We start from the raw sequence: 71,170 nt of genomic DNA, 5'->3' as shown, positions 1-71,170 counted from the left end.
AGATAAGGGAACTGAGGCCCAGAGAATAATAATAATAATAATGGCATTTGTTAAGCGCTTACTACGTGCAGAGCACTGTTCTAAGCGCTAAGCTGTTCTAAGGCGATCAGGTTGTCCCACGTTGGGCTCACAGTCTTAATCCCCATTTTACAGATGAGGGAACTGAGGCTCAGAGAAGTTAAGTGATTTGCCCAAGGTCACACAGCAGACATTTAAGACTGTGCGTCCCATGTGGGACAGGGACAGTGTCCGATCCAATTGTCTTGTATCCACCCCAGCGCTTAGAACAGTGCTTGGCCCATGGTAAGTAATAATAATAATAATGGCATTTGTTAAGCGCTATGTGCAAAGCACTGTTCTAAGCGCTGGGGGGATACAAGGTGATCAGGTTGTCCCATGGGGGGCTCACAGTCTTAATCCCCATTTTACAGATGAGGGAACTGAGGCTCAGAGAAGTTAAAAGTGACATGCCCAAGGTCACACAGCAGACGTTTATGACTGTGCGTCCCATGTGGGACAGGGACAGTGTCCGATCCGATTGTCTTGCATCCACCCCAACAGACGTGCGGCGGAGCCGGCATTCGAACCCATGACCTTTGACTCCAAAGCCCATGCTCTTTCCACTGAGCCAGGCTGCTTCAATCAATCGTATTTATTGAGCGCTTACTGTGTGCAGAGCACTGGACTAAGCGCTTGGGAAGTCCAAGTTGGCAACATCTAGAGACGGTCCCTACCCAACAGCGGGCTCACAGTCTAGAAGCATTTCATTCATTCATTCAATCATATTTATTGAGCACTTACTGTGTGCAGAGCACTGTACTAAGCGCTTGGGAAGCACAAGTTGGCAACATATAGAGACGGTCCTGACCCAACAATGGGCTCACAGTCTAGAAGCATTTCATTCATTCATTCAATCATATTGAGCACTTACTGTGTGCAGAGCACTGTACTAAGCGCTTGGGAAGCACAAGTTGGCAACATATAGAGATGGCCCCGACCCGACAACGGGCTCACAGTCTAGAAGCATTTCATTCATTCAGTCGTATTTATTGAGCGCTTACTGTGTGCAGAGCAATGGACTAAGCGCTTGGGAAGCACAAGTTGGCAACACATAGAGACGGTCCCTACCCAACAGCGGGCTCACAAGTCTAGAAGGGGGAGACAGACAACGAAACAAAACATATAGACAGGTGTCAAAATCGTCAGGACAAATAGAAATATAGCTATGTGCACATCCTGAACAAAATAAACAGAATAGTTTGGGAAGTACAAGTTGGCAACGTATAGAGACAGTCCCTACCCAACAGCGGGCTCACAGTGCTTCACAAATACCACAGTTATTCTTATTAGACCAATTTTGTGAGCCCACTGTTGGGTAGGGACTGTCTCTATACGTTGCCAACTTGGACTTCCCAAGTGCTTAGTCCGGTGCTCTGCACACAGTAAGCGCTCAATAAATACGATTGATGATGATGAAGTAGCCGGCCAAGGTGGTGGTAATCGAAACCTTGCCCCCCTCCCCTAGGAGCGGTCCCACATCGAAGTGTTTCTGCGGCCCCTGGCCCGCTCGGCCTCGGCCCTGCTCTTCTTCAGCCGCCGCACCGACATGCCCTTCCACTACAGGACGTCCCTCGCCAGCCTCAACTTCACCTCCACCCTCCTGTACGAGGTAAGAGGAGAGCGCCGGGACCCTTCCTCCCCCTCCTCTTCCAGGATCCATCCCAGGGAGCCCGGACCCCTCCTCCTCCAATCAATCAATCAATCAGTCGTATTTATTGAGCGCTTACTGTGTGCAGAGCGCTTGGGCAGTCCAAGTTGGCAACATCTAGAGACGGTCCTTACCCGACAGCGGGCTCACAGTCTAGAAGGGGGAGACAGGGGACAAAACCAAACATATTAACAAAATAAAATAAGTAGAATAGATATGTACAAGTAAAATAGAGTAATAAATCTGTACAAACATATATACAGGTGCTGTGGGGAAGGGAAGGAGGCAAGGCGGGGGGGATGGAGAGGGGAAGGAGGGGGATGGATGCTCCAGCATCCATCCCAGGGAGCTTCCCCGCTGCAGGGGGTTGTTTCTCTACATACCCAATCACGGGCATCAGCTTCGACTTCGACTCGCCCATCCCGCCATCGACCCCCGGCCCGCGTCCTTCCCCTGGCCCGGAATGCCCTCCCTCCGCACATCCGCCAAGCTAGCTCTCTTCCTCCCTTCAAAGCCCTACTGAGAGCTCACCTCCTCCAGGAGGCCTTCCCACACTGAGCCCCCTTTTTCCTCTCCTCCTCCCCATCCTCTCCAGCCCTACCTCCTTCCCCTCCCCATAGCACCTGTATATACGTTTGTACAGATTTATTACTCTATTTTACTTGGACATATTTACTATTCTGTTTATTTTGTTCAGGATGTGCATATAGCTATAATTCTATTTGTCCTGACGATTTTGACACCTGTCTACATGCTTTGTTTCGTTGTCTGTCTCCCCCTTCTAGACTGTGAGCCCGCTGTTGGGTAGGGACCGTCTCTAGATGTTGCCAACTTGTGCTTCCCAAGTGCTTAGTCCAGTGCTCTGCTCACAGTAAGCGCTCAATAAATACAATTGAATGAATGAATGAAATGCTTCTAGACTGTGAGCTCGTTGTTGGGTCGGGACCGTCTCTATATGTTGCCAACTTGTGCTTCCTAAGCGCTTAGTCCAGTGCTCTGCACACAGTAAGCACTCAATATGATTGAGTGAATGAATGAAATGCTTCTAGACTGTGAGCCTGTTGTTGGGTAGGGACTGTCTCTAGATGTTGCCAACTTGGACTTCCCAAGCACTTAGTCCAGTGCTCTGCACACAGTAAGCGCTCAATAAATACGATTGAATGAATGAATGAAACGCTTCTAGACTGTGAGCCCGTTGTTGGGTCGGGACCGTCTCCATATGTTGCCAACGTGTGCTTCCCAAGCGCTTAGCCCAGTGTTCTGCACACAGTAAGCGCTCAATAAATACGATTGAATGAATGAGTGAATGACTCAGGGGAGATACCTACAGCCCTCAGGACCACCATCCGGGCCCGCTCTGGGCCCAAGTCCTTGCTAACTTGAGGCCTTGACCACACTCCAGCAGGCCTGTCATGCTACCGGGGGACAGGGACATCCCTCCCTCACAGAGCTCTTGTGCCACACTTGGGAAAGAGATAATAATGATAATGATGGCATTTGTTAAGCGCTCACTATGTGCAAAGCACTGTTCTAAGCGCTGGGGAGGTTACAAGGTGATCAGGTTGTCCCACGGGGGGCTCACAGTTTTAATCCCCATTTTCTAGATGAGGTCACTGAGGCTCAGAGAAGTGAAGTGACTTGCCCGGAGTCACACAGCTGACAGTTGGCGGGGTCGGGATTTGAACCCATGACCTCTGACTCCAAAGCCCGGGCTCTTTCCACTGAGCCACGCGGCTTCTCCCTAGTGCTTAACACAGGGTAAGCACTCAATAAATGGGGAAGCAGCATGGCAGAGGAGATAAAACGTGGGCACAAGACTCAGAAGGTCAGGGGCTCGAACCCCAGCTCTGCCGCTTGTCTGTTGCGTGACCTTGGCCAAGTCACTTCACTTCTCTGGGCCTCAGTTCCCTCATCTGCGAAATGGGGACTAAGACCGTGAGCCCCATGTGGGGCTGTCTCCAACCTGATTAACTTGGATGGACCCCAGCGCTTAGAACAGTGTTGGCACATAGTAAGCGCTTAACAAGTACCACGATTATCATTATTAATGAATATGATTGAATGAACGAGTGGCAAAAGGGAGGAGGGATGCGCGTCCCATCTTCATTCATTCATTCAGTCGTATTTATTGAGCGCTGACTGTGTGGACTAAGCGCTTGGGAAGTACAGGTTGGCAACATCTAGAGACGGTCCCTAATAATAATAATGTTGGCATTTGCAAAGCACTGTTCTAAGCGCTTAGGGGGAATACAAATCACCTCCTCCAGGAGGCCTTCCCAGACTGAGCCCCTTCCTTCCTCTCCCCCTCGTCCCGCTCTCCATCCCCCCATCTTACCTCCTTCCCTTCCCCACAGCACCTGTATATATGTATATATGTTTGTACATATTTATTACTCTATTTATTTATCTATTTTATTTGTACATATCTATTCTATTTATTTTATTTTGTTAGTATGTTTGGTTTTGTTCTCTGTCTCCCCCTTTTAGACTGTGAGCCCACTGTTGGGTAGGGACTGTCTCTAGATGTTGCCAATTTGTACTTCCCAAGCGCTTAGTACAGTGCTCTGCACATAGTAAGCGCTCAATAAATACGATTGATGATGATGATGATGATAAGGTTGTCCCACGTGGGGCTCACAGACTTAATCCCCATTTTCCAGATGAGGTAACTGAGGCTCAGAGAAGTGAAGCGACTTGCCCAAGGTCACACAGCAGACATGTGGCGGAGCCGGGATTGGAACCCATGACCTCTGACTCCAAAGCCCGGGCTCTTTCCACTGAGCCACGCTGCTTCTCAGCAGTTCCCTACCCAACAGTGGGCTCACCGTCTAGAAGGGGGAATCTTCCCCATTTTTCTAGGTTGAGGTCAGTGTCCCTCAGGGGGCTAGTTATGAGCTCCAGGGGCCCCGGGCGGGAGGGGTAGCCCCCGCCTCTGACCCTCGGCCTCCATCTGTTTTGTTTTCCGTCTTCCAGGCGCAAGATGTGTACACGGGAGAGATCATCAGTGGCTTAGAGGCGGACACCACCTTCACCGTGGTCATCAACCCCTCGGGGGTGGTGATGTGGTACCTCTATCCCATTCAGGAGCTGGACTTGCCCTTTGGGCTGTTTGGCCAGCAGCCCCGGGCCCGGGGCTTCCTCTAGGACCTCTTCCCCCCGGGCCCAACCCCGTCCCCACGTCCGTCCTTCCTCCAGATGCTGGGGGCAGGCGGGGGCCGGGCCTCCCTCCCCACCCGCCGGGCCGGACGCAGACGGGGATCCCCTCGGCCGGGTGTGGGGCAGCCCCTCGCTCCCGGCCCGGATCCTCCCCACCCGCTCGGCTTCTCCAGCAAGCGGCGGACTCACGTCTGGGACTGCTGGGAAGAGGCTCCCACGCCGCGACGGTCGGGGTGGATCTTCCAGCCGTCGGCGGGCCGGAGTCTGGGCCGGGTGTCCTCGGTGGGTGGGCGAGCGGGCTGGGCCCCTGCCAGCCCTGGACATTTAATAAAGTCATTTTTGGTGAAGCGGAGGGAGCTGTGTGTGATGGTGGGAGTGGGGGAGCAGCCTGACCCAAGGGGTTGCGGGGAGGAGAGGGGGCCTCGGACCTGGGCTGACTGCAGCATCAAGTGGGGCCTCCAGCCAAAGCCACTGTTTCTGCCACAAAAAGTGGTAGGATGTGGGCCCTGGGGCCCCCACCGCCTCCGTAACTGCAGAATAATAATAATAATAATGATGGCATTTATTAAGCGCTTACTACGTGCAAAGCACTGTTCTAAGCGCTGGGGAGGTTACAAGGTGATCAGGTTGTCCCACCAGGGGGCTCACAGTCTTAATCCCCATTTGACAGATGAGGTAACTGAGGCCCAGAGAAGTGATGTGCCCAAAGTCACACAGCTGACAACTGGCGGAGCTGGGATTGAACCCATGACCTCCGACTCCAAAGCCCGGGCTCTTTCCACTGAGCCACGCTGCTTCTCCAAGCGCTTACTATGTGCAAAGCACTGTTCTAAGCACGGGGGAGGTTACAAGGTGATCAGGTTGTCCCACCAGGGGGCTCACAGTCTTAATCCCCATTGTATGGATGAGGTAACTGAGGCCCAGAGAAGTGAAGTGACTTGCCCAAAGTCACCCAGCTGACAATTGGTGGAGCAGGGATTTGAACCCACGACGTCTGACTCCAAAGCCCAGGCTCTTTCCACTGAGACACGCTGCTTCTCAGAAGCTGTCAGAGGTCATGGGTTCAAATCCCTCCTCCGCCAATTGTCAGCTGTGTGACTCTGGGCAAGTCACTTCACTTCTCTGGGCCTCAGTTCCCTCATCTGTAAAATGGGGACTAAGACTTTGAGCCCCACGTGGAACAACCTGATCACCTTATATCCTCCCCAGCGCTTAGAACAGTGCTTTGCACATAGTAAGCGCTCAACAAATTTTGTTACTTGCCGAGAGAAGCCGAGAAGGATCAGGAGCCGATCGCTGTGCAGGATGGGAGGAGGTGGGAACATCTGTTATCTCTCAGGCCTAGGGGAGGGATGAGTGGGTAAAAGTAGAGAAAAGGGCCATTGGTGCCCCTGGGTGCAGTGGTAATAATAATTTTGTTATTTGTTAAAGCGCTTACTATGTGCCAAGCACTGTTCTACACGCTGGGAGAGATACAAGGTGATCAGGTTGTCCCACGGGGGGCTCACAGTCTTTATCCTCATTTTACAGATGAGGTCACTGAGGCCCAGAGAAGTGAAGTGATTTGCCCAAAGTCACACAGCTGATGAGTGGCGGAGCCAGGATTCGAACCCATGACCTCTGACTCCCGAGCCCCCGCTCTTTCCACCGAGCCATGCAGCTTCTCTGGCAGCAGGCATAAAGTGCCCGCAGTGGAGGGATAATAGGTGAGAACAAAGACACCCGATGTCATAAAGTGGCATGAAGAACCCCAACAGTTCAGGACCGACCGTGTCATTTGGGGTGTGCTAAATTCTCTTGAGCAGCGTGGCTCAGTGGAAAGAGCCCGGGCTTTGGAGTCAGAGGTCATGGGTTCAAATCCCAACTCCGCCAACTGTCAGCTGTGTGACTTAGGGCAAGTCACTTCACTTCTCTTGGCCTCAGTTCCCACAATCAATCAATCAATCGTATTTATTGAGCGCTTACTGTGTGCAGAGCACTGTACTAAGCGCTTGGGAAGTACAAGTTGGCAACATATAGAGACGGTCCCTACCCAACAGTGGGCTCACAGTCTAGAAGGGGGAGACAGATAACACAACCAAACATATTAACAAAAAAAAATAGAATAAATATGTACAGAGTAATAAATATGTACAAACATATATACATATGTATTTGTCAAATAGGGATGAAGACTGTGGGCCCCCCCGTGGGCCAACCTGATCACCTTGTAACCTCCCCAGCACTCAGAACAGTGCTTTGCACATAGTAAGCACTTAAATACCATTATTATTATTATTGAGCAGGGATTTCTGGACAGTTTAGTTCCAAAATACGTTTAGAGTCCAGGGTTTATAATTTCCAGAGGCACCAAAAGGTATTCCAGACCGAACCCCCGAACCCCACTCCCCCGCTAGTGTGGTCCCTCCGGCTGCAGGGCTGTCACAACCCACCCACCCCAGCCCAGGGGAGAACGTGGGTGGGGTGGCTCTCCTTCACTTTTTAGCAGCTACCGCTTACCCCTGGCAGTGAGAGGGGGGGCAAGGGACCCCAAATCAAGTGCATTCCCCCACCACCACCGCTCCGAGACTCTGGAGATGCCCGCAGGCGAGGCATGAGACACGCAGGCCCGGAGGTTTTAATGCTTCTGTATTAAAGTGCATTGCAAAAAATTACAAACATCCACGGCTGAACATTTATAATTCTGTAAATTATCGGAGCTTCTCCCGTTCTGCCTAGGAATTTCTTAAGGGCTCTCTGACCCCAGCTAGTAGCTGCGGGCTTCTCACGGCTCTTTGGGGATGGTGTGGCCTGGTCCAGGCCCTGGAGGAGGAGGGGGGAGCAAGAAGAAAAGCTGGAGTGATCTTCCCCTCCCCTCTAGGCCTCTTTCAGGGGGCTGTTTCCTACCCTGTCCTCACTTTTCTCCCCGGAGGGCAAGCCTCAGGTAGCCAGCGGCTTCTTCTCTGCAGTGGGACAAATGTACCCCCTCCCCGCTCGGCCCCTGAAGGTTGGCAGTTGGGAGATCCGGATGGAGGGTGGCAGCGGGACCGTGGTCCCAAGCAACACTGGAGGTAAGGTGAGCGGCAGCCCACACCCCAAAGAGCTTGGGACCGCCAAGGAAAAGGGTGAGGGAAAGTACTGTCTTCCCAGCCGTGCTCCTTGGCCTCCAGGGTCCGGGGGCAAGGGTGGAGGAGAGATAAAGTTGCTTACCTCCACCTCGTCTGAGGCCTGGGCTGAGAAAGTCAGTGCGCCAGCGGGATGGCTACAGGGTGGAGCCAACCGCGGGCCCCCCCCCCGAGACCCTGAGCCACTAGGCTGAGGAGACCGAAAGGATGCCAAAAGGGGCAGAAGATGGGGAAGGAGAAAGGAGGAAGGGAGTTATCGGAATCCCTGTCCTGGCCCCAGCTCGGCAGGAGTCCTAGAAAGCCCAATAATCCCCGCGCCCCGTCCCCACCGCCAGCCTCCGGGGATGGGGAGCGGAGGTGTGGGGGGCGCCAGGGGCGGGGGAGATGTGCTCAACCGCGACCACCCCGTGGACGTCTCGGCTCGCGAACCCGCTTAGCAGCTGCGGGGAACCTCCAGATTGGTCCCTCCCTGGACCGCGGACGAGCCTCCGTCACCCCGACTTCACGGAGCGAGGGTGGGGGGAGAGGGGAAGCGGTGTCCCGCCCGACGCGGCGCGTGACACACCCGGTCCAGAGGTCAAAAACAACATTTCCCCCAGGGGCAGTGACCAGAGGCAGCCCGATCAGATGGATCTCAAGGCTGTTGGGGCAGAGGACAAAAGTCACGCCACTCTGGATACCTCAGCGCCGCCGCCCTCCCTCCCTCCGGGTCCCCAGGAAGGGGCCCCTCAGGACGCCACTCGCTGAGGGCCGGCGGGGACCCTAGGGAGACCAGGCCAAGGGGACAGGAGGGGAATAACCAGCTTTTTCTTTCTTTTTTTTTTTTTTTTTCCTTTTTTTGTTGTTGTTGCAGGGAAGGAGCAGGGGGAGGAGGATCGGATTGCGCGGTCCTCCGACACCCCGCTCCACTTAGTTGTTCTTCTTCTCGTCCGGAGGAGCATAGGGAGGAGGCTTGTCCTTGAAAGAGAACAGAAGGCTCCGTCAGTCTGTGGCCCCAGGGAGCTAGGGCCTCCTGAACCACTTGCCCGGAGCGGGAAGCCCCACCTGACGGGAGTGGGGAAATAACGATAATTATACTAATAATTTAATAATTTAAATAATTTAATTTATTTAATTTATTTGTCCATATCTATTCTATTTATTTTATTTTGTTAGTATGTTTGGTTTTGTTCTCTGCCTCCCCCTTTTAGACTGTGAGCCCACTGTTGGGTAGGGACTGTCTCTCTATGTTGCCAATTTGTACTTCCCAAGCGCTTAAATAAATACGATTGATGATGATGATGATAATTGTGTTCTCTGTTGGGGGTTCACGATGGGCCCAGCTCTGCAGTGGATGCAGGAAAATCCACGGTGGCATTTACTGAGGTGCTTCCTGCCTGCTGAGCACTGTACTAAATGCTTGGGAAACGACAAAACAGTTAGTAAAAGGGTCCCTGTCCCACATGGTGCCCACAGTCTAAGGGGGAGGGAGAGCGGGTGTTGAACTCCCGACGTTACAGATGAGGAAACTGAGGCCCGGAGAAACGAAGTGAGTTGGCTGAGGTCACCCGAGGAAAGTTGCCCCCCGACTCCTTCCCCCACAACCAAACGGGGGGTTGTCAGGGCCACCACTCACCATGGGCATGTAGACGTTGTGAGGATTGGCTGGGTTGTAATACGCACTCGAAGCCGCTTCCGCCGCCTTATTGCCACCTGGGGGGAAGGAAACGAGGACCATTCTATTTATTTTGTTAATTAATTTATTGTACTTTAAGTTATTATTTATTTAAATATTATATTTAAATATATTATTTATTTAAATATTATAAAATAATTCTTATTTTCAATTATTTATTTTGTTAGTGAATCTATTTATTTTGTTTTGTTAATACTATTCGATTAATTTTGTTAATGATGTGCGTCTAGCTTTATTTTTATTTATTCTGGTGACTTGACACCTGTCCACATGTTTTGTTTTGTCGTCCGTCTCCCGCTTCTAGACTGTGAGCCCGTTGTTGGGTCGGGACCGTCCCTCTATGTGGCTGACTTGTACTTCCCAAGCGCTTAGTACAGTGCTCTGCACACAGTAAGCGCTCAATAAATACAACTGAATGAATGAATGAATGACCAGAACAAGGCAAGTGGCTCCTCCCCTCCCCTCCAGGGGTTAGGCCCCACCCTCTTGAATTCCCTCTCTCCTTTTCCCAGAATCCCACCTGGGATAATAATAATAGTAATAATAATAATAATAGCATTTATTAAGCGCTTACTATGTGCAAAGCACTGTTCTACGCGCTGGGGAGGTCACAAGGGGATCAGGTTGTCCCCCGGGAGGCTCACTTTCATTCATTCATTCAGTGGTATTTATTGAGCGCTTACTGTGTGCAGAGCACTGTACTAAGCGCTTGGGAAATACAAGTTGGCAACACATAGAGACGGTCCCTACCCAACAACGGGCTCACAGCCTAGAAGGGGGAGACAGACAACAAAACAAGTAGACAGGTGTCATCAGAATAAATAGAAATAAAGCTGGATGCACATAATAATAAAAATAATAATGGCATTTGTTAAGCGCTTACTATGTGCAAAGCACTGTTCTAAGCGCCAGGGTAGATACAAGGTAATCAAGTTGTCCCACGTGGGGCTCACAGACTTAATCCCCATTTTCCAGATGAGGCAACTGAGGCCCAGAGAAGTGAAGTGACTTGCCCAAAGTCACACAGCTGACATGGGGCGGAGGCGGCATTTGAACCCATGGCCTCTGACTCCAAAGCCTGGGCTCTTTCCACTGAGCCACGCTCCAAATGGCAGGGCCCGCCATGCCTCTGTCACGGGGGGCCAAGGTGGTCCCCGTCGGACAGAGAAAGCAGCACCGAGATGGGAACGAACCCAGAACCAGAGCTTACCGAGGGAGGAGGGCAGAGTCGGAACCTGATCACCTTGTAACCTCCCCAGCGCTTAGAACAGTGCTTGGCACATAGTAAGCGCCTAACAAATGCCATCATTATTTTTATTAAGCCACTTCACTGGGAACTCAGTTCCTTCATCTGTCTTCTAGACTGTGAGCCCGTCGTTGGGTAGGGACCGTCTCTAGATGTGGCCAACTTGCACTTCCCAAGCGCTTAGTCCAGTGCTCTGCACACAGTAAGCGCTCAATAAATACGATTGATTGGTTGATTAATAAATACGATTGAATGAATGAGGCCTTCCCAGACTGAGCCCCCTCCTTCCTCTCCCCATCCCCCCGCCTTACCTCCTTCCCCTCCCCGCAGCACCTGTATATATGTTTGTATGGATTTATTACTCTATTTATTTTACTTGTACATATTTATTCTATTTATTTTATTCATATGTCCTGTTTTGTTGTCTGTCTCCCCCTTCTAGACTGTGAGCCCACTGTTGGGTAGAGACCGTCTCTATACGTTGCCAACTTGTACTTCCCAAGCGCTTAGTCCAGTGCTCTGCACACAGTAAGCGCTCAATAAATACGACTGAGTGAATGAATGAATCCCCCCGCCTCCCGACTTCCTCCCACGGCGGCAATTCCCGGGCCCTTACCTGGCATGCCGGAGTCCATCCAGGCCGAAGGGGCCGACGGCCCCGCGGAGGAGGGTCCGGGGGCGGAGGGTCCCGGGGGAGACGGCCCCGGGTAGGGGGGCGGTGGAGCTGGGCCTCCCGGGGCCAGGTACACTCCTGAAAGCGAGAGGGAATACAACCAGAGTGAATCCCTGGCCCCGGCATGGACGGTGGGAGGGAATATATGTTTGCACATATCTGAACGAATGATGATGATGATGGCATTTTAATTAAGCGCTTACTATGTGCCAAACACTGTTCTAAGCGCCGGGGTAGATACAAGGTAATCAAGTTGTCCCACGGGGGGCTCACAGACTTAATCCCCATTTTCCAGATGAGGTCACTGAGGCCCAGAGAAGTGAAGTGACTTGCCCAAAGTCACACGGCTGACAAGTGGCGGTGCCGGGATTTGAACCCATGACCTCTGACTCCAAATAATAATAATAATAATAATAATGATGGTATTTGTTAAGGGCTTATTATGTGCAAAGCACTGTTCTAAGCGCCGGGGTAGATACAAGGTAATCAAGTTGTCCCACGTGGGGCTCACAGACTTAATCCCCATTTTCCAGATGAGGTAAATGAGGCCCAGAGAAGTGAAGTGACTTGCCCAAAGTCACACGGCTGACAAGTGGCGGAGCCGGGATTTGAACCCATGACCTCTGACTCCAAATAATAATAATAATAATAATGATGATGGTATTTGTTAAGTGCTTACTATGTGCAAAGCACTGTTCTAAGCGCTGGGGAGGTTACAAGGTGATCAGGTTGTCCCACGGGGGGCTCACAGTCTTAATCCCCATTTTAGAGATGAGGTCACTGAGGCACAGACAAGTGAAGTGACTTGCCCAAAGTCACAGAGCTGACAGTTGGTGGAGCCGGGATTTGAACCCATGACCTCTGACTCCAAAGCCCGGGTTCTTTCCATTGAGCCACACTGCTTCTCTATTTATTACTCTATTTTACTTGTACATATTTATTCTATTTTGTTAATGTTTGGTTTTGTTGTCTGTCTCCCCCTTCTTGACTGTGAGCCCGCTGTTGGGTAGGGACCGTCTCTACATGTTGCCGACTTGTACTTCCCAAGCGCTTAGTCCAGTGCTCTGCACACAGTAAGCGCTCAATAAATACCACTGAATGAATGAATGAATTCAATCGTATTTATTGAGCGCTTACTGTGTGCAGAGCACTGGACTAAGCGCTTGGGAAGTCCAAGTTGGCAACATATACAGACAGTCCCTACCCAACAGCGGGCTCACAGTCTAGAAGGGGGAGACAGAGAACAAAACCAAACATATTAACAAAATAAAATAAATAGAATAGATATGTACAAGTAAAATAGAGTAATAAATATGTACAATCATATATACATATATACAGGTGCTGTGGGGAAGGGAAGGAGGCAAGACGGTGGGGAATGGAGGGGGAGAGGGCTCAGTCTGGGAAGGCCTCACTGGAGGAGGTGAGCTCTCAGTAGGGCCTTGAAGGGAGGAGCCTTCAAATAAATAAACATAATAAATATTTGACTGACTGACAAGCCCTCCCCAAGTCTTTACCTGGAGGTGGTGGGTATGGGTAGCCCATGGGTGGGGGGGGCGGGTCCATATGCACCAGCAGGTATGTAGGGGGGTGGGGGCACATAGCCCCCCACAACGGGCCCGTAGCCCCCTGGCATCGGCATGTAGCCGTAGTTGGGATTCGGAGGCGGGATCCCTTTGGAAGCTGAAAGACAAGGGTTAAGAATTAGAGGCCGTTGCCCGCCTAAAGACTAACACGCGCCCGAGGCTCCAACCCCGGGGCAGGGCAGGCCCCTCCGCTGCCCCCGGGGACCTCGACCCCTGACCCTGCCGAGCCAGCGGCCCAAGACCCATCCAACCCCAGCCCCTTAAGCTCCTGCTGACCACGACGGCCAGCTCCGGACAGGGGTCAGGACGGACTCGATTGTAGGGCGAGCGCCAGCCTTCCCGGGGAGCCGACCGTGAAGCCCGCGCGGGGCCGTGGGGCTCACCGTTGGTAGCAGCCTGCATCATCATCTGCCCGAACTCGATGGCTCCTCCGCTGCTGAAAGACAACTTGAACGCCGCCTGCCCTTCCCAGCCGCCTGACAGAAGGGAAGAGCCGCGGGATCGGCCGTGAGGAGCGGCCCCGATCCCGCCCGGGGCGGCCCCTCGCCGCCTTTACCTCGGCCCTCCGGGGAGAGGGGGTGAGGAGGGCCGCGCCCACGGGCTCAAGTGGGGCGGAGGAGAATCAATCAATCAATCAATCAATCGCATTTATTGAGCGCTTACTGTGTGCAGAGCACTGGACTAAGCGCTTGGGAAGTCCAAGTTGGCAACATATAGAGACAGTCCCTACCCAACAGTGGGCTCACAGTCTAGAAGGGGGAGAAAGAGAACAAAACCAAACATACTAACAAAATAAAATAAATAGAATAGATATGAACAAGTAAAATAGAGTAATAAATATGTACGAATCATCATCATCGATCGTATTTATTGAGCGCTTACTGTGTGCAGAGCACTGTACTAAGCGCTTGGGAAGTCCAAGTTGGCAACATATAGAGACGGTCCCTACCCAGCAGTGGGCTCACAGTCTAGAAGGGGGAGACAGAGGACAAAACCAAACATACTAACAAAATAAAATAAATAGAATAGATATGAACAAGTAAAATAGAGCAATAAATATGTACAAATCATCATCCTCATCATCAATCGTATTTATTGAGCACTTACTGTGTGCAGGGCACTGTACTAAGTGCTTGGGAAGTACAAGTTGGTAACATATAGAGACAGTCCCTACCCAACAGCGGGCTCACAGTCTAAAAGGGGGAGACAGAGAACAAAACCAAACATACTAACAAAATAAAATAGAATAGATATGAACAAGTAAAATAAATAGAGTAATAAATACGTACAAACGAGGCGTAGTGGTTAGAGCACGGGCCTGGGAGATGGAAAGACCTGGGTTCTAATCCCAGCTCTGCCACTTATCTGCTCTGTGACCCTGGGCAAGTCACTTCGCTCTCTGGGCCTCAGTGACCTCACCTATAAAATGGGGATTAAGACCGTGCTGCCCACGTGGGGCTGTCCAGCATGATTATTGTCTATCTCAGTGCTTAGTACACTCCCTGGCACATAGTAAGTACCATAATACACAAAGAAAAAAGTGGGGGGGGGGGGGGGGGGGGGGGGGGCAAGGGGCTTGAGGGGCCTGCCCTTCATGCTGCCACTCGGAAGGCCTCCGAGGCTACGGGAAAAAGTCTGCAACGAGCCCAGAGGGCCGCACAGACCCTTCAATCAATCAATCAATCAATCAATCGTATTTATTGAGCGCTTACTGTGTGCAGAGCAAGTGGGGCCCCATCGCTCTCCCGGCCTCCACGATCCGTTCCTGAGAAAGGTGTGTGGAGGGCGGGTGGGCTGCTGGCCCTAGCGGGGTGGAGGGAGTGGGGTGGGGAGTCGGGGGGAGAGACATACGCAGGGTGGGAGTCGGAGGTCATGGGTTCTAATCCCCGCCCACGTCTGCTGTGTGACCCTGGGCAAGTCACTTCACTTCTCTGGGCCTCAGTTCCCTCAGATGTAAAACGGGGATTAAGACTGTGAGCCCCACGGGGGACAGCCTGATCACCTTGTACCTCCCCCAGTGCTTAGAACAGCCCACTGTAGGGTAGGGACCGTCTCTAGATGTTGCCAACTTGTACTTCCCAAGCGCTTAGTACAGTGCTCTGCACACAGTAAGCGCTCAATAATTACGATTGAATGAATGAATGCTTGGCATTTAATAAGTGCTTAACAACTACCAACATTATTCGTGCATCTAGCTTTATTTCTGCACCTGTATATATGTATATATGTTTGTGCATATTTATTACTGTATTTATTTATTTTGCTTGTACATATCTATTCTATTTATTTTATTTTGTTAGGATGTTTGGTTTAGTTCTCTGTCTCCCCCTTTTAGACTGTGAGCCCACTGTTGGGTAGGGACTGTCTCTATATGTTGCCAATCTGTACTTCCCAAGCGCTTAGTACAGTGCTCTGCACATAATAAGTGCTCAATACGATTGATGATGATGATTTCTATTTGTTCTGATGACTTGACAGTGTCCACAAGTTTTGTTTTGTTGTCTGTCTCCCCCTTCTAATAATAATAATAATGATAATGGCATTTATTAAGCGCTTATTATGTGCAAAGCACTGTTCTAAGCACTGGGGAGGTTACAAGGTAGTCAGGTTGTCCCACGGGGGGGCTCACAGTCTTCATCCCCATTCCCAAGCGCTTAGTCCAGTGCTCTGCAAACAGTAAGCGCTCAATAAATACAACTGAATGAATGAATGAATGCTTGGCACTTAGTAAGCGCTGAACAACTACCAACATTATTATTTGTGCATCTAGCTTTATTTCTATTTGTTCTGATGACTTGGCAGCTGTCCACAAGTTTTGTTTTGTTGTCTGTCTCCCCCTTCTAATAATAATAATAATGATGGCATTTATTAAGCGCTTACTATGTGAAAGCACTGTTCTAGGCACTGGGGAGGTTACAAGGTAGTCAGGTTGACCCACGGTGGGGGGGCTCACAGTCTTCATCCCCAGTTTACAGATGAGGTCACTGAGGCCCAGAGAAGTGAAGTGACTTGCCCAAAGTCACACAGCTGCCGATGGGCAGTGCCGGGATTTGAACCCACGACCTCTGACTCCAAAGCCCGGGCTCTTTCCACGGAGCCACGCTGCTTCTTCTAGACTGAGAGCCCGTCGTTGGGTAGGGACAGTCTCTCTATGTTGCCAACTTGTACTTCCCAAGCGCTTAGTCCAGTGCTCTGCACACAGTAAGCGCTCAGTAAATAGGCTTGAATGAAAGAATACGCACCTCCTGCTTCGGCACTGATTGTGCCTTTGATGTAGTTGGCGGAAAGGAGGGGTTGCTCTATGGAGCAGTTCTTCACCAGGTAGAAGGGCATCATGAAAGACATCATGGCGTCTTTGCCTTTGGTCACGAAGATCATCTGGAAGGGAAAGAAGGGGAAGGAGATCCGGAATCAAAATAATAATAATAATAATAATAATAATGGCATTTATTAAGCGCTTACTATCAATCGTATTTATTGAGCGCTTACTGTGTGCAGAGTGTGCTTACTGTGTGCTTACTGTGTCCTCTCCCCCTCGTCCCCCTCTCCATCCCCCCATCTTACCTCCTTCCCTTCCCCACAGCACCTGTATATGTGTACATATGGTTGTACATATTTATTACTCTACTTATTTATTTATTTTACTTGTACATATCTATCCTATTTATTTTATTTTGTTCGTATGCTTGGCTTTGTTCTCTGTCTCCCCCTTTTAGACTGTGAGCCCACTGTTGGGTAGGGACTGTCTCTATGTGTTGCCAATTTGTACTTCCCAAGCGCTTAGCACAGTGCTCTGCACATAGTAAGCGCTCAATAAATATGATTGATGATGATGATGATGATGATGCAGAGCACTGTACTAAGCGCTTGGGAAAGCACTGTTCTAAGTGCTGAGGTAGATACAAGGTCATCAGGTTGTCCCACGTGGGGCTCACAGTCTCAACCCCTATTTTCCAGAGGAGGTAACTGAGGCCCAGAGTAGTAAAGTGACATGCCCAAAATCACACAGCCGACAAGCGGCGGAGCCGGGATTTGAACCCATGACCTCCGACTCCAAAGCCCGGGCTCTTTCCACTGAGCCACGCTGCTTCCCCTACTCCTTCAGGAGGCCCACCTGCCCCAGAACGATTCACTCGCTGACTGACCGCCCCCGCCCCACGATCTACCGACTTGCTGAGCAAGAGACCCCCGCTCCGTTAAGGTCACCTATTACTGCCACTCCAACGACTAGAAGCAGCGTGGCTCAGCGGAAAGAGCCCGGGCTTTGGAGTCAGAGGTCGTGGGTTCTAATCCTGGCTCCGCCAACTGTCATTCATTCACTCAATCGTATTTATTGAGCGCTTACTGTGTGCAGAGCACTGTACTAAGTGCTTGGGAAGTTGGCAACATATAGCGACGGTCCCTACCCAACTGCGGGCTCACAGTCTAGAAGGGGGAGACAGACAACAAAACATATTAACAAAATCATCATCATCATCAATCGTATTTATTGAGCGCTTACTATGTGCAGAGCACTGTACTAAGCGCCTGGGAAGTACAAATTGGCAACATATAGAGACAGTCCCTACCCAACAGTGGGCTAGAATAAATATGTACAAATAAAATAGAGTAATAAATATGTACAAGCATAAATACATATATACAGGTGCTATGGGGAGGGGAAGGAGGTAAGGCAGGGGGGATGGGGAGGGGAGAGCCCCAGCTGTGTGACTTTGGGCAAGTCACTTCACCTTTCTGGGCCTCAGTTCCCTCATCTGTAAAACGGGGATGAAGACTGTGAGCCCCCCGTGGGACAACCTGATCACCTTGTAACCTCTCCAGCGCTTCTAGATTGGGAGCCCACTGTTGGGTAGGGACTGTCTCTATATGATACCAACTTGTACTTCCCGAGCGCTTAGTACAGTGCTCTGCACATAGTAAGTGCTCAATAAATATGATTGACTGATTGATTAGAACAGTGCTTTGCACATAGTAAGCGCTTAATAAATGCCATCATTATTATTATCACTGTACCCCACCCAAGGTTAAGCCCCAAGGTTCAGCTACTTGCTTTCCTTCCCAACTTGTCTCCTTTGGTTCAGGGACAAACCGGGGATTCCCCCAGCTTGTCCCGGACCCCAAAGGAACAGCGTCACGCGACTCCTTCGGCCCCTCCCCGACTTTCCCCGCAGCCCCCACCGGCCAGGAGCCATGGGTCCTTGGAGAAGTGGAAAGAGCCCGGGCTTTGGAGTCAGAGATCACAAGTTCAAACCCCGGCTCCGCCAACTGTCAGCTGTGTGACTTTGGGCCAGTCACTTCACGTCTCTGGGCCTCAGTTCCCTCATCTGTAAAATGGGGATTAAGATGGTGAGCCCCCCGCAGGACAACCTGATCACCTTGTAACCTCCCCAGCGCTTAGAACAGTGCTTTGCACATAGTAAGGGCTTAATAAAGGCCATTATAAATAAATAAAAATAAATAAATGGGTCATCGGTGCCAGCTCTCGGCTCATCCCGGAACGTACCCGATACGGGGTGAGGAAGAGCGCTCCCTTCTTTGTGCCCTTGAAGGCTTCCGGCTTGCCCATCGCGTCGGAGAAGGAGAGCTCCACATCTTTGCACTGCTTGAGGATACTGCAGGAAGACAAGAGGAGTGTCCATCCATCCATCATCATCATCAATCGCATTTATTGAGCGCTTACTGTGTGCAGAGCACTGTACTAAGCGCTTGGGAAGTACAAGTTAGCAACATATAGAGACGGTCCCTACCCAACAGTGGGCTCACAGTCTAGAAGTGGGGGGGGACAGATAATAAGACCAAACATACTAACAAAATAAAATAAATAGAATAGATATGCACAAGTAAAATAAATAGAGTAATAAATATGTACAAACATGTATACATATATACAGGTGCAGTGGGGAAGGGAAGGAGGTAAGATGGGGGGATGGAGAGGGGGACGAGGGGGAGAGGAAGGCTCAGTCATCATCAATCGTATTTATTGAGCGCTTCCTGTGTGCAGACCACTGGACTAAGTGCTTGGGAAGTACAAGTGGGCAACATCTAGAGATAGTCCCTACCCAACAGTGGGCTCACAGTCTAAAAGGGGGGAGACAGAGAACAAAACCAAACATACTAACAAAATAAAATAAATAGAATAGATATGTACAAGTAAAATAGAGCAATAACTATGTACAAACATATATACATCTATACAGGTGCAGTGGGGAAGGGAAGGAGGTAAGATGGGGGGGATGGAGAGGGGGACGAGGGGGAGAGGAAGAAAGGGGCTCAGTCATCATCATCATCATCAATCGTATTTATTGAGCGCTTCCTGTGTGCAGAGCACTGTACTAAGCGCTTGAGACGTACAAGTTGGCAACATCTAGAGACAGTCCCTACCCAACAGTGGGCTCACAGTCTAAAAGGGGGAGACGGACAACAAAACCAAACATACTAACAAAGTAAAATAAACAGAATAGATATGTACAAGTAAAATAAATACATAGAGTAATAAATCTGTACAAACATATATACATATATACAGGTGCTGTGGGGAAGGGAAGGAGGTAAGATGGGGGGATGGAGAGGGGGGAGAGGAAGGAAGGGGCTCAGTGTGGGAAGGCCTCCTGGAGGAGGTGAGCTCTCAGTTGGGCCTTGAAAGGAGGAAGAGAGCTAAGCTTGGCGGATGGGCAAGCTCATCAATCAATCAATCAATCGTATTGATTGAGCGCTTACTGCGTGGAGAGCACTGTACTAAGCTCATCAGAAAACTAGGGAACGCTTCACGAGTTTGCGTGTACTAATGGGGGCCACAGTGGGGGCGTCGAGGCCTGAGGTGACGCCATCGCCTCCTCTCGCAGTTGGGGAACCGGAAGTGACGTAGGGTAGGGATGAAGGATGGGGGCAGGGGGCAGGAGCCCCCCAACTCGTTAAATTCCGTCGAATGCCCCTTCCTCACACACACCCCCTTCCTCTCTATCCTTCCCTCCCTCCGGGGGTCCCGCCGTACCACTCGGCGTTGGGCACCACGACGCCACCGCCCTCCCTGGAGTGATGCTGGTTCAGCGCCATCTTGGACGCCGCCAAGCACAACTCGTCAGCGGGGCGCGCGCGCGCCCCCTCCCCCCGCGGCGGGCTCAAGGCTCCCCGGAGCAGGGGGGAGGGGAGAAGGGAGGGAGGGGGGGACGGCGCCGCCTGTGATTGGTGGAGATTGTGAAGTAGGGGGGCGGGGCCCGGAGAGCCGTTGGGTCACGTGTGATGTGTGACGTCATCGGTGGGGCGGTCCCTTCCCTCCCCGACGGCCTCAAGGCTCCCCGGAGCAGGGGGGAGGAGAGGGAAGAAGGGAGGGGGAGGGGGGAACAGCGCCGCCTGTGACTGGTGGAGCTTGTGAAGCGGGGGGGCGGGGCCCGGAGAGCCGTTGGGTCACGCGGTCCGTGTGACGTCATCGGTGGGGCGGAGAGGACGGCGCCCGGGCTGAGCCGGAATCCCGGCGCGGATTTCCAACAGGATCGGGATTCAGGGGCCGAATCAATCAATCGTATTTATTGAGCGCTTACTGTGTGCAGAGCACTGGACTGAGCGCTTGGGAAGGACAAGTTGGCGACATCTAGAGGCGGTCCCTACCCAACAGCGGGCTCACAGGCTAGGAGGGAGAGACAGACAACAAAACAGAACATATCAACAAAATAAAATAAATAGAATAAATATGAACAAATACATTCATTCATTCAATCGTATTTATTGAGCGCTTACTGTGTGCAGAGCACTGGACTGAGCGCTTGGGAAGGACAAGTTGGCGACATCTAGAGACGGTCCCTACCCAACAGTGGGCTCACAGTCTAGAAGGGGGAGACAGAGAACAAAACCAAACATATTAACAAAATAAAATAAGTGGAATGGATGTGTACAGGTAAAGTAAATAAAGAAATAGAGTAATAAATCCGTACAAACAAATATACATATATACAGGTGCTGTGGGGAAGGGAAGGAGGTAAGGCGGGGGGGATGGAGAGGGGGAAGAGGGGGAGAGAAAAGAGGAGGGAGGAACATCCATCATCATAATAATAATGACGATGGCATTTATTAAGCGCTTACTATGTGCAAAGCACTGTTCTATCATCATCATCATCATCATGATGGCGTTTATTAAGTGCTTACTATGTGCAAAGCATTGTTCTATCATCATCATAATAATGATGATGGCATTTATTAAGCGCTTACTATGTGCAAAGCACTGTTCTATCATAATAATAATAATGATGATGGCATTTATTAAGTGCTTACTATGTGCAAAGCACTGTTCTATCATCATCATAATAACGATGATGGCATTTATTAAGCGCTTACTATGTGCAAAGCACTGTTCTATCATCATCATTATAATGATGGCATTTATTAAGCACTTACTATGTGCAAAGCACTGTTCTATCATAATAATAATAATGATGATGGCATTTATTAAGCGCTTACTATATGCAAAGCACTGTTCTAAGCACTGGACCATCATCATTATAATAATGATGGTATTTGTCAAGTGCTTACTATGTGCCAAACACTGTTTTAAGCACTGGAGAGCTACAAGGTAATCAGGTTGTCCCACATGGGGCTCACAGTCTTAATCCCATTTTACAGATGAGGTAACTGAGGCCCGGAGAAGTTAAGTGACTTGCCCAAAGTCACGCAGCTGACAATTGGCGGAGCTGGGATTTGAGCCCATGACCTCTGACTCCAAAGCCCGGGTTCTTTCCAATGAGCCACACTGAGTTAACATCCATAATAATAATAATAATAATAATAATAATAATAATGGCAATTATTAAGCGCTTACTATGTGCAAAGCACTGATCTAAGTGCTGGGGGGTTTACAAGGTGATCAGGTTGTTCCACAGGGAGCTCACAGTCTTCATCCCCATTTTCCAGATGAGGTCCCTGAGGCACAGAGAAGTGAAGTGACCTGTCCAAAGTCACACAGCTGACGATTGGCGGAGGCTGGATTTGAACCCATGACCCCCGACTCTCAAGCCCGGGCTCTTTCCACTGAGCCATGCTGCTTCTCCAGTCATTCATTCAATCGTATTGATTGAGCGCTGACTGTGTGCAGAGCACTGTACTGAGCACTTGGGAAGTACTAGCAGCGTGGCTCAGTGAAAAGAAACCGGGCTTTGGAGTCAGAGGTCATGGGTTCGATTTCCGGTGTGACTTTGGGCAAGTCACTTCACTGGGCCTCAGTTCCCTCATCTGTAAAATGGGGATGAAGACTGTGAGCCCTCTGTGGGGCAACCTGATCACCTTGTAACCTCCCCAGCGCTTAGAACAGTGCTTTGCACATAGTAAGTGCTTAATAAATGCCATCATTATTATCCTCATTTTACAGACGAGGTCACTGAGGCACAGAGAAGTGAAGTGACTCACCCAAAGTCACACAGCTGACAACTGGCAGAGCCGGGATTTGAACCCATGACCTCTGACTCCAAAGCCCGGGCTCTTTCCACTGAGCCACGCGGTGCTCTTAAATTGCTTCTTTGAAAATAAAATGCTTAGTGAGAGTGTGAAATTCAAGCCTTGTTTCCTGGGGGGAATAATGTGATGGACATTCGCGCATTTTCAAGACCCCAAAAATTGATGTTATATATAAGTACGTTACAAAACAGTAAGAAATAAGTGTAATAAAATGATTTACACAATCAACTAGCAATGTCAATGGGAACAACCATTTCCTGCTCACGTTAGCGCTGTTTAATTTTAATGCAATTAGTTCTTACAGCCCTCTCTCATTCTGAGATCAAGCCGCAAAGTTTATCTGGAATTAAACACCGCCTCTTCTTCCTCAACTTTGAAGTATTTGGACCGACTTGAATATAAATTTATAATCCACTTCGATTTGGCAGTAGACAATGACAGATTGTTTAATTTTGGTGTCTTTTTCCTCCGCTAAGACAGTAAACTCCTTGAAGGCAGGGATCATGTCTACTAACTCTATTGTACTTTCTCAAACTCTTAGTACAGTGCCCTGCACCCAGAAGGGACCCAATAAATATTACCGGTTGATTCATTTAGCAGAGATAATGACAGATTTCTAGTTTTCTACCCCAAAGTGCCTTTTTCATTCATTCAATCGTATTTTGATCAATGGGCTGTACGTGAGCCTGTTGCTGGGTAAGGACCGTTTCTATATGTTGCCGACTTGTACTTCCCAAGCGCTTAGTACAGTGCTCTGCACACAGTAAGCACTCAATAAATATGATTGAGTGAATGAATAAGACACCACCTTTAAAATTATTAGAATTACTTAATATTAATAATAGTAATAGTATTCTAATAGTAATATTAATACTAATACTTAATACTTAGTATTAGAATTAAAATTAGAAGCAGCATGGCTTAGTGGAAAGACCCCGGGCTTGGGAGTCAGAGGTCATGGGTTCCAATCCCACATCTGCCGCTTGTCGGGTGTGACCTCGGGCAAGCCACTTCACTTCTCCATGCCTCAGTTACCTCATCTGTAAAATGGGGATTAAGACTGTGAGCCCCATGTGGCACAACCTGATTACCTTGTATCTACCACTAGCACTTAGAACAGTGCTTGGCACATAGTTAAGTGCTTAACAAATACCAACATTATTATTATTAAGTATCTACATATCTACACATAAAACTAATTCAACATTTTAAATAATTGATACATAGTAACATTGCTATTGGCTAGATACCAGCGCTTAGAACAGTGCCAGCGCTTAAAACAGTGCTTTGCACATAGTAAGTGCTTAACAAATACCATCATTATTATTATTATTATTATTTAGACAGGACAGGCAGAAGCAATGTGCCCTAGTGGAAAGAACATGAGCATGGGAGTGAAAGGACCTGGGTTCTAATCCCGGCTCTGCCACTTTTCTGCTGTGTGACCTTGGGCAAGTCACTTCACTCCCCTGTGCCTCAGTCTCCTCAACAGTAAAATGGGATTCAATGAATATTCTCCCTCCTACTTGGACTGTGAGCCATATGCTGGGCAGGGATCCAACCTGATCTTACCCTAGCTCTCAGAATAGTGTTTCACACATAGAAAGCACATAACAAACACTATAACAACGGCTATAACAACTGCAAGCATGAAGAGTATAAACCTCCCTAAAGAGGGAAAATTTCTGAGGTGGGGGAATCATGCCAGGAGATAACCGAAGAATAAAGAAGTGTTTAGAAGGAAAGGAAATAAAAAATAAATTTCAAAGTACATTTCCTATCTGTGAATTATGATAGGCTGAGAATCAGGGTCTTTCAAAGTCAGGAGACCTTTCAGCTGATTGAAATCCCCAGGGTATAGACGGAGAGGGAAAGGGGTGATCTTGAGATGGGAGAAAATGAATGATCCCCAAGAAAGATTCCTCGTATCTAATTTTTACAGATTAACATTCCTCTTCCAGAAACATGAGGATGGACCTGAGTGGAAAGAGTTAAAGAGACATGTGGGGAGGGCTGTGTGACTTTGGGCAAGTCACTTCACTTCTCTGTGCCTCAGTTCCCTCATCTGTAAAATGGGGATTAGGACTGTGGGCCCCACGTGGGACAACCTGATTGCCCTGTAGTCCCCCCGCGCTTAGAACAGTGCTTTGCACATAGTAAGCGCTTAACAAATACCATCATCATCATCATCAGGGGAGGAGTAGAAGTAAATAGCCCCCCAATAAAGAGACAGACCCAGCAGTTATTGTTCAAACAACAATGTCCTCTTTTAGTTGTACAGCACATTTAGAAAGTTAGGTCTAGCAACATTTATATCACCAGTTCGTGTGTTTGTTTTAAATCAAACCTGGGCTGGGATGGTCTAGGGAGTTTTCCTTGTGGCATTGCCCATGGTCAATAAAAGGACGGGCACGTTCCCAGAAAATTTGGCTCATTGCCTTCCCCACGTCCCAGAACTTACTCCATCGGCGTTCCAGGTAACCGGTTCCTGGGACGCCGGCCCCTAAACAAACCATACCGGGTGGAGGTGGAGGAAGAAATTCCCAGAACGTACAGCGTGTGTGGCAGTGACAGTGTCCTAGACATTTGGGCATCCAGAGGTGGGGGTGGGCCATGAGCCTGTGGGGAGGGGCCCGGCCGGGCTGGAAAAAAATCATTCAGTCACGTCAACCAGAATGGGCGAGAGAGAGCTATTCTTCTTATTGCTAAAGGGTCGAGGATTGTTTCAAGGGTTTGTTTTCTTCCTAAACATTCAGAATTCACATCCAGCAGGGTTGAGGTGTGCCCTAAAGCAGGTTCCTTGTTTGTTTCTGAGGTTAGGGATCAGGGAAAGAAGGAGAACACAGGCCAAACTGCCAGATTTGGCACTGGTCATTAAGTCAATAAGTCTCGAGTCCCCTGGAGATAAAAACATGGTCCCGGGCCTGGCTAGCCCATACCTGCCTGGGGTGGCCCGTTCAACCCACACCCCTAAGCGAGTTCTTTCTGGCAGGTCTTTTTAGGGCTCCCACCCCCCAGAATTGAGGAGTGTCAGTGGGGACAATGGTGCAGGGTTGTTCTGGAGAGCGGCTCCCGCAGATGAATATGGGGCCGGGACTACCCCCTTGGGGACCGGTTATAAAAAGCCAGGGTGAATCCGTGAAGTCGGTAGAAGGCCTGGTGAGATGTCCACCCTATCCAGGGCATGAGACCAGCTTGTTGGATTGGGTTGTTGAGGGTGGAGCCCAAGATAACTTCACTCCCATGGAGAAGAAGAGAGCGGAGTGGGAGAGAAGAGCAGTTCGAAGCGGGATTTGGTGACTTCCCACCCTGGGGGGCTGAGATGGTTGATTTGACTGGCTCATTGGGGGCAGTGCTAATGAGGCCTTTGCCCTCTTAAGAAAGATTGATTGTAAACTCAAGCGAAAGCCCCTTAAAGGCAGGGATTGTGTCTTCTAAATCTATGATGCTCTCTCAAGGGCTCAGTACAGTACTCTGCACACCGTGGGAACTCAATAAATACTACTGATTGACAGATTAGTAGGAGATCGGCTCCAACAGTAATAGCCCAAGTGGAAAGAGCACAGGACTGGGGGTGAGGAGACCTGGCTCCATCAGTTGCCTTCTATGTGGCCTTAGACAAGTCACTAAACTTATTCTGGGCCTCCTTTGCCTCATCTGTAAAATGGAGATTAAATAACTGTTCTCTCTCCCTCATGGACTGTAAACCCCATGTGGGAGAGGGACTGTGACCTCCCTGATTATCTTGTTTCTACTCCAGTGCTCAGTTCAGTGCTTGACACATAGTAAGCACTGAGCAAATACTGCAATTATTGTTACTATGTGCAGGTTTTAATAGTAATAATAACACTTATTAAGCGCTTACTATGTGCAAAGCACTGTTCTAAGTGCTGGGGAGGTTAAAAGGTGATCAGGTTGTCCCACAGGGGGCTCACAGTCTTAATCTCCATTTTACAGATGAGGTAACTGAGGCACAGAGAAGTTAAGTGACTTGCCCAAAGTCACACAGCTGACAAGTGGCGGAACCGGGATTTGAACCCATGACCTCTGACGCCAAAGCCCGGGCTCTTTCCGCTGAGCCACGCTGCTTCCCCCTAGGTTTTGGGGAAGAGGGCCATGGCCTAGTGGAAAGAGCACAGGCCTGCGAGTCAGAGGACTTGGATTCTAATTCCAGCCCCGCACTTGTCGACTGTGTGTCCTTGGACAAATCACTTAATTGCTCTATGCCTCAGCTGCTTCATCCATAAAATGGGGATTAAGACTGTGAGCCTCACGTGGGTCATGGACTGTATCCAAACTGGTTAATTTTACATATATCTACCCCCGAGTTTAGTGCAGGGCATTGTACATAGTAAACGCTTAACAAATCCCATTAAAAAGAGGCTACCACTTCGAGACTGCCTCTAGATTTTAAGCTCCTTGGGGCTAGGGACTTGTCTGCCAATTTTGTTGTATTTTATTCCCTCAAGAATTTAGTACAGAGCTCTGCCCAGTGAAGGTGCTCAAAAGATACCACTGACTGATCGATTGCCTTCAGCGCCAGAAGGCAACAACTCATCTCTATTGCTATTCTGTTCTCTGTCTCCCCCTTTTAGACTGTGAGCCCACTGTTGGGTAGGGACTGTCTCTATGTGCTGCCAATTTGTACTTCCCAAGCGCTTAGTACAGTGCTCTGCACATAGTAAGCTCTCAATAAATACGATTGATTGATTGATTGATTCTGGCTCAAATTCTGATGAAGTAGTTGGGTCATAGCCACTTCAGCCGGAGTCCTGGGAGCGTTGGGGCTGGCAGAGTGGGAACTCTTTGGTCTAGACGGCCAGTTCATTGTGGGCAGGGAATGTGTCTGCTATATTGTTATATTGTACTCTCCCAAGCACTTAGTACAGCGTGGCTCAGTGGAAAGAGCACGGGCTCTGGAGTCAGAGGTCATGGGTTCAAATGTCAGCTCCGCCAATTGTCAGCTGTGTGACTCTGGGCGAGTCACTTCACTTCTCTGTGCCTCAGTTCCCTCATCTGTAAAATGGGGATGAAGACTGTGAGCCCCCTGTGGGACAACCTGATCACCTTGTATCCCCCAGCGCTTAGAACAGCGCTTTGCACAAAGTAAGCGCTTAACAAATACCATTATTATTATTATTATTACAGTGCTCTGCACCCAGTAAGCACTCAATAAATATGATTAACTCCTGGTGGGTACGTTCTAATAATCCCCTTACCTCCCACACCTTAGCCCTATGAAACCAGAAGCTGTGGCCTCCAAGTTTTTCATCACCTGAGTGAGGAAACCCTGGGATGGATACAGGACACATCAAATTCCCGTGAAGCCATCTGGGCGACGGATGCAGGGGATGGGAGGCTGATTGAATTTGCTGCACCCTGCTAACATCAATCAATCAATCAATCGTAATTACTGAGCGCTTACTGTGTGTGGAGCACTGTACTAAGCACTCGGGAGGGGATGCTATAACAATATACAGTTGGTCTTTAGTCTCTTCCCTCTTTTCGAAGGTGGATCTTTTTGTTCTCCTGCTGGGACTGCCACCCTGCCCTCAGCTCCAGGCCTCCGCTCTCAGCCCCAAGCGAAGCACAGCAGCTCCTTTGTACTGCCCAGAGGAAGCGAGTCCGTTGATAATTTCAGGGTTAACGGAAAAAGCAACACGGGCTTGCTATCCGGCCTTGGGGAATCGATGCAGGGGGCCAAGAGGAAGAGGAGAGAAAGAGCTGAAGGGGACAGAGCACATAGGGTGGGCAAGGAAGATAAAGAAGAGGGGCTGATAGGGGAAGAGGGAGGGAGCTGGATTACTGTAGAAAGGGAGAGAAAGAGAGAGAGATGTTGCTTTCAGGCCGGATGGAGCTGTCAGGAGAGTGTGAGGCAACTGCCCCTCTCCATCTGGAGACCATTGTTCTCCGAATATTTCTTTATAATGCAAGTGATTCACCATTCCCTCTGCTTTAGCTCCTTTTCCCTGAGCTTTAATTGCAGTCCCTCCTTCCACCTTCATCCCCCCACCCAGACAGAACTCCGGACTCCCTGCTAGGGAAGGCTAGACATCAAGCACTTAGTACAGTGCTCTGCACCCAAAAAGCGCTCAATAAATACGATTGAATGAATGAATTCCTCTTCCAGCCCCCACTCAGGAGCGAGTCCTGATGCCAATTCTGCTTCCCATTTCTGGGTCTCTCTGGAGTCCTCGGGAAAGAGCAAGGGGAGCCTCATGCACTCCCCCCCACTTCTCAGGAATAAGACACCCCCCCCAAAAAAAATCCTAGGCCTCTCCCACTAGATAGAAACCAAACCAAACAACGTCCACGGACTTACAGAAGAGGTGTTTCACAGAGACCAGAGACAGGCCTGTGATGGGGTGGAGGGCAGGGGGAGACGAGGGCAAGGGCGAGCGTGTGGGGGTGGGTCTGGGGGATGGCTGGGGGGGGGTGGGATCATTCACAGGTTACTCTCGTGGGTTTCCTCTGTGTCGTTGCTCACGGGAGGGAGCCCTCCATTGTCGTTGAGCCGCTTGGCCCTGTAGGTTTCATAGTGGATGTTGTGCGTCACTTCCTTTAGGTCCTGGAGATGGGTCCTGGGAGAGATGGGAAATGGGTTAGGGTCTGGAGAAGGGGACCATTCCCCCAGCCCAGGGGGTAGGCTGATGGCTCACTCCAAGTGGTAAATCCCTCCCTCCCTCTGGGGCTTAAGTAGGCTGGGTAGGAAGGGCCCGCAGGCCAGCAGGGTTGCCATTCGGCAAGGCAGTCATTCAGTAGTGGTCCCCTCTGTGCTCCCAGCCCTTCTCAGCCTCACTCGAGCTCTGGAACTGTGGCCCTGCCGCCAGGTCTCTGAGATAGCCCTGATTTGATGGCCGCCCACCTGCTGCCCTATGCCTTAGAAGAGGCTCTGTGGAAGGACTGAAGTGGGAAGGGGCATGTTACACCCCTCTTCAAAAATCTCCAGTGGCTGCCTGTCAACCTACGCATCAAGCAAAAACTCCTCATTCTCGGCTTCAAGGCTGTCCATCCCCTCGCCCCCTCCCACTTCATCTCCCTTTTCTCCTTCTCCAGCCCAGCCCGCACCCTCCCCTCCTCTGCCGCCGCTAACCTCCTCACCGTACCTCATTCTCGCCTGTCCCGCCGTCGACCCCTGGCCCACGTCCTCCCCCTGGCCTGGAATACCCTCCCCCCTCATGTCCGCCAAGCTAGCTGTCTTCCTCCCTTCAAGGCCCTACTGAGAGCTCACCTCCTCCAGGAGGCCTTCCCAGACTGAACCCCCTTTTTCCTCTCCTCCTCCCCATCCCCTCCGCCCTACCTCCTTACCCTCCTCCACAGCACCTGTAAATATATTTGTACAGATGTATGACTCTATTTATTACCTGTACATATTTACTATTTATTTTGTTAATGACGTGCATGTAGCTTTAATTCTATTTGTTCTGATGATTTGACACCTGTCTACATGTTTTATTTTCTTGTCTGTCTCCCCCTTCTAGACTGTGAGCCCGTTGTTGGGTAGGGACCAACTCTATATGTTACCGACTTGTACTTCCCAAGCATTTAGTCCAGTGCTCTGCACACAGTAAGCGCTCAATAAATACAATTGAATGAATGAGTGAGTGGGGTCTGAGTGCCATCGGGGGCTACAGCTGGGACTCCAGGGTCACTCCCTTGTGCTGCCCTGGCCCACAGTCCGCCAGTCCCAGCTTCCTCCCAGCCGAGCAAAGCAGAACCGAGACAGCGTTTGAGGCAGGCAGGGCCCGGCCACCCCAGGGCATCTGGCAATATCCCCAGCCAGGTTCGAGACGGGATCAGGACGAGATTCCAGAGTGAGTGTCGCCTATGGGAAACTCCTCCAGCTCCATCTTACCTTAAAGGGTCTGGGTCACGAAACCTCTCCCCTACTGGGGAAAGAAGATTCCAATGTCAGAGAGACATTGGATGGGAATGTTCTTGTGCCAAGAAACCCACTGAGGCCACTCTGGGCCCCAGGGCCTTACCTGATAACAAAGTCTCGGAGCAGTGCGAATTCACAGTGGGTGACGTTTTCCACTGTGAACAGAGAAGGGAAGATCACTGGAGAGGGCCTGATGGGAGAGTGGCCTCCATCAGAATCAGGGGGTGGACCTTTGTCTTCAATACATGGGTTGTCCTTTGCTGCCCCATTTCCTAGGATTTTGGGGGGGTACCCAGTCCCTTCCAACTTGTTGCCAACTTGTATTTCCCAAGCACTTAGTACAGTGCTCTGCACACAGTAAGGGCTCAATAAATATGATTGATTGATTGATTGATTCCCTGCAGCCCCCTCCCTCCTTCCCTCCCACCAGCCTGTAGTTCATTCTTCTCCTCCAATTCTGGTGGGATTTCGGCGGAATTCCACCGGAGCTTGCGGCAAGGGGCTCAGTGTTGGAGAGCCGAACACCCCACCCCCCCACACACCTGTCTTCCCTCACTACACACCTGCACCTAATGGAAAGGGCTCGGGCTGGAAGTCCACAGACTCGGATTCTAATCCCAGTTCCCCTCCTGGCCAGCTGAGTCACCTTAGGCAAGTCTCTTGGCTTCTCTGGGCCTCAGTTTCCTCCTCTGTAAAATGTCAGGGGGTGGAAGGGGATGAGTTCCCTGCTCTCCCCAGAGTCTGCGTCCTTTCTGATTATCTTACATCTGCCCCAGCGCTTAGAACAGTGCTATGGCACACAGTAAGTGCCCGGTTAACCCCTTGGAAGCTAACAGCTCTGGCCAAGTCCCCTTAGCAGTTTCATCAGCTGGAGAGGATTGTTGGCACGGAGACATTTACCTTCGATGATTCCCCATGGAGTTTTCCTGCCCAGGACCCGTTTCTCGTTGACTTGATATTCCTTGTCACTTCCCACCACAGCGAACGGCATGCTCTCCTGCTGGAGACAGACGGACACACAGACAGAAAGGCTAGGAGTCCCTCTCTCCTCCTTTTTTTTTTATGGTATCTGTTAGAGCGCTTACTATGTGCCAGGCTGAGAAAGAGACAAGTTTATCAGGCTGGACACAATCCCTGTCCCACATGTGGCTCACTGTCTTTACTCCCCATTTTACAGACGAGGTAGCTGAAACACAGAGAATAATAATAACAATAATGATGGCATTTGTTAAGCGCTTACTATAAGTGCTGGGGGGGGGGGGTACAGGATGATCAGATTGTCCCACATGGGGCTCACAGTCTTCCCCATTTTACAGATGAGGTAACTGAGGCCCAGAGAAGTTAAGTGACTTGCCCAAAGTCACACAGCTGACAAAGGGCGGAGCCGGGATTAGATCCCAGGTCCTTCTGATTCCCAAGGCTGGGCTCTATCCACTAGGCCATGCTGCTTCCTCCTTCTACTCCTCCTTCGGTGGCCTTGCATGGGGGGCAGAGAGCCCAACCACCGCTCCCCTCCCTGCTTCCAGCACCATGCCCTTGATTGTGTGAGAGGCAGCAGCTCCCCTGGGGCTCGGAACGGACAATATATTCCCCACCCAGAAGTCCGGGGACTAGCAGGACAGAGAGAGCCCACCCTGCCCAGTGCCCACCACCCAAGAAGAGCCGGAGGGGCCCTGGACAGGAGGGCCAGTCCTTCCAGCACCCCCAAAGGGCCAGTGCCACCCCTCAGGATCCCCTGAGCCCCACCCTGATCTTGTCGTTCTCCATCTTGTCCTCCAGGTCTTCATCAAACTCCTTCTGGGGGTAAAATTCAATCCCGTTCACCTCTAGCTCTTTGCGCACCTGAGCGGGAGGAAAGAAAGCCACAGGGGCCATGTGTCGGTTAGATCAAGAGGAGGCTGGAGGTGGCTGGTTAGTGAGGGGAAGGGGGAGTGGGGGTCCATTAGGAGCTCTGGGTGAGGGATGTGAAAGTCCCTCACGCACCTCTCTGTCCCACTAAGGACCGTGACTGTCTCCTGCCCACCCGGGCTAGAAGGAGGAGAAAGAGGAGAAGGAGAGGGAAGAGGAGGAGGAGCAGAAGTAGCAGCAAAGCCTTCCCACCAGGACCACTGCTGTGGTTCCCATGGGAACAAGCCAATGGATTAGCTCCTGCTGCCCACCCCTGATGCTATACAAGACTGCCTCCCTTCCTGCAGAGGAAGAGAAAGATGACATTTAGTAATGGAGAGGCAGGCCAGCCCAGCTCAGATCCCCTCTGAGCCAAAGCTGGGCCCAAGGGGCCCCAGATACAGGCTCTGCTAAAAACATATCTCCTCCAAGAAGCCTTTCCTGTCTAATCTCTCATCCCCGCCCCCATTTCCCACCCTACTGCATCATCCATGCACTTGTCACCCCCACCCCCACAGCACTTATGTCCATGTTTTTATACTTGGTTGCTTCTCCTACCTGTCATTTCTTTTAGCCTCTGTCTCCCCTGCTGGATTACAAAATCTCTGAGGGCAGGGATCACGTCTACTAATTCTATTATATTCTTCCAAGTGCTTGGTACAGTGAATGTTCAATCAATAGAACTAATTTTAAAAAAATCATATTTGTTAAGTGCTTACTACATGGCCGATATTGTACAAAGCACTGGGGTAGATAAAAGATAATCAGGTTGGACACAATCTATTTCCCAGATGGGATTCCCAGTCTTAATCTTCATTTTACAGATGAGGCAACAGAGGAGCAGAGAAGCAAAGTGACTTGCCCAAAGCCACACAACAGACGAGTGGCGGAGCTAGGATTAGAACCCAAGCCCTCTGATTCCCAGACCCAGGGTCTTTCTACTGGACTCCACTGCTGCTCATATTGAGTGATGGATTGGCGCCTCTCAGCTAATTCCCAACCCTCCACTGGTCCACCAGCTGGACAATTCCTTTCTGGCCCCGGAGGCTTCTGACTCCCCTCCCCAGCTTCAAAGTGGGTAGGGTGAGGAGTGGGAGGGGTCCGGGCGGGCAAGGTCCAGGAGGGGAGGCGCCAGGAGTCTCTCACCCTTTGCTTGAACTCAATCTTCTCTTCGAGGGTCATGGTGTCGGCCTTGGCGATGACAGGGATGATGTTCACCACCTTGCTCAGATGCTTCATGAACTCCAGATCCAGAGGTCGCAGGCTGCGGCCCAGGAGACGGAGGTCAAAGCTGCCCCGGATGCCTCCCCTCCTTGTCTTCCCCCATGCCACCCCCAGCCCGGAGCTGTCCTGCCCGTTGCCCCTGACCCCGGGAGGATCCTCGGAGGAGGGCCAGGAGTTGGATGGAGCAATGAGCTGGGAAAAATCACACAAACCTGGGACTGGGAAGGCTTCCCTATCCCCCAGCCCCAAGAAGCATTTGCTCTAATCATGGTGGCTGTTCTCCTGGGGAGGAAGGCAGCAAGGGGAAGGCTGGGCACCCTCCCGGCTATTTACATCACCGCAGCCCAGCGCTGACAACCCAGAGGACTGGGATGGGGTGGAAGCTGGAGCTGGGAAAGACGTGGGTCAGGGTGGGAGCAATGACCGGATCTGGGACAGGGATATGAGCTGGGATAGAGGTTTGAACAGGCTAGGACTGGCACTGGGGCTAAACCAGGGGCTGGGCCGGGGGCCAGAACAGAGATTGTTCCAGATTGTTCCAGAACAGTCTCCCCTTCTAATAATAATAATAATAATAATGGCATTTATTAAGCGCTTACTATGTGCAAAACACTTTTCTAAGCGCTGGGGAGGTTACAAGATGATCAGGTTGTCCCACGGGGGGCTCACAGTCTTCATCCCCATTTTACAGATGAGGTAATTGAGGCACAGAGAAGGTGAGTGACTGTTCCAAAGTCACACAGCTGACAATTGGCGGAGTCGGGCTTTGAACCCCTGACATAATAATAATAATAATGATGGCATTTATTAAGCTCTTGCTATGTGCTAAGCACTGTTCTAAGCACTGGGGAGGTTACAAGGTGATCAGGTGATCCCACGGGGGGCTCACAGTCTTCATCCCCATTTTACAGATGGGGTAATAGAGGCACAGAGAAGGTAAGTGACCTGCCCAAAGTCACACAGCTGACAATTGGTGGAGTCGGGATTTGAACCCCTGACCTCTGACTCCAAAGCCCGGGCTCTTTCCACTGAGCCACGCTGCTTCTCCATTGCAAGCTCGCTGTGGGCAGGGAATGTGCCTGCTTATTGTTATAGTGTAGCCTCCCAAGCACTTAGAACAGTGCTCTGCACACAGTAAGCACTCAATAAATACGATTGAACGAATGAATGACAGATTGAGCCACAGGCTGAGGCTGAGACCAGGCCTGGGACAGGATCTGGGACAGGGAGTGGGACAGGAACTGGAGTAGGAGCAGAGGCCGCAATGAAGCCAGGAGCCGGGACCTGGACGAGACATATCCCTTTTTCAACCAGCCCTCTTGGCACGCAAGCCGGAAGGGGGATGCTGTAGGGAAGAAAGTTTGAGGTAACCTCCCCATCCCACTTCCTCCTCCCCGGCAGCCAGCTCCGGCCGGAGAGGCGACCGTGGCCATGGGAATTCCAGGGAGGGAGGAAACCGGAGAGATCTCGGGGGCGCCCGGGACGTACGAGTGTCCCGTAGGGGAGATGAAGTAGAGGCAGCAGTGGACACGGGTGTCGGGGATGTGTTTCTTCCTGGCGATGTTCACCTCCTCCTTCAAGAACTTCTCGTACTGCTCGTTGATGTACTTCTCAATGGGCTCCCAGCTGAGGAGCCAGAAGACAACCAAGACACAATCAGTCACCCAAGGGGATTTCAATCAATTAATCAATCGCATTTATTGAGCGCTTACCATGTGCAGATCACTGTACTAAGCGCTTGGGAAGTACAAATTGGCAACACATAGAGACAGTCCCTACCCAACAGTGGGCTCACAGTCTAAAAACCCTCTGGAGTGTCTACTGGGAATGGGCAGGGAATGTGTCTGTTTATTGTTATATTGTTATATTTCGCTTAGTACAGTGCTCTGCACACGGTAAGCGCTCAATAAATACGATTGATTGATTGATATTGTCCCCTTCCAAGTGCTTACTACAGTGCTCTGCACACAGTAAGCGCTCAGTAAATGCGATCAAGTGAATATGAATGAATGATAGTAGCACGGCCTAAGCCTGAGTGTCAGAGGACCTGGGTTCTAATCCCGTTTCCTCCAATTGCCTGCAGTGGGACATTGAACAAGATTTTTTTTAATGGCATTTGTTAAGTATTTACTATGTGCCAGGCACTGTACTAAGCACTGGGGTAGATACAAGCTAATCAGGTTGGACACAGTCCACGTTGGGGCTCACAGTCTTAATTCTCATTTTACAGGTGAGGTGACTGAGGCACAGAAAAGTTAAATGGCTTGCCCAAGGCCACACAGCAGTCAAGTGGTGGAGCCGGAATTAGAATCCAGGTCCTTCTGACACTCGGGCCCGGGCTCTATCTACTAGGCCGAACATTTCACTTCTTTTTATTCTTTCATTCATTCATTCAATCATACTTATTGAGCGTTTACTGTGTGTAGAGCACTGTAGTAAGCTCTTGGGAGAGTATAATATAACAATAAACAGACACATTCACTGCCCACAATAAGTTTACAGTCTATGAATAAAGACATTAATATGAATAAATAAATGACAGATAGGGACATAAGTGCTGTGGGGCTGAGAGGGGGAATCATCATCATCATCATCAATTGTATTTATTGAGCACTTACTATGTGCAGAGCACTGTACTAAGCGCTTGGGAAGTACAAACTGGCAACATTGGGAATGAATAAAGGGGACTAGTCAGGGTGACGCAGAAGGGAGTGGGAGAAGAGGAAAGGAGGGCTTAGTCAGGGAAGGCCTCGACAGTTTCCTCAACTGTAAAACGGGCATTCTAGACCTTTTCTCCCTTCTACTTAGACTGTAAGCCCCACATGATGATGATGGCATTTGTTAAGCACTTACTATGTGCAAAGCACTGTTCTAAGCTCTAGGGAGGATGCAAGGTGATCAGGTTGTCCCACGGGGGGCTCACAGTCTTCATCCCCATTTTACAGGTGAGGGAACTGAGGAACAGAGAAATTAAGTGACTTGACCAAGGTCACACAGCTGTCCAACCTGATTAACTTGTAGCTACCCCAGCACTTAGAACAGTGTTTGACACATAGTATGTGCTTAACAAACATCATAATTATTATTACTGGATGTGGAGCATTAAGCACTTGAGAGAGGGCCTCAGAAATGAGTAAACACCGTCTGGGCCTCTAGGAGCTTCCAGTTTAACAGGGGATACAGACAGGCATGAGGCTGATCCTACCCTGGGCAGCCCCTGTCCCCACTCCATACTGTCTTCCCTCGGTGGGAAGCAGGGCCTGTCTCCCCCTGGGGAGAGCTCTGTTATCCAGTAATAATAATAATAACAATAATGGCATTTATTAAGCGCTTACTATGTGCAAAGCACTGTTCTAAGCGCTGGGGAGGTGACAAGGTGATCAGGTTGTCCCACGGGGGGCTCACAGTCTTCATCCCCATTTAACAGATGAGGGAACTGAGGCCCAGAGAAGTGAAGTGCTCCCAGCGTGCTGAGCGTGGTACAACACAGTCCCTGGCCTGGTCAAAACCTTCCTGGAACTTACTTGCTAAGATGGCCTAACCCATCCACTGGCCTCACAATTTTGTGTGAATTTTAGGCCACGTTCAGTCCGCTTAGGGAACAATCAATCAATCAATCAATCGTATTTATTGAGCGCTTACTGTGTGCAGAGCACTGTACTAAGCGCTTGGGAAGTACAAGTTGGCAACATATAGAGACAGTCCCTACCCAACAGTGGGCTCACAGTCTAGAAGGGGGAAACAGAGAACAAAACCAAACATACTAACAAAATAAAATAAATAGAATAGAACAGGCAGCTTAAGGTTTTTGGGAACTAGAGTCAGGCCGGAGCCAGACTCTCCCTAGCGCTTAGTACAGTGCTCAGCCCATAGTTGGCACTCATTAAATGCTATTGACTGCTTGCTCTCAGTCACAAAGGGCTGGGCCAGTCTCTAGACTGTAAGTTCGTTGTGGGCAGGGAACGTGTCTACCGATTCTGTTGTAATCTCCCAAACACTTTTTTTAAAATGGCATTTATTAAGCACTTACTATGTGCAAAGCACTGTTCTCTGCGCTGGGGAGGTTACAAGGTGATCAGGTTGTCCCATGGGGGGCTCACAGTCTTCATCCCCATTTTACAGATGAGGTAACCGAGGCCCAGAGAAGTTAAGTGACTTGCCCAAAGTCACACAGCTGACAATTGGCAGAGCGGGGATTTGAACCCATGACCTCTGACTCCAAAGCCCGGGCTCTTTCCACTAAGCCACGCTGCTTCCCAAGAGCTCAGTAAATACCACCGATGATGATGAAGGAGCCCCCACCCAGATACTCGGATACCCTGACCCTCAATCTTCTTCTCCTCCCCACCCCGCCACCTCACAGCCTTCCCAAACCTCCTCCTTGCCCCCCGCAGAAAGAAATGGGAAAAACAAGATGGGGGGAGAGGGAGGGAAAACAGTGAAAGGGGAGGAAGGAATAAAGAGACACGAACCAGTTTTCATTGTTGATCTGGTCCCCGAACCCCGGTGTGTCGATGACTGTTAACTTCATCTTCACCCCTCCTTCCTCAATCACTGGGGGTGGCAGAAAGACAGGGTGTCAGGCCTTCCCCCTCCAACTCCAAGATCCTTCCTCCGGCTGTTGGGTCGGCGTCCCTACCCTCGCCCCTGCCCTGGATGCTGGTGACGTCCTGCTCCCTGTCCCCAGGGCCCACCTGTGGAAAGGTGAAGCCTGGGGAGAGGGATGGGATCACGGGATAGCAGACTGTGGCATGGGTTTATGTGTGTGTTTGTGTGTGCGTGTGCAGGTACAGCAGAGGGAGGGATGAAGGATGAGGAGAGAGGGTCCTGAGGAAGCCTTCCATCCACCTCTCCTGTGGTCTCCCTGCCAGAGGGCCCTCTCTCTGCCCTTGGAGTCCAGCCACTCCAGAAGGCTGAGGGGAAAAGGGACACAGTGCCATGCGGAGAAGTGGGAGCAGACAATGGGAATAGCAAGGATTTCAGCAGTGCAAGAACAGCAGCACGCAGGAGCTCGCCTCAGTGCGGGCGGCATAACGGAGCTGTTTCCTCCCATCACCAGCTCTGGCGTGTAGACATGAACGCTGCCCTTGAGGAGCTTAGAGTCTGGTATTGGATTTCCTCCTGGAGAAAGGGGCTCCTCAAAGGAAATAATTGAGTTACCCCCACTGAGAAGCAGTAGATAGATAGAGCATAGAGATAGAGCTGCTCTTTCAGACCATCCAGCCCGACTCTTACCGTGCCCGATGGCTTTTATCTCCACTGTCTTGGGAATCTTCTCTTCCCGGTTCCAGCCTGAGGACTTGCGGCTGACTTGAGACTTGAAGAGGGTGTTCACCAGGGTTGACTTCCCCAGCCCGCTCTGCCCTGGGGGGCGGAACACCAGGAAAACCATATAAGTTTCCTCAACAGAACCGGTCTGTCCCTGCTCTCAGTGACTTCGGAAAAGTAGAGGGGATGCGATTCTGGGCCTCGGTTTCCCTGCTTCCCAAAAGGGGTAATCAATTAATGGTTTTTATTAAATACTTACTGTGTGCAAAGCACTGTACTAAGTTTTTAGGAGAGTACAGTACAATAGAGGTTGTAGACATGAACGCTGCCCTTGAGGAGCTTAGAGTCTGGTATTGGATTTCCTCCTTGGGAAAGGACATCTGAGCTCCTCAAAGAAAATAATTCATCATCATCAATCATATTTATTGAGCGCTTACTATGTGCAGAGCACTGTACTAAGCGCTTGGGAAGTACAAATTGGCAACATATAGAGACAGTCCCTACCCAACAGGGGTTACCCCCGCTGAGAAGCAGTGTGGCCTAGTAGATAGAGCGTGGGCTTGGGAGTCAGAAGACTTGGGTTCTAATTCCTGCTCTGCCACTTGTCTGCTGGGTGACCTTGGGCGAGTCGCTTTACTTCTCTGTGCCTCAGTCACTTCAACTGCAAGTTGGAGATGAAGACTGTGAGCCCCATGTGGACTCAGATGGGGTTCATAACTTTAATTGTTATATTGTACTCTTCTAAGCATTTAGCACGATGCTCTGCACACAGTAAGTGCTCAATAAATATGACTGATGAATGTGGGGCAGAGGTGGAGGGACCGGAGACCCCCGGCAGCGCTTTCCCCAGCCTCGACCCCCTCCACAAATCAAGGATGCAGTGGACCCTGCCAGAGGAGACGCAGAAAATGTTTTTAAAGAGCGTGACCCATCTACTGGGTCCAGTGTGGGTACCAGCCTGCAAGATCTCTGCCAGGGTAATAGGGGTTTCTGTTCTGGCTGCTGGAATGGATGGGAGAGGGGACATTAATCAATCAATCAATTAATCGTATTTATTGAGCGCTTACTGTGTGCAGAGCACTGTACTAAGCGCTTGGGATGTACAAGTTGGCAACATATAGAGACAGTCCCTACCCAACAGTGGGCTCACAGTCTAAAAGGGGGAGACAGAGCACACACTGGCAATAGCTGCTGGGGCATTTCCGGCATAGAGTATCATAGAGCATCATAGAGTAAATAAATTACTCTATTTATTTATTTTACTTGTACGTATTTATTCTATTTATTTTATTCTGTTAATATGTTTTGTTTTGTTCTCTGTCTCCCCCTTCCAGACTGTGAGCCCACTGTTGGGTAGGGACCATCTCTATATGTTGCCAACTTGTACTTCCCAAGCACTTAGTACAGTGCTCTGCACACAATAAGTACTCATTAAATACAATTGAATGAATGAATGAATGAATGAAGTGATGGTGGCATCAGAGTGATGCGGGTAGCAGGGTGAAGCTGGCAATGGAGTGCTGGGAGCAGAAGCTGCAGGGGAAACCTACGTGCCCGCTGCCCCGGGCAGGGCAGGGATGGTGTTTAGGGGGCATCAGGGAGAGCTGTAGGGGCCTGAATCAATCAATCAATCAATCGTATTTACCCTGAATAGCCAGGAAGACCCCAGGACAGGGGTTGGGGGCAGGAGGGGCAAACTCTGGTCTGGAGGCTGCAGTCAGTTGCTTGGCTAACTCCGGGACGGGGTCCTTATAATAATAATAATGATGATGGCATTTTTTAAGCGCTTACTATGTGCAGAGCACTGTTCTAAGCACTGGGGAGGTTACAAATTGATCAGGTTGTCCCACGGGAGGCTCACAGTCTTCATCCCCATTTTACAGATGAGGTAACTGAGGCCCAGAGAAGTGAAGTGACTTGCCCAGAGTCACACAGCTGACAATTGGCGGAGCAGGGATTTGAACCCATGATCTCTGACTTCAAAGCCCATGCTCTTTCCACTGAGCCACGCTGCTTATCAGTACTGAGCAGACCCCGCCTGCCCTCCCACCCACTCCTCCCACCCCAAACCTCAGCCAGGGCTCAGCAAGATGCGCTCTGTCCCAGAATCCCCAACCTGTGAGCCGTAGGGGCCTTATCTTGCCCAGTGTGGGCCAATCCCCACACCCATCAAAGACTTAGGTGGGTTGGATGGTCCATGCTGGGTCACTGGGGGACAGTCCTCAAAAATGTCCAGTGGCTACCAATCAACCTATGCATCAGGCAGAAACTCCTCACCCTGGGCTTCAAGGCTGTCCATCCCCTGTCCCCCTCCTACTTCACCTCCCTTCTGTCCTTCTCCAGCCCAGCCCGCACCCTCCGCTCCTCTGCCGCCGCTAACCTCCTCACCGTTAGGCCTCGTTCTCGCCTGTCCCGCCGTCGGCCCCCGGCCCACATCCTCCCCCGGGCCTGGAATGCCCTCCCTTCGCACATCCGCCAAGCTAGCTCTCTTCCTCCCTTCAAGGCCCTACTGAGAGCTCACCTCCTCCAGGAGGACTTCCCAGACTGAGCCCCCTCCTTCCTCTCCCCCCCTCCATTCCCCCCACCTCACCTCCTTCCCTTCCCCACAGCACCTGTATATATGTATATATGTTTCTACGTATTTATTACTCTATTTATTTTACTTGTACATATCTGTTCTATTTATTTTATTTCGTGAATATGTTTTGTTTTGTTCTCTGTCTCCCCCTTCTAGACTGTGAGCCCACTGTTGGGTAGGGACCGTCTCTAGATGTTGCCAACTTGGACTTTCCAAGCGCTTAGTACAGTGCTCTGCACACAGTAAGCGCTCAATAAATATGATTGATTGATTGATTGATTGATTGATGGAGAGGGGAGAGTCAGGGGTGTTGCATGGTCCATCCCTGACCATGAGGGTGGGTGTCCAGAAAGACAACCAGCTATGGTTCCTCCAAGCATCCTGTGCCCCTGTCAGAGACAGTCCTGGACTGGAAAGTCATCCCCACAGTACCTGTATATATGTATGTACAAATTTATCACTCTATTTTAGTTGTACATATTTACTATTCTATTTATTTTGTTCATGATGTGCATTTAGCTTTATTTCTATTTTGTCTGATGACACCTGTCCACATGTTTTGTTTTGTTGTCTGTGTCCCCCTTCTAGACTGTGAGCCCGTTGTTGGGTAGGGACCATCTCTAGATGTTACCAACTTGGACTTCCCCAGCACTTAGTCCAGTGCTCTGCACACAGTAAGCGCTCAATAAATACGATTGAATGAATGAATATTTACTATTCTATTTATTTTGTTCATGATGTGCATTTAGCTTTATTTCTATTTTTTCTGATGACACCTGTCCACATGTTTTGTTTTGTTGTCTGTCTCCCCCCTCTAGACTCTGAGCCCGTTGTTGGGTAGGGACCGTCTCTATATGTTGTCAACTTGTACTTCCCAAGCGCTTAGTCCAGTGCTCTGCACACAGTAAGCACTCAATAAATACGATTGAATGAATGTTTACTATTCTATTTATTTTGTTCATAATAATAATAATAATGGCATTTATTAAGCGCTTACTATGTGCAAGGCACTGTTCTAAGTGCTGGAGGGATACAAGGTGATCAGGTTGTCCCACGTGGGGCTCACAATCTTCATCCCCATTTTCCAGATGAGGGAACCGAGGCCCAGAGAAGTGAAGTGACTTGCCCAAAGTCACACAGCTGACAAGTGGCAGAGCCAGGATTCGAACCCATGACCTCTGGCTCCAAAGTCCATGCTCTTTCCACTGAGCCACGCTGCTTCACGCTGATGTGCATTTAGCTTTATTTCTGTTTATCCTGATGACTTGACACCTGTCCAAATGCTTTGTTTTGTTGTCTGTCTCCCCCTTCTAGACTGTGAGCCCATTGTTGGGTATGGACCGTCTCTAGATGTTGCCAACTTTGTTGGGTAGGGACCGTCTCTAGATGTTGCCAACTTGTACTTCCCAAGCGCTTAGTCCAGTGCTCTGCACACAGTAAGTGCTCAATAAATACGATTGATGATGATGATGATGCTCTGCACACAGTAAGTGCTCAATAAATACGATTGAATGAATGAATGGGAGGACCACTGGGTTCACCCGGCATGACGTTAAACATAGCCTCTTATGCCATCTGGGCGAAACCTCCCTCGTCCCCACTTCATCAAGTCAGGAAATCCCACTTTCTTCCCCAAGCCCCAGGGCCCCCTCCCCCCACACCACCACCCAAGGAGCCCCTGGGTCCCAGACCCCCTCAGAAGGACCCGGCCTCTTACCCACAACCATGATGTTGAAGTCGAAGCCCGTCTTCATGGTCTTCCTACGCATCTGCTCGATGATGGTGTCGATGCCAATGTAGCCCAGCAGGTTGGAGTTGATGCCCACCGGCTTCATGGGCACCGCGGGCTTCGGCCGGGGTTCGGGCATCACCTCCGACATGGCCACTTCCGTCCTGATCTCCGTTAATCCTGCGGGGTGGCGGAGTGGGCAGGGTACGGAGAGAAGCAGCACGGCGTAATGGATAGAGCACGGGCCTGGGACTCAGAAAGTCATGGGATCTAATCCCAGCTCGCCACTAGTCTGCCCTTTTTACTTGTACATATCTATTCTATTTATTTAATTTTGTTAATATAATAATAATAATAATGTTGGCATTTGTTAAGCGCTTACTATGTGCAAAGCACTGTTCTAAGCGCTGGGGGGAATACAAGGGGATGAGGTTGTCCCATGTGGGGCTCACAGTCTTAATCCCCATTTTACAGATGAGGGAACTGAGGCACAGAGAAGTGAAGTGACTTGCCCAAGGTCACACAGCAGACATGTGGGGGAGGCGGGATTTGAACCCACGACCTGTGACTCCCAAGCCCGCGCTCTTTCCGCTGAGCCACGTTTTGTTTTGTTCTCTGTCTCCCCCTTCTAGCCTGTGAGCCCACTGTTGGGTAGGGACCGTCTCTATGAGTTGCCAACTTGGACTTCCCAAGCGCTTAGTCCAGTGCTCTGCACACAGTAAGCGCTCAATAAATACAACTGATTGATTTTTAAGTCACTTCGCTTCTCTGGCCTCAGTTACCCCATCAATCAATCAATCAATCGTGTTTATTGAGCACTTACTGTGAGCAGAGCACTGGACTAAGCACTTGGGAAGTACAAGTTGGCAACATCTAGAGACAGTCCCTACCCAACAGTGGGCTCACAGTCTAGAAGGGGGAGACAGAGAACAAAACCAAACATAGTAACAAAATAAAATAAATAGAATAGATATGTACAAGTAAAATAAATAAATAAATAAATACATCAGTAAAATGGGGATTGAAAGCGTGAGCCCCACATGGGCCAGGGACTGTGTCCAACTCGATTTGCTTGTATCCACCGCTTGATTTGCTTGTATCTATTGTTATTAGGCCCTTTGTGGAGCTTTCTGTCTCACCTCACTCCTCAGTTACTCCCAATCCGGCCCAAGGAGGTGAATTTCAGCAAAGCTGGACAAAACTGGGCAGGTCAGCTCAGGCCAGGGCCGGCTATATATTTACCCCGGGTGACAAGCACAGGCCAAATTTCTGTCCATCTGACCTGGCCCATTCTGCCCCTGGTCCCTCTCCCCTTCTGTCTGGCCATGGGGGCAACTGCCATCATCATCAATCGTATTTATTGAGCGCTTACTGTGTGCAGAGCACTGTACTAAGCGCTTGGGAAGTCCAAGTTGGCAACATACAGAGACAGTCCCTACCCAACAGTGGGCTCACAGTCTAAAAGGGGGAGACGGAGAACAAAACCAAACATACTAACAAAGTAAAATAAATAGAATACATATGTACAAGTAAAATAAATAAATAAATAGAGTAATAAATCTGTACAAACATATATACAGGTGCAGTGGGGAAGGGAAGGAGGTAAGATTGGTGGGGGGATGGAGAGGGGGACGAGGGGGAGAGGAAGGAAGGGGCTCAGTCATCATCATCATCATCAATCGTATTTATTGAGCGCTTACTGTGTGCAGAGCACTGTACTAAGCACTTGGGAAGTCCAAGTGGGCAACACATAGAGACAGTCCCTACCCAACAGTGGGCTCACAGTCTAAAAGGGGGAGACAGAGAACAAATACGTGCCATCTGGGCAAGGACCCCCTAGGATCCCCCATGGCACCTTGAACCCGAGGATTGTACGTATTTACTATCTTGTACATATTTACTATTCTATTAATTTTGTTAATGATGTGCATTTAGCTTCGTTCTGATAATAATAATAATAATGATGGCATTTGTTAAGCGCTTACTATGTGCAAAGCACCGTTCTAAGCCCTGGGGGGGGATACAAGGTGATCAAGTTGTCCCACGTGGGGCTCACAGTCTTAATCCCCATTTTACAGATGAGGTCACTGAGGCTCAGAGAAGTTAAGTGACTTGCCCAAGGTCACACAGCAGACATGCGGCGGAGTTGGGGTGACGACTCCTGGCCACATTTTTTGTTTGGCTGTCTGTATCCCCCTTCTAGACTGTGAGCCCACTGTTGGGTAGGGACCGTCTCTATATGTTGCCAACTTGTACTTCCCAAGTGCTTAGTACAGTGCTCTGCACACAGTAAGCGCTCAATAAATACGATTGATTGATTGTACATATTTATTACTCTATTTATTTATTTTACTTGTACATATTTATTCTATTTATTTTATTTTGTTAATATGTTTTGTTTTGTTGTCTGTCTCCCCCTTCTAGACTGTCAGCCCGTTGTTGGATAGGGACCGTCTCTCTATGCTGCTGACTTGTACTGCGCTTAGTCCAGTGCTCAGCACACAGTAAGCGCTCAATAAATACGATGGAAGGAATGAAAGAATGAATTAATGGATACATTCCCTGCCCATAAAGAGGTTAGAGGCTAGAGGAGTGCGGCTTGAGAAGCAGCCTGGCTCAGTGGAAAGAGAACAGGCTTTGGAGTCAGAGGTCATGGGTTCAAACCCCAGCTCCGCCAATTGTCAGCTGTGTGACTTTGGGCAAGTCACTTCACTTCTCTGTGCCTCAGTTACCTCATCTGTAAAATGGGGATTAAGACTGTGGGCCCCCCGTGGGACAACCTGATCACCTTGTAACCTCCCCAGCACTTAGAACAGTGCTTTGCGCATAGTAAGCGCTTAATAAATGCCATCATCAAGTTGGCAACATATATCTGCAGGAGTGAAGGTCGGCTTGATGATGAAGGGATGGTAGAGAGTAAGAGAGGGAGCTGGTAGGACCCTCTCCTTGGCACCCACTGCCCGAGGTCCCCAAGGCCCTCTCGGGGGGTTTCTCCCAATTTAATACCCCCTCCGCAAGTCTCTTCACCCACCTCAAATAATAATAACAATAATGGCATTTGTTAAGCACTTACTATGTGCAAAGCACTGTTCTAAGCACTGGGGGGGGATACAAGGTGATCAGGTTGTCCCTTGTGGGGCTCACAGTTTTAATCCCCATTTTACAGATGAGGTCACTGAGACCCAGAGAAGTGACTTGCCCCGGGTCACACAACTGACAGAGCCCACTGTTGGGTAGGGACCATCTCTATATGTTGCCAACTTGTACTTCCCAAGCACTTAGTACAGTGCTCTGCACACAGTAAACGCTCAATAAATACGATTGATTGATTGATTGAAGTGGTGGAGCCAGGATTAGAACCCATGACCTCTGGCTCCCAAGCCCGTGCTCTTTCCACTGAGCCAAGCCGCTTCAAATCTGTACTCCCCCTTCCCTACCCCACCCTTCATACGCCCACCCTCTCCACACCACATCCACACCTTCTCCTGATATTTGTTAAGCGCCTACTCTGTGCGAAACACTGTATTAAGCACAGGGGTAAACAATAGGTGTAGATTAGACACAGTCCTGTTTGGGGCTCATGAAAGTCCTACTCGGGCTTTCGAGTCTGAGGTAATGGGTTCAAATCCCGCTCCGCCACTTGTCAGCTGTGTGACTTTGGGCAGGTCACTTCAATCAATCAATCAATCTATCAATCGTATTTATTGAGCACTTACTATGTGCAGAGCACTGTACTAAGCGCTTGGGAAGTCCAAGTTGGCAACATATAGAGACGGTCCCTACCCAACAATGGGCTCACAGTCTAGAAGAGGGAGACAGTTCCCTCATCTGGAAAATGGGGATGAAGACTGTGAGCCCCACATGGGACAACCTCATGAGTCTCTCACCCCAACTGCCCCCATCCCTGCCCCAAGCTGACCTTCGCAGGCCACTTAGGTAGAGACCTCAGTGGATTCTGGAAGAAACGCTCCCAGAAATGCTTGTACTTCCCAAGTGCTTAGTACAGTGCTCTGCACACAGTAAGCGCTCAATAAATACGATTGATTGATTGATTGTTTGGGCTAATTATACTTCTAAACCATCCTCTGGCTCATGTAAGGGCAGAGAGCCCCGCCTCCATGAAGCCCACCAGCCGCTAGCCCAACCTTGGTGCTCTTGGGGAACCCAGGGTTCAGTACACAGTCAGCAGGGAGCACCACATCCAGGTTAGGATTTCCTTCTTCCATTCAGTCATACTTATTGAGCGCTTACAGTGTGCAGAGCACTGGACTAAGCGCTTGGGAAGTCCAAGTTGGCAACATCTAGAGACGGTCCCTACCCAACAACGGGCTCACAGTCTAGAAGGGGGAGACAGACAACAAAACAGGACATGCGGACGGGTGTCAAGTCGTCAGAACAAATCAATCAATCAATCAATCGTATTTATTGAGCGCTTACAGTGTGCAGAGCACTGGACTAAGCACTTGGGAAGTACAAGTTGGCAACATCTAGAGACGGTCCCTACCCAACAACGGGTTCACAGTCTAGAAGGGGGAGACAGACAACGAAACAGGACATGCGGACGGGTGTCACGTCGTCAGAACGAATAGAATTAAAGCTAAATTCATTCATCCATTCAATCGTATTTATTGAGCGCTTACTGTGCGCAGAGCACTGTACTAAGCGCTTGGGAAGTACAAGTTGGCAACATCTAGAGATGGTCCCTACCCAACAGTGGGCTCACATCATCATCAATCGTATTTATTGAGCGCTTCCTATGTGCAGAGCACTGTACTAAGCGCTTGGGAAGTACAAATTGGCAACATAAGTCTAGAAGGGGGAGACAGAGAACAAAACAAAACATACTAACAAAATAAAATAAATAGAATAACCATGTAAAAAAAAAATAAATCAATAAATAGAGTAATAAATCCATACAAACATCTATACATCATCATTATCATCATCAATCGTATTTATTGAGCGCTTACTGTGTGCAGAGCACTGTACTAAGTGCTTGGGAAGTACAAGTATATACAGGTGCTGTGGGGAGGGGAAGGAGGTAAGGCGGGGAGGGGGAGAGGAAGGGGGGGGGCCCATGGAAGGAGCTCGTTGTGGGCAGGGAATGTATTTATTATTATAGTGAACTCTCCCAAGCGCTTAGTACAGTGCTTTGCACGCAGTAAGCACTCAATGAAAACGATTGACTGACTGAATGAAAGGAGTTAAAAGCCGCTCTGAGGAGAACACACATGTCACTCTCCCTGGGCCCCAGGCAGGGACCGGAGATCTCGACACAATTCATCGGGCAGCATGATGGCACAGGCCAGTCTCCCCTCGGGGTGGGACCAAGCTGAATGTGGGTGAATCCAGCGCTTAGAACAGTGCTTTGCACACAGTAAGCGCTTAATAAATGCCATCGTTATTATTATGTCCCTGGCTTGCTTTTGACCCTGGTCCACATAGGATGCCTGGACCTGGAGGATGCGGGAGATGAGACGATGGGTGGGCAGCAAGGTGTGTGTGTGTGTGGGGGGGCTAGTGTGGGGGTTGTGTATATTGGGGGGATTCATTCATTCATTCATTCATTCAATGGTATTTATTGAGCGCTTACTGTGTGTACCCTCCTTCCACTTCCCCTCCTCACCCTCCCCATCCCCCCCCACCTTACCTCCTTCCCCTCCCCACAGCACCCATATATATGTATATATGTTGGTATGCATTTATTACTCTATTTATTTATTTTATTTGTACATCTTTATTCTATTTATTTTATTTTGTTAATATGTTTTGTTTTGTTGTCTGTCTCCCCCTTCTAGACTGTGAGCCCGCTGTTGGGTAGGGACCGTCTCTAGATGTTGCCAACTTGGACTTCCCAAGCGCTTAGTCCAGTGCTCTGCACACAGTAAGCTCTCAATAAATACCATTGAATGAATGAATGCAGAGCACTGTACTGCTTGATAATAATAATAATAATGGTATTTGTTAAGTGCTTCCTATATTCATTCATTCATTCAGTCAGTCAGTCGTATTTATTGAGCACTTACTGTGTGCAGAGCACTGTACTAAGCGCTTGGGAAGTACAAGTTGGCAACATATAGAGATGGTCCCTACCCGACTGCGGGCTCACAGCCTAGAAGGGGGAGACAGACAACAATGCCAAGCATTGTTCTACGCGCTGGCAAGGGTGAAGCTGGGGTGTCTCTGTGAGCCCACTGTTGGGTAGGGACTGTCTCTATATGTTGCCAACTTGTACTTCCCAAGCGCTTAGTACAGTGCTCTGCACACAGTAAGCACTCAATAAATACAATTGATTGATTGATTGATTGATTGGAGAGGGAAGAGCATGGGGGTGAACAAGAACAGATAGCATCCTCTCCCCCAAATGTTCCCCCTCCACCGCCCCTGAAGCTCAAACACCTTAATCCTTGCTCCACTGCTGTTCTTTGTCTGGAAGCCCATGGGGGTGGGAGGAGGGAGGATGTGGGGTGGCCTCATCACATCAATTGCCCCAGCCCTGTCCCTCTCTGTCCCAAATGCCCCGTGGCCCTCGGGACTGTGAGTGGCTATTATTTAGGTCTCCATCTCTGGAAGGCCTCGGGGGTGGCAGGAGGGAGGATGTGGGGTGGCTTTGTCACATCAATTGCCCCAGCCCTGTCCCTCTCTGTCCCAAATGCCCCGTGGCCCTTGGGACTGTGAGTGGCTATTATTTAGGTCTCCATCTCTGGAAGGCCTAGGGGGTGGCAGGAGGGAGGATGTGGGATGGCTTCATCACATCAATTGCCCCGGCCCTGTCCCTCTCTGTCCCAAATGCCCCGTGGCCCTCGGGACTGTGAGTGGCTATTATTTAGGTCTCCATCTCTGGAAGGCCTAGTGGGTGGCAGGAGGGAGGATGTGGGGTGGCTTTGTCACATCAATTGCCCGGCCCTGTCCCTCTCTGTCCCAAATGCCCCGTGGCCCTCGGGACTGTGAGTGGCTATTATTTAGGTCTCCATCTCTGGAAGGCCTAGCGGGTGGCAGGAGGGAGGATGTGGGATGGCTTCATCACATCAATTGCCCCGGCCCTGTCCCTCTCTGTCCCAAATGCCCCGTGGCCCTCGGGACTGTGAGTGGCTATTATTTAGGTCTCCATCTCTGGAAGGCCTAGTGGGTGGCAGGAGGGAGGATGTGGGGTGGCTTTGTCACATCAATTGCCCGGCCCTGTCCCTCTCTGTCCCAAATGCCCCGTGGCCCTCGGGACTGTGAGTGGCTATTATTTAGGTCTCCATCTCTGGAAGGCCTAGCGGGTGGCCCTGGCTAATTAGCTCCATGTCTGAACAGGATGGCTCCCTGAGCCGACCCCCTCCGGAGGCTGCGGTTGAGGGGGGGCGGGGGTCGCTGCAGGCATGGAGGAACAGAAAAGCCCGGGACTCTGAAATCCAACACAGACACCCCCCTTCCTCTGTGCCTCCACTCCAGTTTTCCCTCCTCCACCTCCACCTAGGAGCGCTGGGTCTTCCGCTTTCCCCTGGGGATGATCTCCTCGAGGGAAAAGTAGCCAAACTTTCCCAGCTACCTGGAGCTAAAGGATAGGATTCGGGGTGGGGGGAGCGGGGAGGATATGGGGATTAGGCCCAAAGCAGCAAATGGCCCCCTCTCCTTCCCTCACTCCCCAAAGGGCAGCTCCCACCGTTCATTCATTCATTCAATCGCATTTATTGAGCGCTTAATGTGTGCAGAGCACTGTACTAAGAGCTTGGGTAGTACAAAGAGCCCCTGGAATCTGCCCCCTTCCCCCTCACCCACCCAGTTGGCAGATGCAGACTGGGGGCGTTTGCCCATCCATGGCAGCAGCTACTGGGCACTCTCTCTCATAAATACGATTGATTGATGATCAGAAAAATGGCTTTGTCTTCTCCTGTCACTGGGGGCTTCTCTGCTTCAGCCCCCATGGCCAGCCACCCCCCTGTACCCTGCTTTCTGACAACCACAGATAGCAACCCAGTTGATGCCCAGCTCCCTGACAGCTGGCATTCAGGAAAAGGAGGATTGTAAGGCAACTCAGCCTGGACCTCTGGCCATCCCCTACCACCCAATCTCAGGGTGACGGTGAGGAGAACCGGTCAGCAGAGCCCCCGTTCAAGCGCTCAGTACAGTGTTCTGCACACAGTAAGCGCTCAATAAATACTGTTGAATGAATGAAAGAAAGTGTGTCCTGGGTGGGGGGGAAATTGTGTTGTGAATAGATGCCTCATTGTGGTGCATCTTTGTGCGAGACCTGAGCATTTACGTCATGTGTGTCTGGTTGGGTGTGTGTCTGTTGGGGGGCTGGGCTGGGTGTCTACATCATGCGTGGGACCCATCTGTGCAGGTGAGAATGTCATGTGTGGGTGTGTGCAAAGCTTTGTGTGTGTGTGTGTGTGTTTGGGTTCAGCCATGGAGTATCTCCGTCCTAGAAGCGGGTCTGGGGCTGGTGAGCTGTCCCTTCCCCAGAACCCCCCGGCCCCGGCTGCCCGTCTCCTACCTTTGGACATGAATCGTCCTTTGTCCGCAGTCGCCGTTGTGTGTCCGGGAGATGGGGGCTAACGCCTCCTGTCCCTGGCCTGCCCTGGCCCCTGTGGCCTCCCCTCTCCGCTGCTTCCCACTGCCCCAGGTCCCGCTCGCCAGGCCCCGCTGGCTTCCGCAGATAAGCAGGGATGCCACCGCCACCACAACCAATGCCACAGTCATGTGACGCGCATATTAAACATCCCTGCAAAATCCTGGCCCCTTCCTCCTCCTCCTCCTCCCCCCCGGCTGCCCGCCAAGCCGGGGGTCCCTCCTACCAGCTCTCCCCCTGTTCCCCCATAAAGGCCTGGCCAGCTGCAGGGCCACCCCTCGCCTGCCCTGAGGTTGCCCCTTCCTTGCTTTCAATCAATCAATCAATCAATCGTATTTATTGAGCGCTTACTATGTGCAGAGCACTGTACTAAGCGCTTGGGAAGTACAAATTGGCATCACATAGAGACAGTCCCTACCCAACAGTGGGCTCACAGTCTAAAAGGGGGAGACAGAGAACAGAACCAAACATACCAACAAAATAAAAGAAGTAGGATAGAAATGTACAAGTAAAATAAATAAATGAATAAATAAATAGAGTAATAAATATGTACAACCATATATACATATATACAGGTGCTGTGGGGAAGGGAAGGAGGTAAGACGGGGGGATGGAGAGGGGGACGAGGGGGAGCTTTCCTCCGTCCCTGGTCCTGCTGGCCCTGCTCTCTGATCAGATGCCCAGGCAGCTGCTGGAGAGTGATGCTTAATCCTTAGAGGGACAACAGGAAGGTCCTTTTTCTCCCCCTCGTCCCCCTCTCCACCCCACATCTTACCTCCGTCCCTTCCCCACAGCACCTGTATATATGTATTTATTTATTTATTTTATTTATTTATTTTACTTGTACATATCTATTCTATTTATTTAATTTTGTTAGTATGTTTGGTTTTGTTCTCTGTCTCCCCCTTTTAGACTGTGAGCCCACTGTTGGGTAGGGACTGTCTCTATATGTTGCCAATTTGTACTTCCCAAGCGCTTAGTACAGTGCTCTGCACATAGTAAGCGCTCAATAAATATGATTGATGATGATGATGATTTATTTTATTTTGTTAGTATGTTTGGTTTGGTTCTCTGTCTCCCCCTTTTAGACTGTGAGCCCACTGTTGGGTAGGGACTGTCTCTATATGTTGCCAATTTGTACTTCCCAAGCACTTAGTACAGTGCTCTGCACATAGTAAGCGCTCAATAAATACAATTGATGATGATGATGATATGTATATATGTTTGTACATATTTGTTACTCTATTTATTTATTTATTTATTTTACTTGTACATATCTATTCTATTTATTTTATTTTGTTAGTATGTTTGGTTTGGTTCTCTGTCTCCCCCTTTTAGACTGTGAGCCCACTGTTGGGTAGGGACTGTCTCTAGATGTTGCCAATTTGGACTTCCCAAGCGCTTAGTACAGTGCTCTGCACATAGTAAGCGCTCAATAAATACGATTGATGATGATGATGATTTATTTTATTTTGTTAGTATGTTTGGTATGGTTCTCTGTCTCCCCCTTTTAGACTGTGAGCCCACTGTTGGGTAGGGACTGTCTCTATATGTTGCCAATTTGTACTTCCCAAGCGCTTAGTACAGTGCTCTGCAAATAGTAAGCGCTCAATAAATACGATTGATGATGATGATGATATGTATATATGTTTGTACATATTTGTTACTCTATTTATTTATTTATTTATTTTACTTGTACATATCTATTCTATTTATTTTATTTTGTTAGTGTGTTTGGTTTGGTTCTCTGTCTCCCCCTTTTAGACTGTGAGCCCACTGTTGGGTAGGGACTGTCTCTATATGTTGCCAATTTGTACTTCCCAAGCGCTTAGTACAGTGCTCTGCACATAGTAAGCGCTCAATGTTAGTATGTTTGGTTTTGTTCTCTGTCTCCCCCTTTTAGACTGTGAGCCCACTGTTGGGTAGGGACTGTCTCTATATGTTGCCAATTTGTACTTCCCAAGCGCTTAGTACAGTGCTCTGCACATAGTAAGCGCTCAATGTTGGTATGTTTGGTTCTGTTCTCTGTCTCCCCCTTTTAGACTGTGAGCCCACTGTTGGGTAGGGACTGTCTCTATATGTTGCCAATTTGTACTTCCCAAGCGCTTAGTACAGTGCTCTGCACATAGTAAGCGCTCAATAAATACGATTGATGATGATGATGATGATATCTATATGTGTTTGTACATATTTGTTACTCTATTTATTTATTTTACTTGTACATATCTATTCTAATTATTTTATTTTGTTAGTATGTTTGGTTTTGTTCTCTGTCTCCCCCTTTTAGACTGTGAGCCCACTGTTGGGTAGGGACTGTCTCTATATGTTGCCAACTTGTACTTCCCAAGCGCTTAGTACAGTGCTCTGCACACAGTAAGCGCTCAATAAATACGATTGATGATGGTGATGATGATATACAGGAGAAAGGGGGCCGGTTTGTGATCCTTCTCCCCGCATCTGGCCATAATAATAATAATAATAATAATAATAATAACGATTATGGTATTTGTTAAGAGCTTATTATGTGCCAGGCACTGGGGTGGACACAAGCAAATCAGGTTGGACACAGTCCCTGTCCCACATTAGGCTTCTAGACTGTGAGCCTGTTGTTGGGTAGGGGCCGCCTCTATATGTTGCCAACTTGTACTTCCCAAGCGCTTAGTACAGTGCTCTGCACACAGTAAGCGCTAAATAAATACGACTGAATGAATGAATGAATTAGGCTCCCAGGCTTAATCCCCATTTTACAGAAGAAGTAACAGAGAAGTGAAGTCACTTGCCCAAGGCCATACAGTGGAAAATAATAATAATTATTATTATGGTATTTGTTAAGCGCTTACCATGTGTCAGGCACTGTAATAAGTGCTGGGGTGGGTACAGCGTGGCTCAGTGGAAAGAGCACGGGCTTTGGAGTCAGAGGTCATGGGTTCAAATCCTGGCTCTGCCAATTGTCAGCCGTGTGACTTTGGGCAAGCCACTTCACTTCTCTGTGCCTCAGTTCCCTCATCTGAAAAATGGGGATTAAGACTGTGAGCCCCACGAGGGACAACCTGATCACCTTCAGCACTTAAAACAGTGCTTTGTCCATAGTAATAATAATAATAATAATAATGGCATTTATTAAGCGCTTACTATGTGCAAAGCACTGTTCTAAGCACTTAATAAACGCCATCATAGTAAGCGCTTAACAAATGCCATCATTATTATTATTATTATTACAAGCAAATTGGGTTAGACACAGTCTTTGTCCCACATGGGGCTCACAGTCTCCATCCCCATTTTACAGATGAGGGAACAGAGTCCCAGAGAAGTGAAGTGATTTGCCCAAGGTCACACAGCAGGCACGTGGCGGTGGTGGGATTAGAACCCATGACCCTCTGGCTCCCGGGCCGGGGCTCTAGCCACTATACCATGCTGTCCCCTGCCCAGTCTAGGAAGTTGCGGGGGAAACTGCTGCTGGCTAACGATAAAGTATTTTGAAGTTTCTATTTTGTGACAAGCACTATGCTAAGCACTGAGGTAGATACAGTACAATCAGCTCACGCAATCCCTGTCCCATTCTCAGCTCACCATCTAAGAGGGAAAGGAGAATGGGTATTTAATCACTCCCTTTACAAGTGAGGAAACTGAGGCACAGATAAATTAACTGATTGGCCCAGGGTGAATTAATTAATTAATTAATGATAGCATTTGTTAAGCGCTTACTATGTGCAAAGCACTGTTCTAAGCGCCGGGGAGGATACAAGGTGATCAGGTTGTCCCACATGGGGCTCACAGTCTTCATTCCCATTTGACAGATGAGGGAACTGAGGCCCAGAGAAGTGAAGTGACTTGCCCAAAGTCACACAGCTGACAATTGGCGGAGCTGGGATTTGCACCCACGACGTCTGACTCCAAAGCCTGGGCTCTTTCCACTGAGCCATGCTGTGCAGTAAATACAATAAATATCACTGATTGATTAAGTAAAATGGTTTACTCAATCATGGAATTTCCCCCATTTTTTGTGTATTAATATACCCTCTTCATAGTTACACTGCTTTCAGAATTTATGAGCAAAACCACAGTTGAGGGAATACACAGGCAGGTGGTAGAGCCGGGATAATAATAATAATAATAATAATAATAATAATAATAATAATAACAATAATAATACCTGTTAAGCAGGTACTTAACCTTCGGGGAAGCAGCGTGGCACAATGGAAAGAGCCCGGGCTTTGGAGTCAGAGGTCACGGGTTCAAATCCCGGCTCCGCCAGTTGTCAGCTGTGTGACTTTGGGCAAGTCACTTCACTTCTCTGGGCCTCAATTCCCTCATCTGTAAAATGGGGATTAAGACTGTGAGCCCCACGTGGGACAACCTGATCACCTTGTAACCTCCCCAGCGCTTAGAACAGTGCTTTGCACATAGTAAGTGCTTAATAAATGCCAGTATTATTATTATTATTATCAAGCGCTTACTATGTGCCAGACACTTTGCCAAGGCACTGGAGTAGCTACAAGCCCATCAGGTTGGACACAGTCCCCGCCCCACATGGGGCTCAAATTCTTAATCCCCATTTATACAGTTGAGGTAACTGAGGCCCAGAGAAGTGAAGTGATTTGCTCAAGGTCACGCAGCAGACGTGTGGCAGAGCTGGGATTAGAACCCAGCTCTCTTGACATCCAGTCCTGTGCTCCCTCCACTGAGTCTTCTAGACTGTGAGCCCGCTGTCGGGTAGGGACCGTCTCTATATGTTGCCAGCTTGGACTTCCCAAGCGCTTAGTACAGTGCTCTGCACACAGTAAGCGCTCAATAATAATAATAATAATAATAATGGCATTTATTAAGTGCTTACTATGTGCAGAGCACTGTTCTAAGCGCTGGGGAATTTACAAGGTGATCAGCTTGTCCCATGCGGGGCTCACAGTCTTAATCCCCGTTTTACAGATGAGGTAACTGAGGCCCAGAGAAGTGAAGTGACTTGCCCAAAGTCACACAGCTGACGAGTGGTGGAGCTGGAATTTGAACCCATGACCTCTGACTCCAAAGCCCGGGCTCTTTCCACTGAGCCACGCTGCTTCTCTAATAAATACGATTGAATGAATGAATGAAAGTCAAGCTGGTTCTCAGAACCCTCAACCCGGTGTGAGTGCGCTCTGGCCTAATAATAATGATGGCATTTGTTAATAGTAATGATGGGATTTATTAAGCGCTTACTATGTGCAAAGCACTGTTCTAAGCGCTGGGGAGGTTACAAGGTAATCAGGTTGTCCCACAGGGGGCTCACAGTCTTAATCCCCATTTTACAGATGAGGGAACTGAGGCTCAGAGAAGTTAAGTGACTTGCCCAAGGTGGAGCCGGGATTCGAACCCATGACCTCTGACTCCAAAGCCCGGGCTCTTTCCACTGAGCCACGCTGCTTCCCTTAAGTGCTGACTATGTGCAAAGCACTGTCCTAAGCGCTAATGTCACTCTTGTTATTAACACTGTAAATAAACTGCGGCATTAGAACTCTGCTTAGTGGTTAGGTCTCCTCCGAACACTTAAACTGGATATTTCAGGCCCCTCAAATAACCCTTTGACCTCAATTACCACCATCGGTGAAATAGATCATTCAAGTTGGATTGTAAACTCCTTGTGTTTCAGGGGTACTCTGAAACTGTGAGACCCCCGTGGGACAACCTGATCACCTTGTAACCCCCTCAGCGCTTAGAACAGTGCTTGCACATAGTAAACGCTCAATAAATGCTATCATTATTATTATTATTACTCTCCCAAACACTCAGTACAGCACTCTGTACTGTTTAGGTGCTCAAAAAATACCACTCAAAGCTGAAGTTTTGACTACGGGGGCTTGGACTATGCCTCAGAGGTGATGGGGGGAGGGGAGCAGATATCATTATTATTATTACTCTCCCAAACACTTAGTACAGCGCTCTGTACTGTTTAGGTGCTCAAAAAATACCACTCAAAGCTGAAATTTTGACTACGGGGGCTTGGACTATGCCTCAGAGGTGATGGGGTGAGGGGAGCAGAACAGTGAACGGGAGGTGAAGACCTTGGGATGTTGAGGGCATGTGAAATAATAATAATAATAATAATGATGGCATTTATTAAACGCTTACTATGTGCAAAGCACTGTTCTAAGCACTGGGGAGGTTACAAGGTGATAAGGCTTTCCCACAGGGGGCTCACAACCTTAATCCCCATTTTACAGATGAGGTAACTGAGGCACAGAGAAGTGAAGTGACTTGCCCAAAGTCACACAGCTGACAATTGGCAGACGCGGGATTTGAACCCATGACCTCTGACTCCAAAGCCCGTGCTCTTTCCACTGAGCCACGCTAGATATTTCCAAGTCCCGGGAGATGGAGGAAGCCTGCTGGGGTGTGATGTGGCATCAAGCGCTTAGTATAGTGCTCTGCACACAGTAAGCACTCAATAAATATGATTGAATGACAGCATGGCTCAGTGGAAAGAGCCTGGGCTTTGGAGTCAGAGGTCATGGGTTCGAATCCCAGCTCTGCCACATGTCTGCTGTGTGATCTTGGGCAAGTCACTTCACTTCTTTGGGTCTCAGTTACCTCATCTGTAAAATGGGGATGAAGACTGTGAGCCCCATGTGGGACAACCTGATCACCCTGCATCCTCCCAAGTGCTTAGAACAGTGCTTTGCACATAGTAAGCGCTTAACAAATGCCAATTATTATTATTATTATTATTACTGTTTAGGTGCTCAGACACCCCTGGTCTCCACAATGGGCTAGCTCCATCCTCCTTGCATCATCATCATCAATCGTATTTATTGAGCGCTTACTGTGTGCAGAGCACTGTACTAAGCGCTTACTTGCAGCCCCTTGCTCCCCTGACATTCAACAGTGGGATGCTCCCTGCCTGCAGCGTTTCTCTTATCAAGTGCTTAGTAATAATAATAATTATTATTATGGCATTTGTTAAGCACTTACTAAGTACCGGGGTGGATACAAGAAAATCAGGTTGGACCCAGTCCCTGTCCCACATGGGACTCACGGTCTCAATCCCCATTTTACAGAAGAGACAACTGAGGCCCGGAGAAGTGAAGTGACTTGTCCAAGGACACACAGCAGACATGTGGCAGAGTTGGGATTAGAATCCGTGACCTTCTGACTCTCAAGCCTGTGCTGTGTCCACCACGCCAGTGCTCTGCACAAGCAGTGTGGCTCAATAATAATAATAATAACAATAATGGCATTTAAGTGCTTACTCTGTGCAAAGCACTGTTCTAAGCTCTGGGGGGATACAAGGTGATCAGGTTGCCCCCCGTGGGGCTCACAGTCTTAATCCTCATTTTACAGATGAGGTAACTGAGGCTCAGAGAAGTTAAGTGACTTGCCCAAGGTTACACAGCAGACGTGTGGCGGAGCCGGGATGCAAACCCATGACCTCTGACTCCGAAGCCCGTGTTCTTTCCACTGAGCCACGCTGCTTCTCAATGGAAAGAGCCCCAGCTTTGGAGTCAGAGGTCATGGGTTCAAATCCCGGCTCTACCAATTGTCAGCTGGGTGACTTTGGGCAAGTCACTTCACTTCTCTGGGCCTCAGTTACCTCATCTGGAAAATGGGGATGAAGACAGTGAGCCCCACAAGGGACAACCTGATCACCTTCAGCGCTTAGAACAGTGCTTTGCACACAGTAAGCACTTAATAAATGTCATTATTATTATTAATGGTATTATTGCTATAATAATATCATCAATAGTATTAATAGTATTATTAATAGTATTAATATCAATACTACTAATTAATGCTACCATTAATATAATACTACTATTATTAGTAGTAGTAAATGCTCAATAAATACCCCTGGCCAATTGACCTTGGCCAATCACCACTCCCCCTTCACCAGCTGAGCTCCCCTTAACTTACACAGACCCACCACCCCTGCCACGCTCTTGGGATTTGTATATACATGCTCTGTATATGTGTATATATGTTTGTATGTATTTATTACTCTATACGTATTTGTTCTATTCATTTTATTTTGTTAATATGTTTTGTTTTGTTGTCTGTCTCCCCCTTCTAGACTATGAGCCCGCTGTTGGGTAGGGACCGTCTCTCTATGTTGCCAACTTGGATTTCCCAAGCGCTTAGTGAAGCAGCGTGGCTCAGCGGAAAGAGCCCGGGCTTTGGAGTCAGAGGTCATGGGTTCGAATCCCCGGCTCCACCACAAGTCTGCTGTGTGACCTTGGGCAAGTCACTTAACTTCTCGGAGCCTCAGTTCCCTCATCTGTAAAAATGGGGATTGAGACTGTGAGCCCCACGTGGGACAACGTGATCACATTGTATCCCCCCCCAGCGCTTAGAACAGTGCTTTGTACATAGTAAGCGCTTAACAAATGCCATCATCATCATTATTATTATTAGTCCAGTGCTCCGCACACAGTAAGCGCTCAATAAACACGATTGAATGAATGAATGATTTACCCTCCAGCTCCGGGGACAGGTCCTTCGGGGCGAGGTCCGTTGAGGGGAGACCCGGGGTTAGGCCAGCCGTCCCGGGATTCAGCGGAGACAGGCGGCTCCATGAGGGATCTGGGATGGGCAGGATGGCAGGGGTAGGGCCCGGGGGGTCCGGGCACCTGTTCCTGGTGGAGGTGTGGGGCAGAGGCAGGTTTTGGGGGCGAGGCGTCAAGCAGAGCTGGAAAGCCAGGGCCAAGTGGGAAGACACCGGGGCCTTCTCTAAAGTAGGGCTCCATGCCTTGGGTCTGCCCCAGGTCATCCTCTCTGGGCAGGCAGTGGACCCCCTGCAAGCTGGGCCTTGGGCGGTAAAGCCTTTTGGGCCTGGACCCTCATCGCCTTGTAGAGTTTCCTCCTCATGAGGGCCTGGCAGGGTGCTCTGCCCGGCCCCCAGAGGTCCAGGGGGCAGCTCCCGGCCACTCCGGCAGAGCGTGAAGGAGATGGAGCTGAGTTTCCTGGGAACTGGCTTGGGTCCGGGGTGAAGGGCGCCGGCCCCGACTCCGCTCATCTCTCCGGGGGCTAAGGAGCGGGGACTCGTCCTTGTCAGGGTACGCCCCGGGGAAGGGTCCGGGCAGCCGGCCTTTCTGAGCCCCGGGCCCCTTGGGGCGACCCCCGAAATGCTTCTTGAGGCGAGGCCCGGCAGGCGGCTGGGGCCTGGGGGGGCAGCCCATCGTCGGATCCCTGGCGTAGGAGGGGAGAAGTTTCGGTCCATCGCGGGCCCTCGGACTCTCCCTGGGGAAAGGCAGCAGAAAGTGGGGTGTGGAAGCCAGGGATGAACAAAAGGGGGTGTCCCTACTTTTCCTTCCTCCACCTAACAATCTGGTTTAGCCGCTAACCTTAGAGAAGCAGCATGGCTCAGTGGAAAGAGCCCGGGTTTTGGAGTCAGAGGTCATGGGTTCAAATCCCTACTCTGCCAACCATCAGCTGTGTGACTTCGGGCAAGTGACTTTACTTCTCTGTACCTCAGTTACCTTATCTGTAAAATGGGGATGAAAACTGTGAGCGCCCCATGGGACAACCTGATCACCTTGTAACCTCCCCAGCGCTCAGAACAGTACTTTGCACATAGTAAGCACTTAACAAATACCATCATTATTATATTATTATTAACCTGCACCTGGAGGAATGTGTACTTTATAACTTCTCCCTACTTTTCCTTCCCTACTTTTCCTTCCTCCACTTAACAATCTATTGTCCAACAAAGGGCCCTGGGCAGGGTTAGCCCTCAACCTGCCCCTGGGGGAATGTGTACTTTATAACTTCTCTCTGTCCTGCCATCGCCCAGCAAGGAGAAGCCCCGGGATAGATTGGAGAAACTCCATCGGTCCATCCCCAAGCAGGGTGATTCCACACATTCAGAAGAAAATGACTGTCTTGCGCTTTTATTTATATTAAGGCTTATCTCCCCCTCTAGACTGTGCCTTAGTTGTGGGCAGGGAATGTGTTATATTGTAGTCTCCCAAGCGCTTAGTACAGTGCTCTGCATACAGTAAGCGCTCAGTAAATACGACTGACCGACTCCTGATCGGGTCATCCCATGGTGTGGGGGTCAGTCAGTGGAGTAGCTAGTCTGGAGAAAAAGGCTGGATTTGGGAGCTCATCTCCCCACCCCACCTACTTAAAGCCTCACCGCAACACCCATGCACCAGTCCTGCAAAACACACACACGCCTCCTAACTCCCCACCATCCCCCTTCCTGCGCCTCTAAAATTTTCCAGATTTAAATCCTGACCTTTGGATGAGACTGCCCCACTGGGAAGTGGGACAGACAGATTTCAGACTCATAGAGACGTCAGGGTGGGTTTTTGGGGTTTTTTTTGGTCGGTGTTCTGGGGATTTTTTTGCTTCCTTCACTGGGAGAAAAATCAGGAGCCCCTGGGCTCCACTCAAGGGCCACAAGGCCGGAGCCAGCTCTGCGTCATGCCCCAACCCACCCACCCATTTAATCCCCCAACACTGGGAAGATTGGGAACTCCTGAGTTCCAGTGAGGGCCCCGTCGCAAGGCTCAGGTCTGCATCACCTCTTACCCACCCATAATAATAATGGCATTTATTAGGTGCTTACTATGGGCCAAGCACTGTTCTAAGCGCTGGGGAGGTTACAAGATGATCAGGTTGTCCCACAAGGGGCTCACAGTCTTAATCCTCATTTTACAGATGAGGTCAATGAGGCCCAGAGAAGTTAAGTGGCTTGCCCAAAGTCACACAGCTGACAACTGGCGGAGTTGGGATTTGAACCCATGGCCTCTGACTCCAAAGCCCGTGCTCTTTCCACTGAGCCACGCTGCTCCACTCCCTCAACCCCTCCTCGCCCTGATATTCGGCAACCCCAGGGGAAAACAGGACATACCTTTCTCCCAGGGAGCGTTGACTCCGGAGCAGAGGGTCGGAGGAGGAGAAATGGTGGATGGGGCCCGGGAAATGCTGCTTTTTTGGCCTCCCGGAGGCCGGGGTCCCTGTAGACTCCACTGCATCTGGCTCCCCGGGTGTTCTGGGCAGCGGCCCTGGCCCTGCCCGCTCCTAACTGCTTCACCCTTGTTCTGTCTTCTCTCCTTTCCCTGTGTCTCTGCTTCCCGAGTAAAGTTGTCCCGGGCGGGTTGGGAGCAAGGAAGAGAGGGGGCTGGGGCGGACCGGGGAAGGCCAGCCGCAAAGCAGCTGGCGGCCCAGCAGAAGGAGTGGGCAGGGAGTGAATGACAGTACTCATCAGGGCGTCCCAGCTTGCGGACAAAACAAGGCCCAGCTGACCAGGGAGAGTTCAGCACAGTGGCTTCCCTGGAAGCCAGTCTTGCGGTCCGACACCTTTTCATTCGCTCATTCAATCGTATTTATTGAGCGCTTACTGTGTGCAGAGCACTGGACTAAACACTTGGGAAGTCCAAGTTGGCAACGTATAGAGACGGTCCCTACCCAACAGCGGGCTCACAGTCTAGAAGGGGGAGGCAGAGAACAAAACCAAACATATTAACAAAATAGAATATGTACAAGTAAAATAAATAGAGTAATAAATGCGTACAAACATATATACATGTATACAGGTGCTGTGGGGAGGGGAAGGAGGTAAGGCGGGGGGGATGGGGAGGGGGAGGAGGGGGAGAGGAAGGAGGGGGCTCAGTGTGGGAAGGCCTCCTGGAGGAGGTGAGCTCTCAGTAGGGCTTTGAAGGGAGGAAGAGAGCTAGCTTGGCGGATGGGCAGAGGGAGGGCATTCCAGGCCAGGGGGAGGACGTGGGCCGGGGGTCGATGGCGGGACGGGCGAGAACGAGGCCTAACGGTGAGGAGATCAGCGGTGGCAGAGGAGCGGAGGGTGCGGGCTGGGCTGGAGAAGGAGCAAGAAGGGAGGTGAGGTAGGAGAGGGCGAGGTGATGGACAGCCTTGAAGCCCAGGGTGAGGAGTTTCTGCCTGATGCGCAGATTGATTGGTAGCCACTGGAGATTTTTGAGGAGGGGGTTAAAATGCCCAGAGCATTTCTGCTCAAAGACAATCCGGGCAGCTTCGTGAAGTTTGGATTGAAGGGGGGAGAGACAGGAGGATGGGAGATCGGAGAGGAGGCTGATGCAGTAATCCAGATGGGATCGTCCCACACCGCTCCAGGGAGCTCTGGGCCGGGAGATTCCGGTCTCGGGTGGGCCGGCATTCGTATCCCACCCCTGCTCCTTTGAGAGGCACCTGGCGGACTCCAGTTTGGAACCAGCAGCCCAACGTATTCAGGCTTTCTAGTCCAGTGCTCTGCACACAGTAAGCGCTCAATAAACACAATTGAATGAATGAATGAAGTCAGCCCAGGTGGCAAAGGTCCCAGGGTGAGACTGTATTTCATTCATTCACTCAATGGTATTGATCGAGCGCTTACTGTGTGCAGAGCACTGGACTAAGCTCTTGGGAAGTACAAGTTGGCAACATACAGAGACAGTCCCTACCTAACAACGGGCTCACAGTCTAGAAGGGGGAGACAGACAACAAAACAAAACATGTGGACAGGTGTCAAGTCATCAGAACAAATAGAATTAAAGCTATATGCACAGCGTGGCTCAGTGGAAAGAGCCCGGGCTTTGGAGTCAGAGGTCATGGGTTCAAATCCTGATTCCGCCAATTGTCAGCTGTGTGACTTTGGGCAAGTCACTTAATTTCTCTGTGCCTCAGTTACCTCATCTGTAAAATGGGGATTAAGACTGTGAGCCCCCCGTGGGACAACCTGATCACATTGTAACCTCCCCACGCTTAGAACAGTGCTTTGCACATAGTAAGCACTTAATAAATGCCATTATTATTATTATTATTATTATTATCATTAACAAAATAAATAGAATAGTAACTGTATAAACAGCAACTTTCTTCAGAACCCTCGCTGCCACTGCAGCCTCTCCCCTGGGTCTCCAAGCCTTGGAGCTACTCAGCCCCCTTCCCTACCAAGAGCTGCTGTGTGACTTCGGACAAGTCAGTTAACCTCTCTGGGCCTCAGTCATTTCATCTGTAAAATGGAGATTGAGACTGTGAGCCCCACGTGGGACGAGGACTGTGTCCAACAGCATGGCTCAATGGAAAGAGCCTGGGCTTTGGAGTCAGAGGTCATGGGTTTAAATCCCAGATCCGCCACTTGTCAGCTGTGTGACTTTGGGCAAGTCACTTCACTTCTCTGTGCCTCAGTTACCTCATCTGGAAAATGGGGATTAAGACTGTGAGCCTCACGTGAGACAACCTGATCACCTTGTATTCCCCACCCCCAGCACTTAGAACAGTGCTTTGCACATAGTGTTTAACAAATGTCATTATTAATTAATGAACTTTATCCACCCCAGCACTTAGAACAGTGCTTAGTACATTGTAAGTGCTTAACAAATACAATAATAATTATTATTATTGTTATTATATCATTAGTGTTATTATTACAATTTCCCCAGATTGGGTAAACAGACTCTGCCAAACCCAGGGTATAGTCCCACCCTCAAAGCCTTATTAATAATATTAATAATTATGGCATTTGTGAAGTGCTTACTACATGCAAAGCACTGTTCTAAGCACTGGGGGGATACAAGGTGATCAGGTTGTCCCACAAGGGGCTCACAGTCTTAATCCCCATTTTACAGATGAGGGAACTGAGGCCCAGAGAAGTTAAGTGACTAGCCCAATACTATTCTGTTTATTTTTTTTTTTAATATATTTTGTTTTGTTGTCTGTCTCCCCCTTCTAAACTGTGAGCCCATCGTTGGGTAGGCACCGTCTCTATAAGTTGCCAACTTGTACTTCCCAAGCGCTTAGTACAGTGCTCTGCACACAGTAAGCGCTCAATAAATACGATTGAATGAATGGTGGAGCCGAGATTAGAACCCATGACCTCTGACTCCAAAGCCCGTGCTCTTTCCACTGAGCCACGCTGCTTATTGAAGGCACACCTCCTCCACTAGGCCTTCCCTGACTAAGCCCTCATTTTCTCTTCTCCCTCTCCCTTCTGTGTCACGCTTGCACTTGGATTTACATCCTTTATTCCCCCCTTCCTCAGCCCCACAACACTTTCACAAATATGCGTTAATTTACTTCTTCATATTAATGTCTGTCTCCCCCTTTGGAAAAATTGACTGTGGTTAGGGAACAGGGCCACCGACTCTGTTATATTGTTACATTGCACTCTCCCAAGCACTTAGTACATGTCCTGCACACAGTAAGCGCTCAATAAATATGATTGACTGATTCCCGAGTAGGGGTCCTCCCAATCTGCCCCGACGTGTTGCCCCGAGATGTCAGACCAGATGGGCTTTAGGCCTGGGTTGAATCCTGGTTCCATCACTTGCTTGTTGTGCAACCTTGGGCAAGTCACTTAACTCCTCCGTGCTTTGTTATCCTCATTTGTAAAATAGGGATTAAATCCCTGTTCTCCCTCTCACTCTGTGAGCCCGACAAGGGACAGGGATTGTGTCTCCGATCCGATTTTATTGTACTTACCCTCGGCACTTACCGCTTGACAAATTGCCTAACTCTGCGGACTACCAGGCTGGACCAGGCACTGAGATGCTCCGTCACCTCACCTGGCTGGAGGAAGATTTCATCACACCTGCTGCTCCGATTTGATTTTGATCCTTTTTGCTCTTAAATAGCTTTTACACCTATCTCCAGTTCTTATCCCTTGGGCTTTTTGTGAGTGTTCAGCATGAAGCAGTGAGATCTTCAAAGACAGAGATCTTGCCCTTCCCCTCTCCCTGCCACCAGAGAAAGCATCCTCAGTAATGTAGATTGACAGCCTCTGACCGGATGCATCAACACGGGTTAATAACGCTAGTCTGGCAGGCTGATGCTGGATGATAACAGGGCGGCTGCCTTGAAAATCAGTATTTTCTTTCCCCCAGCCTCGGTTTAATTGATTGAGGCCCCCAGCCTGAATAGCAACAGCTGAGGCACCGTGGCTCAGTGGAAAGAGCCCGGGCTTTGGAGTCAGAGGTCACGGGTTCAAATCCCCGATCCGCCACTCGTCAGCTGCGTGACTTTGGGCAAGTCACTTCACTTCTCTGGGCCTCAGTTCCCTCATCTGTAAAATGGGGATGAAGACTGTGAGCCCCACCGTGGGACAACCTGATCACCTTGTAACCTCCCCGTTCATTCAATTGTATTTATTGAGCGCTTACTGTGTGCAGAGCACTGTACTAAGCGCTTGGGAAGTCCAAGTTGGCAACATATAGAGACGGTCCCTACCCAACAGTGGGCTCACAGTCTAGAACAGTGCTTAGAACAGTGTTTTGCACATAGTAAGCGCTTAATAAATGCCATTCCTTCCTCTCCCCCTCATCCCCCTCTCCATCCCCCGCATCTTACCTCCTTCCCTTCCCCACAGCACCTGTATATATGTATATATGTTTGTACATATTTATTACTCTATTTATTTTACTTGTACCTATCTATTCTATTTTATTTTGTTAGTATGTTTGCTTTTGTTCTCTGTTTCCCCCTTCTAGACTGTGAGCCCACTGTTGGGTAGGGACTGTCTCTATATGTTGCCAGCTTGTACTTCCCAAGCGCTTTGTACAGTGCTCTGCACACAGTAAGTGCTCAATAAATACGATTGATTGATTGATTGATTATTATTATCATCATCACCAGAGATACCCGAACCTCCTAATAATACTTGCGGTATTTGTTAAGCACTTACTTAGCAGACACTGTACTCCGTGCTCGGTAGAAACAAGATAAACAGGTTGGACCCAGTCCCTCTCCTGCATAGGGCTCAAACTCTTAATCCCCATTTTACAGATGTGGCAACTGAGGCCTAGAGAAGTGAAGTCACGGAGCAGACACGTGGCAGAGCCAGGATTAGAACTCAGGTCCTTCCGAATCCCGGGCCCAGAAACGAAGCCACTACAAGCTGTGTCAGCCCCTTGTTGGGTTATGAACCGTTCCCTTTTCCCCCGCTCCTCTCCCCAACCCAGCCGGCCCCTGGCCTTCATCCCAGGCCCGTGGCCAAGGCCGCTCCGATGCTCGGTGCCCTCGCCCTGGCTACTCCGGCCTTCCCACTCTGTGCCACCCCAGGGAGAGAGGGTGGGGCGTCCAGCCTTCCCTTCCCAGGCCCAGAGCAGCAGGGGCGGACAAAGGAATCCCTACATTGCAGCCATTCCTGCTCCCGGTCCCAGGCCCAAACCCCCACTGCCCCTCCGCCTGCTTCTGCCGGGCCTCGGCCCAAGATGCCCGGAGACGCCTGGGTTCATTCGTTCAATCGTATTTATTGAGCACTTACAGTGTGCAGAGCACTGGACTAAGCGCTTGGGTAGTACAAGTCGGCGACATCTAGAGACGGTCCCTACCCCACAGCGGGCTCACAGTCTAGAAGGGGGAGACAGACAATGAAACAAAATAAGTAGACAGGTGTCCAAAACGTCAGAATAAATAGAATTGTAGCTCTATGCACACCATTAATATAAGAGTAGTAAATCTGTACAAGTAAAAGAAATAGAGTAATAAATCTGTGCAAATATATCCAGTGCTTAGAACAGTGCTTTGCACATAGTAAGCACTTAACAAATGCCATTATTATTATTATACAAGCGCTGTGGGGTTCTCCCTGATGGCCAGGCTGCAGGGCCCTGTTGGCCCCTGGGGTTCCGGCTCAGTTGCTGCTGCATCAGGAGACCTGCACAGTCCCCGCAAATTCTTTGGCCTATAGGTTATAAGTATATATACTTATATATATATACATATATATATTTACATATATATATATACATGTATATCAATCAATCAATCAATCGTATTTTTTGAGCGCTTACTGTGTGCAGAGCACTGTACTAAGCACTTGGGAAGTACAAGTTGGCAACATATAGAGACGGTCCCTACCCAACAGTGGGCTCTATGTATATATACATATATATACATATATACATACACACACACACACACACATATACTTACATATATATACTTATATATATAAGTATATGCATACTTATATATATATAATAATAATGATGGCATTTATTAAGCACTTACTATGTGCCAAGCACTGTTCTGAGTGCTGGGGAGGTTACAAGGCGATCAGGTTGTCCCACAGTGGGCTCACAGTCTTCATCCCCATTTTACAGATGAGGTAACTGAGACCCAGAGAAGTGATGGGACTTGCCCAAAGTCACACAGCTGACAATTGGCAGAGCCAGGATTTGAACCCATGACCTCTGACTCCAAAGCCCGGGCTCTTTCCACTGAGCCACGCTGCTTCTCTGTTGCTTGTTGCTGAATTGTACTTTCCAAGCGCTTAGTGCAGTACTCTGCACACAGTAAGCACGCAATAAATAATAGTAATTTTGGTATTTGTCAAGCGCTTACTATGTGCAAAGCACTGTTCTAAGCGCTGGATACAATTGAATGACTGAAACGTGACTACCGACTCTGTTGGACTTTCCCAAGTGCTTAGTACAGTGCTCTGCCCACAGCAAGTGCTCAATAAATACCACCGATGATGATGATCTCACATGACAGGCAGCATCCGGGACCCAACTTACCCTTCTCCCCATTCCCACCAGCCTGAACTCCAAATAAGAGGGATCTAAGGCTGCAGCCTCTTGGGATTCTCAGGACTGCCCTGAGGGTGTGGAGGCAAAATTACTTTATTTACCCAGCTCTGGGCCTCAGCGTCATCACTATTATCACAAATTGTGGTATTTGTTAGACATGAGAAGCAGCACAGCCTACTGGAAAGGCTTGGGCGTCAGAGGACCTGGGTTCAAATCCCAGCTTCGCCAATTGTTAGCTGTATGACCCTGGGCAAGTCCCTTAACTTCTCTGTGCCTCAGTTCCCTCATTTGTAAAATGGGGATTAAGATTATAAGCCCCATGTGGGACATGGACTGTGTCCAACCTGATTAGCTTGTATTAGCTAGAGGAGGAGTCTAGAGGAGGAGACGGACATTAATATGGATAAACAATTTATAATACACATATAATATATAATATTCATATATAATGTGTATTCATACATAAATATTGTGTATGTATGTATATTGTATATGTATATTCATTCAATTATATTTATTGATTAATTAATTAATTGGGGGGCTAAGACTGTGAGGCCCCCGTGGGACAACTTGATCCCCTTGTAACCTCTCCAGCGCTTAGAACAGTGCTTTGCATGTAGTAAGTGCTTAATAAATGCTATTATTATTATTATCATTATCCCAGTGCTTAGTTCAGAAGCAGCGTGGGTCAGTGGAAAGAGTACGGGCTTTGGAGTCACAGGTCATGGGTTCAAATAACAGCTCTGCCAATTGCCAGCTGTGTGACTTTGGGCAAGTCATTTAACTTCTCTGGGCCTCAGTTACCTCACCTGTAAAATGGGGATTAAGACTGTGAGCCCCGCATGGGACAACCTGATCACCGTGTAATCTCCCCAGAGCTTAGAACAGTGCTTTGCACATAGTAAGCACTTAATAAATGCTATTATTATTATCGTTATTATTATTATTATTTTTCAGTGCCTAGCACAGAGTTAGGACTTTACAAATACAAAAAAAAATCTGTGTAAGTGTAAAAATTGGCTTCCCTTCCAGATCGAAAGAGAATATTTTATTCCCCGGGTGGGCTATTTAAGGCAGAGCCTGTGGAAAGGGCACTCAGTTTTATTTGGTAATAGAGGAGTTCAGATTCCAGATTTTACAAACCCAACCATGAAGGACCAGTAGAAGGGTAAGAGAGCAGGTAACCATCGGGGTAGATACAAGTGAATTAGGTTGGAAATGGTCCATGTCCCATACAGGGCTCACAGTCTTAATCTCCATTTTGCGGATGAGGGAACTGAGGCACAGAGAAATTAAGCGACTTGCCCAAGGTCACCCAGTGGAGCCGGAATTAGAATCCAGGGCCTTCTGACTCTCAGGCCCGAGTTCTATCCAGTAGGCCACGCTGCTTCCTTCTCCACAACCTTTTCTCAGATGGGTTCCCAGGGACCGTCTGGTTAGATCGCTAATTCCTTCCCTGAGGAATTCCCAGTCAAGTAAACTATGCCCTATTGGGAATCCCAAGTTCTTCCCACGCCTCTCTTCTCTCCTCCACCCACTCTACTCACCTCCCGGCTCCTCCAATCCTCAGGACTAAAAGGCGATTAATTTGTACTCTCTCAAGCGCTTAGTACAATGCCACGCGCACAGTAAGCGCTCAATAAATTCATTCATTCATTCAATCGTATTTATTGAGAGCTTACTGTGTGCAGAGCACTGCACTAAGCGCTTGGGAAGTACAAGTTGGCAACATATAGGGACGGTCCCTACCCAACAATGGCCTCACAGTCAAGAAGAGGGAGACAGGCAACAAATATATATGATTGTATATATGATCTCCCCCTTTTAGACTGTGAGCCCACTGTTGGGTAGGGACTGTCTCTATATGTTGCCAATTTGTACTTCCCAAGCGCTTAGTACAGTGCTCTGCACATAGTAAGTGCTCAATAAATACGATTGATGATGATTGATCGATGGGTTGATTGATTCCGACGACCCACCAGAGCAGCATCCCACCC

The 71,170-nt window shown here is 49.4% G+C and overlaps 3 protein-coding genes across 6 annotated transcripts in view; 1 reads left to right on the top strand and 2 right to left on the bottom strand.

The window, feature by feature from the left end:
- Window positions 1-5,202, top strand: part of NAGA (alpha-N-acetylgalactosaminidase) — a 21,558-nt gene extending 16,356 nt beyond the window's left edge. For both annotated transcript variants that reach the window (XM_038756453.1, XM_038756454.1), the window contains exons 8-9: window positions 1,526-1,669; window positions 4,682-5,202. In XM_038756453.1, the coding sequence (XP_038612381.1) occupies window positions 1,526-1,669; window positions 4,682-4,852 (315 nt within the window). In that variant the 3' untranslated portion in view covers window positions 4,853-5,202. The remainder of the gene's footprint in view (window positions 1-1,525; window positions 1,670-4,681) is intronic.
- A 3,581-nt stretch (window positions 5,203-8,783) lies between these two features.
- WBP2NL (WBP2 N-terminal like) lies at window positions 8,784-20,267 on the bottom strand. Its single transcript, XM_038756877.1, is given in 9 exon segments — window positions 8,784-8,925; window positions 9,584-9,660; window positions 11,506-11,640; window positions 13,080-13,116; window positions 13,118-13,245; window positions 13,532-13,624; window positions 16,391-16,526; window positions 18,652-18,760; window positions 20,140-20,267. Coding segments are annotated over 9 exon segments (825 nt in total). The 5' UTR covers window positions 20,202-20,267; the 3' UTR covers window positions 8,784-8,877.
- A 7,441-nt stretch (window positions 20,268-27,708) lies between these two features.
- On the bottom strand, window positions 27,709-60,235 carry SEPTIN3 (septin 3). 3 transcript variants are annotated; one of them, XM_038756372.1, is made up of 10 exons: window positions 60,157-60,235; window positions 43,146-43,337; window positions 38,818-38,946; window positions 38,055-38,136; window positions 35,071-35,208; window positions 33,505-33,622; window positions 32,218-32,313; window positions 31,372-31,471; window positions 30,575-30,626; window positions 27,709-29,170 (listed from the first exon to the last, which is right to left on the bottom strand). In XM_038756372.1, exons 2-10 carry the CDS (start codon window positions 43,306-43,308, stop codon window positions 29,035-29,037), a joined length of 1,014 nt encoding a protein of 337 aa, XP_038612300.1. In that variant the 5' UTR covers window positions 43,309-43,337; window positions 60,157-60,235; the 3' UTR covers window positions 27,709-29,034. The 3 variants fall into 3 exon arrangements, with proteins under 3 accessions (XP_038612300.1, XP_038612298.1, XP_038612299.1); XM_038756370.1 differs by lacking the exon at window positions 60,157-60,235 and adding an exon at window positions 51,640-51,806; XM_038756371.1 differs by lacking the exon at window positions 60,157-60,235 and adding an exon at window positions 51,640-51,806 and having other exon boundaries at window positions 31,372-31,468.
- Between the last annotated feature and the right edge of the window lie 10,935 nt (window positions 60,236-71,170).

This window comes from Tachyglossus aculeatus, chromosome 14, assembly GCF_015852505.1.
Source record: "Tachyglossus aculeatus isolate mTacAcu1 chromosome 14, mTacAcu1.pri, whole genome shotgun sequence".
Classification (NCBI taxonomy): domain Eukaryota; kingdom Metazoa; phylum Chordata; class Mammalia; order Monotremata; family Tachyglossidae; genus Tachyglossus; species Tachyglossus aculeatus.
This window is presented reverse-complemented; position numbering and strand designations above follow the sequence as displayed.

Excerpts from the sequence above, each read along its gene's own strand:
- SEPTIN3 (XM_038756370.1), bottom strand. Across the intron at positions 38,137-38,817 it reads GATAAAAGCCATCGGGCACG|TGATTGAGGAAGGAGGGGTG; the intron begins GTAAGAGTCGGG and ends TGCCACCCCCAG. Across the intron at positions 30,627-31,371 it reads TCCATGGGGAATCATCGAAG|TGGAAAACGTCACCCACTGT; the intron begins GTAAATGTCTCC and ends CTCTGTTCACAG.